The sequence below is a fragment of the Pongo abelii genome, chromosome X (genome assembly GCF_028885655.2).
Source record: "Pongo abelii isolate AG06213 chromosome X, NHGRI_mPonAbe1-v2.0_pri, whole genome shotgun sequence".
NCBI lineage: Eukaryota > Metazoa > Chordata > Mammalia > Primates > Hominidae > Pongo > Pongo abelii.
In genome coordinates this window covers 158,218,899-158,289,870 of record NC_072008.2, presented here as the reverse complement: position 1 = coordinate 158,289,870, position 70,972 = coordinate 158,218,899, and the positions used below count along the sequence as shown (strand labels likewise).

The 70,972-nt window shown below is 47.2% G+C and overlaps 2 protein-coding genes across 2 annotated transcripts; both read right to left on the bottom strand.

Annotated features, from left to right (window-relative positions):
- Positions 1-41,957: 41,957 nt before the first annotated feature.
- On the bottom strand, positions 41,958-47,844 carry CNGA2 (cyclic nucleotide gated channel subunit alpha 2). Its single transcript, XM_009235375.3, has 6 exons — positions 47,735-47,844; positions 47,449-47,541; positions 46,596-46,766; positions 45,445-45,552; positions 43,704-43,810; positions 41,958-43,363 (listed from the first exon to the last, which is right to left on the bottom strand). Exons 1-6 carry the CDS (start codon positions 47,842-47,844, stop codon positions 41,958-41,960), a joined length of 1,995 nt encoding a protein of 664 aa, XP_009233650.1.
- A 15,259-nt stretch (positions 47,845-63,103) lies between these two features.
- FATE1 (fetal and adult testis expressed 1) lies at positions 63,104-70,637 on the bottom strand. The gene is made up of 5 exons (XM_002832240.3): positions 70,099-70,637; positions 68,912-69,039; positions 64,794-64,900; positions 64,307-64,385; positions 63,104-63,659 (listed from the first exon to the last, which is right to left on the bottom strand). The coding sequence occupies exons 1-5, from the start codon at positions 70,202-70,204 to the stop codon at positions 63,528-63,530; spliced, it is 552 nt and encodes a 183-aa protein (XP_002832286.1). The 5' UTR covers positions 70,205-70,637; the 3' UTR covers positions 63,104-63,527.
- Positions 70,638-70,972: the final 335 nt, after the last annotated feature.

Genomic DNA, 70,972 nt, shown 5'->3' with positions numbered 1-70,972 from the left:
AAAAACACCCTCTAAAGGAGACTTACACCTTCTAAGGGGTATTTGAAGTCAGAGAAGGGCCTCCTGAGGAAATTAACACTTTATCTGTAATCGGAAGGATGAGGAGGGATTAAGTAGATGAAGATCTGGGAGAAGAATAGATAAGTGTAAAGGCCCTTAGGTAAAAGGAAGCATGATGTGTTCAAGGAACAGAAATAATAGTGTTGTGATTTCAGCAGCATGATCAAGGGTGAATATGGTACAAAACATGACAGAATGAATAGACAGGAACCAGAACGTGCAAGGCTTTTCGGCCATATATAGTGTTTTTGTCTTTATTTTAAGAGCAGTGGTTGTAAGTGGCAGTGAGTGGGAGGTGGCAAGAAGAAGAGGGAGAGGGAAGGGATGCTACCTCAATTTTAGTTTGGCCAACTGAGTGCCTGAAGCAGGATTCACTCAGATGGGGACACTGGAAGAGGCCAGGAGATCAGTTTTGCACATGTGGGATATACGGTGCCTGTGGGATATCCAAGTGAGGGTGTCTAGTAGACAGATGTACAGGTCTGGGGTCAGAAGAGGCTTGTGAATTGGAGAGAAGTTGTTGAGTTTCCTGCATATAGGTGATAAATGAAGCCTCGGGCATGAATGAGACCACCTAGGGTCTTGCATTCAAGTGCCTAAAGATAAAGGTGGGAAGTCACCAACCTGTAAATAACCACGCACTATCCCAGCCATACTGTGTGGAAGGACAACAGAAGAGGTTAGACGAAAGAAGTCTGGGCAACGACAACATTTAAAAAGAGGAAGAATCCATGAAGGAGACAGCAAAGACAATCTAAAGGAATAGTGTGATGTCACTGACACTAAGAGAAGAGAAACAGCAGCTTCTGGCAGCTAGGAACACAGAATCCATGGCTTCCTGGCCCAGCTCCCTTGCCATCAAGTTGGTAACTAGTAGGCTAGGCCATCACGACTGACTGGAGCTAGAGCAAGAGCAGAGGCAGTAACTACATAAACACACCTTCTGAATCTCTTCTGGGAAGAGCTGTGAGTCCAGAGTTGAGGTTGCCTCCATGCACTGGAACTGCCAAGAGGCCGACTGAATTATCATGGCCCATCCTGCCTGCACAGAAGCAGGGTCTGCCTGTCTCTTAGAGTTGGGCATGGTGCCCTTGACCTCAACTGCATACATGTAAAGACCCAAGTGTTTTACACAAGTGTAAAGACCTCTGTTAGCAATAGCTTTGCCTATCCTCATTGAGCATTGGAGCTCCAAACAGGGTGGCAGCCTGCATGGGCACCCACTCTGTACCCAGGTCTGTACTGGGCTTCCATGAGACTATAGAGATGAAATCACAACAGTTTTGTTTTTGAAGAGCATAAGCAATCACTTGAATACAAACTGAGCAGACTCCTAGAGACCCAAGAAGAGAATGAGTAGAAAGCTGCACAGTTTGCTAAGTATTCACATTATCACCCCTAATTCTTACAAAAAGTCCTACATGGCACATATCTACAACTATCTGATCTTTGATAAACCTGAGAAAAACAAGAAATGGGGAAAGGATTCCCTATTTAATAAATGGTGCTGGGAAAACTGGCTAGACATATGGAGAAAGCTGAAACTGGATCCCTTCCTTACACCTTAGACAAAGATCAATTCAAGATGGATTAAAGAATTAAATGTTAGACCTAAAACCATAAAAACCCTAGAAGAAAACCTAGGCATTACCATTCAGGACATAGGCATGGGCAAGGACTTCATGTCTAAAACACCAAAAGCAATGGCAACAAAAGCCAAAATTGACAAATGGGATCTAATTAAACTAAAGAGCTTCTGCACAGCAAAAGAAACTACCATCAGAGTGAAAAGGCAACATACAAAATGGGAGAAAATTTTCGCAACCTACTCATCTGACAAAGGGCTAATATCCAGAATCTACAATGAACTCCAACAAATTTACAAGAAAAAAACAAACAACCCCATCAAAAAGTGGGCGAAGGACATGAACAGACACTTCTCAAAAGAAGACATTTATGCAGCCAACAGACACATGAAAAAATGCTCACCATCACTGGCCATCAGAGAAATGCAAATCAAAACCACAATGAGATACCATCTCACACCAGTTAGAATGGCAATCATTAAAAAGTCAGGAAACAACAGGTGCTGGAGAGGATGTGGAGAAATAGGAACACTTTTCCACTGTTGGTGGGACTGTAAACTAGTTCAACCCTTGTGGAAGTCAGTGTGGCGATTCCTCAGGGATCTAGAACTAGAAATTCCATTCGACCCAGCCATCCCATTACTGGGTGTATACCCAAAGGACTATAAATCATGCTGCTATAAAGACACATGCACACGTATGTTTATTGCGGCATTATTCACAATAGCAAAGACTTGGAACCAAGCCAAATGTCCAACAATGATAGACTGGATTAAGAAAATGTGGCACATATACACCATGGAATACTATGCAGCCATAAAAAATGATGAGTTCATGTCCTTTGTAGGGACATGGATGAAATTGGAAATCATCATTCTCAGTAAACTATTGCAAGAACAAAAAACCAAACACCGCATATTCTCACTCATAGGTGGGAATTGAACAATGAGAACACATGGACACAGGAAGGGGAACATCGCACTTCGGGGACTGTTGGGGGGTGGGGGGAGCGGGGAGGGATAGCATTGGGAGATATACCTAATGCTAGATGACGAGTTAGTGGGTGCAGCGCACTAGCATGGCACATGTATACATATGTAACTTACCTGCACATTGCACACATGTACCATAAAACCTAAAGTATAATAATAATAATAATAATAAATAGAATAGTAAAAAAATGTAAATATACACTTTGACTAACTTTGGATATGGATTATTTTAATTTGACTGATAAAATGAAGCCTTAAGCTACAAGACAAATTCTTTTTACACAAGTTTTTTGGAAAGTAATAACTGAGAAAAATACATGGTTTACAAATGATCTTATGAAGTTTTAGAACAGTGCTACTCTTTCAAGATATTTGGTATTTACTGAAGGAGTAGCTTCTCATAAGTACATATTTCTGATGACCAATTATCTTTGTTAGCCCATATATTAATTCGTGTATTTATAGTTAACAATATCGAACAATATTTTCAAGCAAAAAAAAAAAAAAAAAAGAAAGTAAATACTTGAGGAGAAGGATTTCCATGAGAGTATTTGAGATCAAGAAATAATAAGAGAGTTGAATGAATAAAGAGAGACTTGGGATGGAAACTGAGACATTAGAATAAAGGGTTTTAGACTGGCCAAACACAAGAGAAAATAATACTAGAGTTCTGAAGGCCAAAATAAGTCACATAGGTTGTGGTAGCTGCAAATAGAGGATAAAGTCAGACCGATCTAACTTTAACAGAATTAACCACACATAGCACTCCACATTTCCCAGGTATTAGTTTTTAGTATTTCCATTTTCATTTTTTTATATTGGTTGTAGCCTTGACAACCACAAAGACTTTTTATTCTGTCATTGCAGTATCTTACACAGCAATTTGACTTAAATAAAAGTTCTCTCTATGGAAAAAAAAAAAAAAAAGTCCTACATGATAGATCTTATTCTTATTACTCCCAAATTTTAAAGGAGGCAACTGAGGTTCAGAGAAGCAAATCAGTTGATGAAGGACAAGTTTTGTAAGTAGAAAAGATAGGATTCATACCCAGATCTTTTTGACTCTAAAGTCTGCCTCTTTTAATCCTTAACTCTGCAGGGCTCTCAGTAAACATCAATCCTGTTACTGACCCCATCATCTGAAGCAGATAGGAACACCTTCCACAGGATGAGGGCATCTGGCTAGGGTTTCTGGGAAGAGGAGGCATTAGCAGAGTGGAAAGATAGCCTGGATCCCTATTAGTGAGGGCAGGTGTTTACCAGGGTTCAATGTAGCTCCTCTATTCCTGTATCTTGTCCAGGCTAATCCAGTCCTGGATGATGTAGCATTTCATCGAGTATGCCCTTTGCCTCCATAACAAGATTCCCTTCTTCTTCAAGCAAAATGATGGATTGGCCTTTGGTGTGTTTAGTCACTCAGCTTTGAAAAGACATCTCAGCTGGGCCAACTTTCAAATCATTTACAGGAAAATAGTCCTGCTGCTAAGACCTGCATTCTGGCCTGACTCAGGTGTTACCATGTACAAGTGTCCTTGAGCCTTGGTTTTCCCATTTATAAAAGACAGATGTGTTGGTTCTTTCTATGCTCCATTGACTGAGGACAGATTAGTCATTCAGTCACCTAACAAAGAGTACTGAGGACCTCCAATGTGCCAGGAATACTGAGGTACAAAGCATGCAATGCTGAGCAAGACAGAAAAGATCTTGAGCCTTATGGAGTTTAGTGTCTGTTGGGAGAAGTGGCCATGTGTGCAGGTACATTCGCACACATCGTGATCACAACATGAGAGCCAAGAGACCAGAGTGGCTAATTCTGCTGGGGGTTGGACACGTTGCCTTTCTCACCATTACCTTTACCTGGTTAACTTCTACACATCATTCATTCATTATTCATTCACTCCCCCAAGCATTCCGTGAGTGCCTGCTAAGTGTCAGACACTGGAAATACAGTGAAGTTCAAAAAAACAATGACCTGGCCCTGGGGAGCTTACATTCAACTGGAAAAGATGAACAATAAGCAAGTAAACAAACACGCAATGCTCATAGCCCTGTAGCTTTTTCAGTTTGGCTGGTTTCAAGAAGGCATCTCTGAGGAAATGACATTTGAATTGAGACCGGTTAACAAACAAAGAGCCAGTCACATAATAATCTGGGAGGCAGAGTTTTCTCAGCAAGTAGGAAAGCAAGTGCCGAGGCCCTAAAGTAAGACTGAGCTTGGTCTGTTTAAGGAAAAGAAGGAAAGAAAGCACAGGAGGTTGGTATATGGGGAATGAGAGGAGGACGGCACCAGATGAGGTTAGCATGCTAAGTGGGGCTGGGTCAGTTGGGGCCTTGGAGATCGGGATAAAAGAGGTGAATTTTATTCTCCCTGCAATGGGCAGCCCTGGGAGGTTTGAGCAGGGAAGTAAAGTGATTTGCATTTTAAAATCACTCTAGCTCCCGAGCCAAGAGTGGGTCGAGGGCACAGCAAGAATGGAGGCAGGGAGACCAGTTACAGAGTGGAAGTCGACTGTGGCTTTGCCAATGATGCTCTCCTATTGCTCAGCTCAGTACTGTGAGCCCTGTGAGAGGCCTCCTCTCTGGTTCCCGCCTTCTGCCAGGCCTGCTGCTAGAGCTCTGTGCATGTAAAAAGTGAGCTGCTGGCCCGGCGCGGTGGCTCACTCCTGTAAATCCAGCACTTTGGGAGACGGATCACGAGGTCAGGAGATCGAGACCATCATGGCTAACACGGTGAAACCTCATCTCTACTAAACATACAAAAAAAATTAGCCGGGAGCGGTGGCGGGCGCCTGTAATCCCAGCTACTTGGGAGGCTGAGGCAGGAGAATGGCGTGAACCCAAGAGGCGGAGCTTGCAGTGAGCCAAGATAACGCCACTGCAGTCCCGCCTGGGCGAAAGAGTGAGACTCTGTCTCAAAAAAAAAAAAAAAAAAAAGTGAGCTGCTTGCTGTGACAGTTTCTCCCCTCCTCCAAGAGCCAAGAAGGCTCCTCTGGAGGCAAGAAAATAAATGAGATCGGAAGCTGAGAGCCAGAAGTCCTCCTCCCACAGTCACTCTGGTCTTGACTTCTGCCCCCCACCCCTTGGTGTTTGCCAGAATCTCTGCCTATTTCTGCCATATCAATTCCATTTCAGTGTTGTTGGACTACAGATGCACCGATCAGGCAACTTCTTTCCCAAATCCCTTCCAGGCCGGAAGGCCTGTATCCCTCCTTATCTTGCCTCCTGACTGTAGTCTAGAAGAGCGTGGCCTGGCAGATTGGCCACCAGTGCCCACATGGGCAGGACCTGTGATAGATTGCCACCCCCAGTCTATGTAGGGCCTCTGTCTGACTCTCCCCACTGGGAAGGCAGGAAAGAGGCCCAGGCAGAGGCTGGGCTATGACCAAGGCCAAGTTCAGAGGCGGAAGCCAAGCCAGGACCTGAGTCCAGGTTTCCAGACTCCTAACCCCATGCCTTTTTCTACCCCACTATGCCGCCAGCCCTTTCCAAGAGAGAAACCAAGGGTCTGAGAATGGCTTTGGAGCAGGAAACCACAGCTCTCTTGCCAAGTCCACTTTCCCATCAGAACAAACCCCTTTCATTCTCCTGCCACCTCAGCAGTGTTCCTTTCTCCTGCCTGCCTATCCAGATTTCACTCAGAGACCATTGGAAATCTGGTTAGCGCTGGATTGGGGGTTGGAGGAGGGAAGAGCTAATTCCACACTGGAGATGAACAGCTTATGACCAGCACATTTGGGCCTCTGAACTGACGATGAAAGCCCAGGTGGCATCACTCACCATCTTCACAGTGATCTGCAGATGGATGAGGACCTCATTCAAGACCAAAAGTTAAGCAGAGACAAAAGGGAGCCAAACACCTACTTCACTCTGCTACTTATCTCTATTCTCCTTGTTATGAGGAAATTGCCTTCTCACTCCTGGGCCTCAGTTCTCCCCTCTGTAACATGAAAAGCTGGCCTAAATGATCTCTGACTGAGAACCTTCTAGTAATGCTGCTCTGCAAACTCTGTGAGGCGTGAGACTGCTGCAGTGAGTGAGTGGTCAACGTGGGAAGACAAGAGTCCTAGATTTCCTGGGGAAAGCACCAGTCTCTGATTGAGAACTTACTCTGTTCCAAGCCTTGATCTGAAACGCATCTTGAGGGGAGGACAGAGTTGGGGGAGAGAGAAGAATTGAGGCAGCTGCCATTGAAGATAAATTTTAAGAAAAAAGCCAAGATGTTGAAAGAGGCCATTTAATAAATTTTGCTTGGTGATATATATCTCCCTGTCTCTCCTTGAAACCTTCAGTAAAATGCCACATTAACTGTCAATGCATTTGCTGTTGGATTTGTTCTTTTTGAAGATTAAGCATTATGCTGAGACTGCCCTCTACAAGGGCATGGTGCCAGAGCAGGGAGGGCCCAAAGAGGCCCCGGCACCTTTGAGTATAGCCAGAAGAGTGTTACTAGCCTGGCCTGTCCACAGGAGGAAGGCCTGATGGTCCCCCAGCTACTCCCCTGCCCCCATCTCCTTTTCCCTCATCCTGGGGCCACTAGGCCACAGAGCACCTCTGCTCAGAAAGGGTGAGAATCCTCAAAGAAGGAACAAGGCCTCGAGGTTTATTTCACAGTTCAGTAACTTGAAATGGAGGGCCCTGGGTCTCAGAGATCTAGAGAGTCGCATATAGGGTCTAAGTTTGACTTGCAAGCATATTGGCATCATTGCCACCTGGAATGGACTGAATAGTGTCCCCTGCTGCTGCCCAAATTCCTATCTTGAAGTCTTACCCACCAATGTGATGGTATTTGGAGGTGGGGCCTTTGGGAGGTAATTAGGGTTAGATGAGGTCCTGAGAGTGTGGGCCCTCATGATGGGATTAGTGTCCTTACAAGACAGGGAGTTTGTATTTCTCTTTCTCTCTCTCCCACTCCACCCCCCACCCCCCACCGAAGCATGTGAGGATACAGCAAGAAGGCAGCTGTTCTTTAAGCCCCTAAGTTTATTGTATTTTGTTATGGTAGCTCAGCAGCTCAAGCTGACAAATAAACCATTCCTGGACCCCTGAGACGAAGCCAAAGCCTTTCCCTTCACATATATACATGTTCGTCAGCAGCCCTGTGAGCAAGGCATGAAAGACGCTATCAACCCCGTTGCATATGGGAAGAAATTGAAGCCCAAAAAGCAACCTCACTTGACCAAGGTCCCAGAGTGAATAAGCCCAGCGTTGGGTCTCAAACCCAGTACTTTTTAGTCTAAGTCCAATATTCTAGTCCTGGTTTCTCAAAGCATGGCCCAGGGCCCACATCCTTCGGATACTCTGCAGAGTTTCTTGGACAAGAGGAATTGGTGGCGTATCAGGCTTCCTAAATAACATCATTTGAGGGTGAGCTCATGAATCTGCATTTTAACCAGTTGCCCTGTGAGTCTTAAGCTTCCTAACAGTAGAGAAGCAGCCTTAGTTTACTCTGGCTGCCATAATAAAGACTGGGGTCTTAAACAACAGAAGTGCATTTTCTCATAGTTTTGGAGGCTAGAAGTCTGAGATTAAGGTGTGGGCAGGGTTAGTTTCTCCTGAAGCATCTCTCCTTGGCTTATAAGATGGAGTCTTCTCCCTGTGTCCTCACAGGGTCATCTCTATGTGTGTCTGTGTCCTAATCTCTTCTTATAAGGACACCAGTCCTTTTGGATTAGGGCCCACCCATACGACCCTCTTTTAATTTAATTACCTCTGTAAAGACCTATCTCCAAATACAGTCAACGTTCTGAGGTACTGGAAGTTAGGACTTCAACTTATGAATTTTGCAAGGACAAAATTCATAACAGAAGCCTCAATTGAAAATGTGATCCCCAAGTCCCACCCCCTAGTGAAGGGCAAGTCATTTCTTTTTCTCCCTCTTCCTCCCACATCTCAGTGCTCTAAAAAAAGCAACATGTTTCAGAGTGCTGGCTCCAAGTGAGCCAAGCCAGGAGGCCATGCTCCCTATTTCTATAGTCCTAAGCCCAACTGATGCCTTTGGGGACCCTCAGGAAGCTGGGGCTTTCCCTCCCGTCCAGGATAGTGGGTTTGCCATGTGGCACAGTGGCTTGTGAAGAAAAGCCCTGCCCTCAGGTATACAAGTCAGCTCCATCTGCACGTCTTTAAGAGCCTAATTAATCCAAAACCAAGTGGAAGGTGCACTTCCAGAGGCAGAAAACACACACCCACCACTCTGGCTCAGTGCCTGCACAGTAAATATTGTGTTTTGTACCCTGAAGCTGACAAACTCATGGAACTTGAATGAAACCGTCAGGGCTTATCATTTCATGCCAGCTAAAGATACCAGAGAACAAAGATGATGTCTAGGAGGAGTGCATAGGGATGGCCCCCCATCTGTGCAACCTGTGTCTTCAGGCCACGGTTACGGGAGGGGTGGAGCACCCCAGTTTTGCCTACAAGGCCTGGCAATGGAAGATGCAAATACTCAACCTAACAGGTCATTTCAGTGCTCCTCCTACAGCTGTACCTGACAAGCTAGCTGCGCTGAAGCCCTTGGGCCCAGAAACCTTTGCTCTTCAAGGCTCTTCACCCTCTCTGGAAAGCCCAATCACTCCCCAAGAGACAGCTCCAATACTAGCTTCCCATGGAACTTTAGTGCCCTCTCCCCTGAATTCAGCCCCTGGCATAGAGATTCTCCATTTCTCTACTCCCTTTGACTCCCAGGCAGGGAGGTCGGTCTCAGTGGGAAACACACCCTTTGCTCTGAGACAGTCCCTGGGCAGGGGCAGTTCTGATATCTCATGGAATCAGACTGCGACTACCCTCCCTCCATTCCACTTTCTAGTTGCCCAGGGCTGCTGTCCTGACAGTCCCATTTCCTAATGCTCTTGGACCTAAAGGCATACGTATGCACTAGCCCTGAGCATCCAGGTGGCCCAGGGATAGGACACAGGCAGCGCAGTGCAGAGCAGTTTCAAAGAGCTGCTCTGCCCTGGTTTTCAGAAGCAGAATGTGGGCTTCTGCACACTGCTTGCCAGCCTGCTAGAGGGCCTCACTCTTGGGAGTGGGAGAAAGGTGGCAGGGCTGTAAGAGCCACTCTGGCAGGAAGAGGAGAGAGGATGCGAGGAAAGGAACGTGGACTCGGCTTTGTAGCAGACATGCCTGTGGGAGCAGAGGGTGGGTGGAGTGCACAGACTGGAGAGAAGGGGCACAAATGAGCACTAGAGCTGGGCCAAGGCCACTTCAGGCTTCCTGAGGCCACTCAGCTTGTTTATGTGAGCTTTTTACACAGAGGCTGTTCTGCAGACCCAGGCCCTCTTTCATCCTTCACAGTGGGAGTAGACTGCTGGGGAGATGAGGCCTCAGGCCCAGAATGCAGACCTCTTCTGCAGAGGGCCTACATTTGGCTGTAAGGGCCCACCCCAGCCAAGCCAAGCTCAGCAGGCAGGAGCTGAGCTGATTTTAGTGCCATGAAAGCAGCTGCTGCAATACTGTCCTATGAAGACAGCTGTGTTTCCCAGGCAGGGCTCGATGTCATTCCCCAGGCATCTGCTATGGGATTCGAGAGCCACCTCCATCCGGCCTTTGCCTTATTTACATGCACATCTGTGTCCTTCACGTAGCTGAGAGCCCCTCCAGGCCAGCAAATGCATCTGATTCCTGTTTCTATCACACTCGCTGCACAGCCCACAGCCCAGAACCTAGCAATGAGTATGAGATGGCTCAACGTCAGCAAGGGATCCTAGTAATCCCAGAAACCTATGAAGATGAAGTGTGAAGTCACCACTGTAGATGTAGGTCAGGAGATCAGTAATTCTTGGATAGGCAACCTCTCCCATGGGACACAGTTTTTTTGTTTGTTTTGTTTTGTGTTTTGCTGCTGCTGGAGCTAGGGCCCATGTGAGAGCTACGTGCTTCTTACTCCAAAGGAGAAGAGCTGGCTTACTTCCTCCATCCACAAGGGATGTACAGGGCCTTCTAAGGCAGCATTGGGCTCTCCAAATTGCCCACACACCACACTGGCTTTGCAAGGCATTGTCTTTCTTTTTTCATTCCTTTCCTGCTCCTCCTTTTCCTCCTCACCTTTCTTTGCATATGTATTGACTTTCTCCATTTTACCAGCAATATATGCTCATTAGGAACATTTGAATTATTCCAAATAAGAAAAAGAAGTAGAAAATGTCATCCAGTTTCCAACCACCCAAACATAGCCACGGTTAATATTTTGAAATGTTTTATTCCAATATTTCCTCTAATCTTTCCGAGAAGTGAGGGTTTCTGTGTGTTTGCTTTATTTCTACTGCTTAGCGACAACTGACAGCCAGGTGAGGAGGAGGGAGCAGAATGAGACAATGTAAATGTCAGGAGAGCAGCAATTAGGTCCCAGCTGCACTACTGACGTGCTCTGCAAGGTTGAGCATGCACTGACCCTCCCTGGGCTTCAGTTTTCCCATCTATATAATGGGGTATTGGATTAGATAAGTTCAGAGGCTTCTTCCAGCTTGATGATTCTTTGAATTCATCAAGGAGTAGGGAAGGCTTCAAGGAGAAATTGTTACTTGAGCTGAGATTTTAAAAGCTTTGTTAATAGGTTTGGAAGAGGGTCTTCTAAGTTAACTCTGTTAATAGATTTGGAAGATAGCATTCTAAGTGGAAGAGAAGGCAGATGCAAAAACAAAAAGGCTGGAAGATAAAAGCTGTCCTTGGGGGAGAGCCTCTGTAGGCTTGAGGATGTGAGAAATGTCAATGGGAGATGCAGCTAGGACCAGACACCAGATACCTGGAATCCTTTACATTGAAGGCCCTTTGGATCTAAGATGGGTCCTAAGCAGAGAGTGTTTGTGAGCCTGTCATGTAGAGAGTGGCAGTTGAGAGATGAGCAGGGGGACAGCGCCAGCTCTTGCTCATCCAGGTGTGAGATCTCAGACCTGCCATCTGGCCTTGCTGGCCATGCTGAGATGGTAGTCTGTAGGATCAAGGAATGCTAGAGCCAGGAGCCTATGTTCACCATCAATTGCAAGCATGGCACAAATCTGAGGGTAAAGGATTCAAAGAACCTTGAATGAGAGAGAAGGAGCAGAAGCCCCGGCAAGAAAGCAATTTGGATAAAAAGAAATACCGTAAAAAGAGTGAGATGATTACCTAAACACAGAGTTTGGATCTTCCTGCCATCTCCACCAGCCTTGTTCATGAAAGTCCGAAGCTAATCTGAACATGATGGCAGATAGAGGTGAAGATGTTTAGAGAAATCGTCAGACTTCCTAGGAAGGAAAATGGTTTGGGAGAAGGATGTGGGCATTCATTCACCTACATATTCACCAGCTGTCTCCATGGGCCCACTGAGAGGCAAGCCCTGTGCGAGGGTGTCAGCTAAGCTCTTGACCCTCTCAGCCAAAATTTCAATCTGCAAGATGCACATATCAGAAACAGTGGAGTATTGCCCAGTACTTTGTCCCAAGTTAAATAAACTTGGAGTGAATCATGGTGCTTGGGTTGCTGCCTCATGGTCCAAATAGCTTGGCTTCTCACAAATGTTATTAACTGCATTGAAGAAAATGTAGCCTGCATTTCCATTTATCCATAAGACTATTGTCACAAAATACAGTGCAAGAATTTCAAGATTGAACTGGAATTTGAAAGCCACTTACTCCAGAACCATTATGACCCTGATTTAAACAGGTTAACACAAATATATATTAGTCTTGGTGTTTCTAAAGAGACAGTTTTCCAAATGCAAGTGGACAAATAAAGGTAGCGCTCCACTCACAAACCTTCTACTATTTTCCACCAAGCAAATGACATAGCCAGGCTTGAGTAGAACGTCCTGTGGAGTTGTGTGTGGTAGCCTTAAGGCCTTCCAGAAGTTTTGTATCAAGTTATATTCCCAGACATCCTGCCAACATTTGCCTTCCCTTTAGCAGCTGGCTGGGTAATTCAGGGGATAACTTTATTTGGCATCCCCAAGAGCCCTTTACATCTAGGGGTTCTTTGCCATGACCGCTTGCTCTCTTGCCTCTCTTCTTGTTCTAAAGCAGTAAAGAAGAGAGGATAAGACATGTTGGAGCTCTTAGTAAATGTCTTGAAGTGGTCACCCCACTCAGCTAGCTTCTAAAACTTTAGACAGGTGTCCTATGTAAAGAGAACTCCGGTGCTCCAGAAGCAGCTTTGAGTCTGTCTCCCACACATCTACTATGAAAGGCAGAACCTGATTGGCCCCATGACTCATACCCCACCCAGTTTGTTTTGTCTCAAATAATCCCAAGAAAAGCCATTAAATCATCTGAACATTTATTGGAGGCCATTCTCTTTTCCTTTGTCAACAGGAGACTTGGGAGTCCTTTAGGAAGACCCTGAAAAACCCAGGTATGTGCTCTTGGGTGTGGGGAGCCCAGAAAGGCCCTGGTGGTAAAGGTGGTAGCAACGGCACTGGTAAGAATGGAGGGTTGGCTGCGGCCATACTTACTAAGGCCAATAGGGGGACCTCCACCCTGTCCCTGGCCTGATGTCCTGCCCAGCCCCTTTGCCTGCTTGCTTTCTGCCTGCCTTCTTTTTAAATGCGGCACAGCACAGTGCAGAACCCTGAAGCAGTAAGAGCTTTCCATGGTGATCATAAAGGCACCATTGTTATCATCTCCTTTCAATATTTATTTGGCCATGATAAAGGCAGCCCCATTAACACAGGCTACGAATCTCACCTTTCCTCTGTCTACAGTTATCACTGTGCTTGCAGCTCAGGCTACAGATTAAATATCTATCATCACTATGATAAATGGCCTCTGCAGTAGGGGCAGAAATGCGAATCCACCTTAGAGCAGCTGGTGGCAGCTAATCCAGCCAGGGCATCCCAATATAGGGACCCCAGCCATGGAGAAATCAGCTTTGCCTTTGTGGCGATGTGCCCAAGCTCACCTGTGGCTCATCAGTTCCACAGGTCAGCTCAGGAGAAAGGATGCCAGGGAAGTTTGTTGTTACCCTGGGCTAGCCAGTAGCTCTAGGAGAGCAACCTCCCACAACTCCTCTCTTGTTATCCCCATACCAAAATTGAGACCCCAACTACAAGAGACAAAAGAGTGGGCTTGCAACCTGGGCGAGGCAATGGCTAGCAAATGAAAAATATGTGGTAAGGAGTTGTGGCTGACTCTAACCCAGACCCCTGTTAGGTGGAAGGGAGCAGCATAGAACTCTGTGGGGAGGGGGACTGACATGCAGGCTTCATATTTCTGCATTCCTCTAGTGTCCCTGGGAAACAATCCATCTCTACCACAGTGGATGAATTTGCCAGTTGATTTATGAGTGCGGAGGCTTATGCTGTGGCTCGACAGCTCCATCCCAAAGGGCCTGTTGTGGCTCTTCTGCTTCAGGAGGGACTCCAGGTTGCCTCCAAAATTTTTGCTGCTCTAGAAGAGAAGAGACAAATACAGGGTTCTGAAGCTCCTGGGACCTCATTCTTTTCCATACTAATTGGCAAGTTCACCTCTAAGGCTTTTGCAACATTGCAATCTGGCTATTCTCACCTTTGGTGAATCACACCTCCTTGAGGGAGGGATACTTGATGTTTCTGCTGCCTGTGGTGCCACCAAATGCCACTACAATTCTGGCAACAGGCAGGAAGGAGATGCAGCAAACACCACAGTCTGAATGATGCTTAGGCTATGGCTCAGTTCCAGGCACAATGTTGAGCATGGTTCCCTTGGGGCTTTATGACCTTCTCAGGCTGGGACAGCTCTACTGAACATGACCTCCACCTCCAGGACAAGGGGATAGTAGCAGAGGGACAGCACTCTGCAAAAGGCTTCTCTGCTTCCAGTGTGCATCTTAATGAATGCATACCTCAGGAATCATCTGTGGCTGCAGGAAGCCCTCTAACCCTGAAGCCCCTTGTTGATAGGGCCTGCGTCTTCTTCAATTCTTAGGAATGGCTTGTCAGTGAATGAATGAGTGAATGAATGACGAACTTAAAAAGTAAATGAGCAGGAGTGTAAGAAAAAGTCTTCTCAAACCCCGAGGTCTCCAGCTGCAGAATCCTTGACACCTGCTTCTGCAGTCACCTGGAAATGCTTCTTCGTACTCACAGCTAGAATGCCTTTGTGAAGTCCATTGTGTTATTGGGAGCAGGGAGCACAGAAGACACATTTTTATGTTGGCAAAACCCACCCCTCAGGCAGCCAACTGTTTCCTCCAACTTGCATCCTGATGATTCATCTTAGGGTTTCCTTCTAGGGCCCAGGAGTTGGCAAGCTGTGGGTCCTCCTCCACAGGACAGACTTTCAGAGACCTCAAGAGGGTGGCCATGCTCCACCAGGAATCCACTCTTCTCCACGCTGAAGAGTTCTTTCACATTTTTCTCCTCTCCATCCATCTAGTCGTTCTTTTCTGCATACACTAGGTTTTACCCAGCCCAGTTCAAGTGTGGGGCCCAGAACTGAGCTCAAGTCTGTGAATATTGTCTGATCAGAGGGGAGTCATTATTTCCTTCATTCTACACTGTACAGCCAACTACTATGGCAGCTAGTTCTGTGGTCACATTGCGCTGTAGGCTCCTTTGGAACTTTGTGGTTAACAAAACTAGGTATTTCTCTTCTGAGTTTCTTCAGGGCCTGAGCTCTTTAATCGGGGTCATACAATTTATTTTTAAAACATAATGACTTTTTAAATGACTCTTTCAGAAGTCATCGTGTTGAGTTGGGCTAGGGTGTTATAGCTAGTTCCATCCTTTTCTCCAAACCTTGGAGCATTGGCAAGTTTGGCACAACTGCCTTATACGCCTTTACCTGAATCACTTCTGTAAATTTGAGAATGATCAAGATCAAGATCAGAGTTCTGAGACATGTCACATTAGACCTGTATGCCATGTTGAACACCAACTTTTTTTCCAACTTTTATTTTAAGTTCAAGGGTACATGTGCAGGATGTGCAGGTTTGTTACATAGGTAAACGTGTGCCATGGTGGTTTGCTGCACAGATCATCTCGTTACCCAGGTATTAAGCCCAGCTTCTATTAGCTATTCTTCCTGATGCTTTCCCTCCCCCCACCGCTCCCCACCCTCTGACAGGCCTCAGTGTGTGTCCATGTGTTCTCATCATTCATCTTTCACTTATAAGTGGCACCACACATTATTTGGTTTTGTTCCTGTGTTAGTTTGCTGAGGATAATGGCCTCCAGCTCCATCCATGTCCCTGCAAAAGACATGATAGAGTTTCTTTTTATGGCTGCATAGTATTCCATGGTGTATATGTACCACATTTTCTTTATCCAGTCTATTATTGATGGGCATTTCAGTTGATACCATGTCTTTGCTATTGCAAATAGTGCTACAATGAACATACGCATGCATGTATCTTTATAATAGAATGATTTATATTCCTTTAGGTATATACCCAGTAATGGGGTTACTGGGTCAAATGGTATTTCTGCCTCTAGATCTTTGAGGAATCACCACACTGTCTTCCATGATGGTTGAATTAATTTACACTCCCACCAACAGTGTAGAAGCATTCCTTTTTCTCCACAACCTCACCAGTAGTTGTTGTTTTTTGACTTTTTAGTAATAGCCATTCTGACTAGTGTGACATGGTATCTCATTGTGGTTTTTATTAGCATTTCTCTAATGTTCAGTGATGTTTAGCTTTTTTACAGGTTTGTTGGCCACAAGTATGTCTTCTTTTGAGAAGTGTCTGTTCATGACCTTTGTCCGCTTTTTAATGGGGTTTTTTTGTTGTAAATTTAAGTTCGTTGTAGGTGCTGTATATTAGATCTTTGTCAGATGGCAAGATTGCCCAAATCTTCTTCCATTCTGTAAGTTATCTGTTTACTCTGTTGATAGTTTCTTTTACTATGCAGAAGCTCTTTTGTTTAATTAGATCTCATTTGTCAATTTTTGCTTTTGTTGTGATTGCTTTTGGCATCTTTATCATGAAATCTTTGCCTGTGCCTGTGTCCCGAATGGCATTGCCTAGGTTTTCTTCTAAGGTTTCTATAGTTTTTGGTTTTATGTTTCAGTCTTTAATCCATCTTGAGTTGATTTTTGTATATGATGTAAGGAAGGGGTCCAGTTTCAATTTTTTTGCATATGGCTAGCCAGTTCTCCCAGCAACATTTATTAAATATGGAATCCTTTCCCCATTGCTTGTTTTTGTCAGGTTTATTGAAGATCAGATAGTTTTAAGTGTGCAGTCTTATTTCTGCGTTCTCTATTCTGTTTCATTGGTCTATATTTATGTTCTTGTACCAGTACCATGCTGTTTTGGTTACTATAGCCCTGTAGTATAGTTTGAGTCAGGCAGCATGATGCCTCCAGATTTGTTCTTTTGGCTTAGAATTGCCTTGGCTATTTGGGCTTTTTTTGGGTTCCATATGAATTTTAAAATAGATTTTTCCTAATTCTGTGAAGAGTGTCAATAGTCATTTAATGAATCTATAAATTACTTTGGGCAGTGTGGCCATTTTAACGATATTGATTCTTCCTATCCATGAGCATGGAATATTTTTCCATTTGTTTGTGTCATCTCTGATTTCTCTGAGCAGTGGTTTGTAGTTCTTGAAGAGGTCCTTCATTTCCCTTGTTAGCTGTATATTTTATTCTTTTTGTGACAATTGTGAATGGGAGTTCATTTGTGATTTGGCTCTCTGCTTGCCTGTTGTTGGTGTATAGGAATGCTAGCAATTTTTGCACATTGATTTTACATCCTGAGACTTTGCTGAAGTTGCTTATCAGCTTAAGAAGCTTTTGGAATGAGACGATGGGGTTTTCTAGATATAGGATCATGTCATCTGCAACCAAAGATAGTTTGGCTTCCTCACTTCCCATTTGAATACCCTTTATTTCTTTCTTTTGCCTGATTTCCCTGGCCAAAACTTCCATACTATATCGAACAGGAGTGATGAGAGAGGGCAAACTTGTCTTGGGCTGGTTTTCAAGGGGAATGCTTCCAGCTCTTGCCCATTTAGTATGATGTTGGCTGTGGGTTTGTCATATATGGGTCTTATTATTTTGAGATATGTTCCTTCAATATGTGGTTTATTGAGGATTTTAACATGAAGGGATGTTAAATTTTATTGAAGGCCTTTTCTTCATCTATTGAGATAATCATGTGTTTTTTCTTTAGTTCTGCTTATGTGACTAATCACATTTATTGATCTGTGTATGTTGAACCAGCCTTGGATCCCGGGGATGAAGACTACTTGATCATGGTGGATAAGCTTTTTGATGGAACACCAAGTTTTAATGTACACCCTTTTGCTATAGCTGCTCAGATAGTCATGAGTCCACCCAGTGGTACAACCATTCAACTCATATTTCTGAGAAAGTCATGATAGACTTGTGTGGGTGGTTACCAATTACGGATTTTGAAAACACCAAGACTTTGAGAATGACACAAATGGAAGGCCTCTTAGTAATTACCTGTCCTTTTTCTTTGTTAGACAGGGAAATCAGAAGCCGTGAGAAAGGAAGAGAGTGCCCAGAGCCACCAGTGTAGTACAACTGAATGAAGCTCTAGTTCCATACAATCCAGATCTAGCCCTTTGCACCTTGCTGCAGGCTCTATTCACGAGAGGACAATGGGCACTGGCACAATTATCCAGAATATATGAAGCTTCCTTCTAATTGACATTTAAAATAAAAACAAGAGACATGTCATACCACAGTCCCTTTTCCAGTACAGCAGTAAGAACCCAGAAAGCATCCTTCTCTCTGAATGTCACCCATGGTTACCACATCTGTGGCCCTGAGGACACAGGCTGGGGTGAAATACACAATGAATGGAGTTAAGTGCTGGTGATGGGATCTACATGGAACCCCCAGATGCCTTGACTGGGGCTAGACCATGGTCAGGTTGAGGAAAAAACTCTCAACAGGGTGCTGAAAAAGCCATTAGTTATGTTGACCTCCTTTCTGAGGATGAGAAGCCTCTGCACCTACTTTCTTTCTTGCAGACTGGGCTCAAAAAGAAGAAAATGGGTGGATATAGAAACTTTACCAGTAAATTTCTTAACCAGCTGACAAGCTTATTTTTCACTTGTCTTCCCTTGATATTTTGGTTTCCCCCCGCCCCCCCGCCCCGCCCCGCCATGTAACTTCCAAATCCAGAGCTTATATATCCTTTTTCACTGGAAGGAAGAAGTCATTTATCAGAAGCTGAGCAAGCCAGCCCACCAGCTCCACACATCCATGCTTCTGACTGTGCCTCTGAGCCTTTCTCATGGGCAGCATCTCTCTCTGGCTCCTAGGCCTTCAGGGTCTCTGCCTGTGTCTCCCTAGATCTCCATGTCTCTGTGCCTCTGTCTTTTCTAATTGCCATGGTTGTCTTTCTCTCTCTCTGGCTTGCTCTCTGTGTCTCTTAGTTTCTGTGTCTCTCTATCTCACTTCATTTATCCCTCTGTCTCTCAACACACACACACACACACACACACACACACACACACACACACACACACACTGTTTCTTTTCACTCTGGCTTCAGGTCCATCTTCCAAGCCCTAAACTCTGGAGCTTACAGTGATTCTAACCCCTCTCAGAAGGCCCAACAGTTTTCCTCCAAACTTGTAGCTCTGACCTTTCCCCCAGTTATCTAACTTTAAGTAATGACTGTTATTTGAACACCTGGTGTTGAAAACTTAGTGTAAGCTTTTCTTGGAGCCCACAAAAAGTGCTCCAAGTCTTCAGAAAATGTAGAACAGGAAAGGAGAACCACTGGGACTCCCTGGGGCTTGTCCTAGCATGTGAAAACGCAACCTGAGCATTTGAAGGTGGCTTATTTGAAGGTGAAGCATTTGAAAGATGCCTGAGGCCAGATGAAGATGGCAGAGCAGCAGAATGGTGGCTCACACCTATAATCCCAGCACTTTGGGAAGCCAAAGCGGGAGGATTGCCTGAAGCCAAAAGTTCAAGACCAGTCTAAGCACCATAGCAAGACCTCATCTCTACAAAAAATAAAAGTATTTTTTTAAAATTAGATGGATGTGGTGGCACATACCTGTAGTCCCAGCTACTCAGAAGGCTGAGGCAGGAGGATTGCTTTAACCCACGAGTTGGAGGTTGCAGTGACCTACGATCACACCATTGCACTCAAGCCTGGGAGACAGAGTGAGATCTTGTCGCATTAAAAAAATAGATAAATAAATTTTAAAAAGGCAGTCTTCACTTCTGGCCAGCCTTCCCCAAAGTAGAACCATTTCAAGCTCTCCGTTGCCCTCCAGACAAAGATGAGGCTCTAGGCTACAGACCCCCGCACTGTCACCCCAGCCTCACCTCTCACCACAGAAACTTTATTTCCTGCTATGCCAGAATACTCAGCAGTGTCTCCACCTGCCCTCTATGTATATGCCTTTGTGCCTTTGCTCATGTAGTTTTTACTCCTGAAATCTGTTTTTCTCCGTTTATACCACTCAGGCGCCAAGTGCCTATAATTTTTGTTTTAAATGTCTGCTTATATCCTAAGCCAAATTTGAATGTTATTTCCATGATCCAGCCATTTAACAACTATTTACTGAGCATCTGCTATGTACCAAATACTCTTCTAGCTACCGGAAGGATGGTTTTGAACAAGGCAGATAAAATCCCTGCCCTCATGGAGCTTTTAGCTTTAGTGAAAGAGAAAGATATTAATCAGAGAAGCACACCAATAAAGGAATATTGGCATCTGAGCTAAGAGATTTGATGCAATGAAAGCATGCAATGGAGAACCTGACCTGGTCTGGGAGGTCAGGAAATTCTTCCTTGCAGAGGTGGTGTGTGAAATGAGACACAAATGGGAAGGATTAATTGGGGTTAAGCCAAATAGATCAATATGTGCAAATACCTTGCAGTAGGTGCATATGTGTTTGAGGAACAGCAAGGGAGTTGGTATAGCCAGAACATAGTGGAGGACAGGGAAAGAAGCAGAACATCAGATCAGAAGGCATACAGGAATTGGAGGCCAGGGCCAGGGGAAGAGTTTGCATTTTATTCATCATGAGATGGAAAATTACTGAAAAGTTCTAAGCAGGAGTTACAATCTTTGTAGAGATCCCCTTGGCAGCTGTGCAGGGGATAGACTTTGAGGAGGGGACATGAACAGTGGTGGAGAGACTATATAGGAGGCTGTCACAGTCATCCAGGTGAGAGATGGTGGTGGCTGGGATCATAGTGATGGCAGGGAGGATGGAGAAAAAAGATTTTTAAGAATTAGAGTTGACACAATTTAAAAATATATTGGGAAGTGGAAGGGGTGTGGACGTAGATAAATTTATATAGTGCAGAATACAGGGAAGGAGGAACATCTCGGAGAAGATCTTGAGTTTAGTTTTAAAGCAATTTGAATGGAACATTAAAATATTAGTTAACAGGTCTTCAGTGCTGTAGAGAACATACGGTATTACAGGACCCCGTCCCTGCATTTTACATGTGTTACCTCACACCTCCTCCAACCCTATCAAGTAGAGGATGATGATGCTGCTGCTGCTGCTGCTGCTGCTGATGATGATGATGATGATGATGATGATGATTTTAATTTATAAGTGAGGTAACTGAGTTCCAGAGAGATAAAGTAATTTGCCTGAGATATCACAGCTAATCAGTGAAGAAGCAAGTATTTCAATGCAGGCAGTAGGGCCCATTAGTCTAGACTCTTTAAGCACTACATTCAGCTGCCTCTCATATTGAGTTTGCGGTTCTACCACAGGCAGTAGGTGACAGTATCTATGAGTCTGGTGCTCAGAGAAGAGGTCTGTACTAGAGCTGGCAGCTTGGCAATCACAGGTGCAGAGGTCATTACTAAAGCTGTGCAAGGTGGATGAACTGACCTAAGAGGTCACCCATGACACTTTATTATCTGCTTTCTGTCCTTTTTACATCCATTAATCCAACAATCATTCAGAAAGATCACTCCTTGCAAACCCTGGCTAGGCACTGGGGCTACAGACATGAAGGCAACCAGGTCTCTCCCCTCAGCAAGCTCACAGACTATTGAAGAAGACAGCAGAGCTCACAGACAGCATGAACAGTGCTAGTTGGGTGACAGCCCTGGGTGCTGGTGTGGAGTTAAGGTGTGGGCCCAGGAGATATAGATATAGGTTTAGATACTGGTACTCTTTCTCTAGTGAAACCCTGTAGATAGATAGATATGAGAGAGAGAGAGAGAGAGAGAGAGAGAGAGAGAGAGAGAGAGAGAGAAAGATACATAAATGAACACATAGATAAATAATTACATAGATATATAAATAGATTTATTGCAAAGAACTGGCTTAATCAATTGTGGAGCTGGCCAGGCAAGTCCAAAATCCATAGGACAGGTTGTCAGGAAGGACAGGCTGGAACCCCTCAGGCAGAAGCTGATGCTGCAGTCCACAGGCAAAACTTTTTCCTTCTCATGGAAACCTCAGTTTTGCACTAAAGGCCTTTCAACTGATTGACTGAGGCCTACCCAGATTGCCTAGGATAATCTCCCTTACTTAAAGTCAATTGATTGTAGATGTTAAGCACAGCTACAAAGTACTCTCACAACAACATGGAGATTAGTGTTTAATTGAGTACTTGGGGACTATAGCTAGCCAAGTGGGCACATAAGACTGATCATTGATCACAGGCACCCAGGATAGGAATATTAAAGAGCTTTCATTCAACAAACATTGAGTGGGTACCAGGCACTGAGTATACCATAGTAAACAAGCCATATAATAATCCCTGTGCTCATGTAGCTAACAATCCAGCCTGGTCAACACTTCAGCGATTTTGTCCTATTAGGAATTTTTTCCTTCTTGTTCCCCACTGGACTGTGAGTTCCATGCATCTCCAGAGTTGGAACCATGTGTGACTCTTTGCTGATCTCCCTCTCCCAGGGCTCAGCACAGGAACCTGCAGTTAGAAGATGCTAAGAAAGTGTTGCTGCAATGAATGGAAGTGTTTGCGGCCATGAGAGAAAACTACCTGGCTTCAAGCAGTTCAGTCATACTAGGCATCTGAATTATAGAACTTTCAAGGGGGACAAGACCTCAGCAATCACTGTGGTACATTCCATTCCTTTAATTTTAAATGCCCCATTTCCCTTAGCACCACCTTTCCTTAGCCTGCTCTGGGAGGTTTTGTGCAGCTGTTACTCTGTAGTCAGACCCACTCAAAAGTACAGCCCATCAAGTGTAGTCAGGGAAGTTGGGTCTCTGCTTTCAGAATTACACTTTGGGGACAACAAGTGACCCCTTTGGCCCAGGCCAGGTCTTTGCTAAATCAATGCATGCTTTGTTTAGCATGTATGGCGCAGAATGGGAAGGGCTGGGCCCACTAAATGAAAAATACTGGGCCAGGCGTGGTGGCTCAAGCCTGTAATCCCAGCACTTTGGGAGGCCAAGGTGGGTGGATCACCTGAGGTCAGGAGTTCAAGGACAGCCTGGCCAACATGGTGGTACCCCGTCTCTACTAAAACTACAAAAATTAGCTGGGTGTGGTGGTGGGCGCCTGTAATCCCAACTACTCAGGAGGCTGAGGCAGGAGAATCGCTTGAACCAGGGAGGCGGAGATTGCAGTTAGCTGAGATCACCCCACTGCACACCAGCCTGGGTGACAGAGTGAGACTCTGTCAAAAAAAAGAAAGAAGGAAAGAAAGAAAGAAAGAAGGAAAGAAAGAAAGAAAGAAGGAAAGAAAGAAAGGAAAGAAAGAAAGAAAGAAAGAAAGAAAGGGGGAAGGAGGGAGAGAGAGAAAGGAGAAAAAGAAAGAAAGAAAGAAGGAAAGAAAGAAAGAGAAAGAAAGACAGAGAGAAAGAGAGAGAAAGAAAGAGAGAAAAAGAAAGAAAAGAAAAGAAAAAGACTGTACATGCATCATAGCTCCATTGGTCTTTGGATTCCGTGAGGAAATTGCATAAGTTGCCACCTTCACAGACAGCAGGAAACTGGGGAGCTAAGACAATCACAGGGCAAAATGAGCTCTTAGTTGGTGAACCAGGCCTAAGGGCCTGGCCCCACATGGAGCCTCACATGCTGGAATAGAGGCAGGACAGCCTGTTCTGACCAGGAGTAGCATGGAGACAAAGAACTTCTAGGCTGGAAATGACTTCTAGAGGAAGGGTCATTTAACACAAGCTACACAGAGCGTGGTTCACAGTCTAGTGCTGGTTGGCAAGCAGTTTGTTCCAGGTGCAAGACAAGATAAATGCAGCAATTAGAGTAGGTATTTAGGTACTATTTTGGCAATTTGACATGGCTGCAATGCAGAAGTGTGTGATTTTGTATTTTACAAAAGTATAGATTGTGACAGAACGAAAATTGAAAAACGAGTCCTTACTTCACATGAAGTTTAAGAAGAACTGCTCTAAAGTACAGGCTTCCCAGCCTAGCGGTGAGTCACCAGCATAGAGGTTGGCATCTGTGTTTTTGTTGTTGTTTTGTTTTGTTTTGTTTTGTTTTGAGATGGAGTCTTGCTCTGTCGCCCAGGCTGGAGTGCAGTGGGGCGATCTCGGCTCACTGCAAGCTCCGCCTCCCGGGTTCAAGCCATTCTCCTGCCTCAGCCTCCCGAGTAGCTGAGACTACAGGTGCCCGCCACCACAGCTGGCTAATTTTTTGTATTTTTAGTAGAGACGGGGTTTCACCATGTTAGCTAGGATGGTCTCCATCTCCTGACTTTGTGATCTGCCTGCCTCGGCCTCCCAAAGTGCTGGGATTACAGGCATGAGCCACTACGCCCGGCCGGCATCTGTGTTTTTAATTCCCTCCCACGGTAACTCCCAAGCAGGCTTGGGAACCAGTGGACCATTGGTACGCAATGACCTACACCACAAACAGGAGACACATGTGCAGGAGACACCTTCATACCTGGTTTCAGTGGCCGTGAAACCATTCCTTGCACACCTCCAGGGCTGAGGGGTGCCCCCATCCTAAGGCAGTGGCTCTGACCTCAAAAAAGTGCTGACTTAGCTGGAGCTGGAGCTGGAGTGCTGAGTGGCAACTGGGCCCCTCTGAGACCCCACCAGGGCAGGGTCTGTGGTCCCATGTTCCCGCTGACCCGCTCCTCAGGCAGAGGCTATTTAGACTCCCAGCCTCTGTGAGACATCTGAAAAAACCTTGCTGTGTGCATCACCCCTTCTCATAGAGGCTCCTGATAGAGGTATACCCATGCCATCTCTGACTTCCTAAGTGCAGTTACTGGTGCCATTCTTTCCCTTTCTACCAGCACCCCCCAACTCTTGCCAGAAGGAGTATAGAAGGACTTGATTTGTTGAGACCCATTCAACTGCTTCTATATTCACCCCTGCAACATCCCCATCTCACTTGAGGCTGCTCCCACCTGCTTAGCAGGGCCTGGGCCTCCTGGACTTCCCTTGCTTTGACCATGGCCTCCCAACTCTGCTTGACAACCTGCCTTGAAAATGCCAGTTGGCCTCAGCTTTTGCCTCTTCAAAGCTATTTGGCCACATGGTTCCTCTACCTTGTTCATCTGGGTGGGGAGTGGGCAATGCAAGTACTAGTGCTTTGGAGGATGAGTTGTCAACTTTCTTAGAACAATGTGTGCTAGCATAGTGTGGTGACAAGAGCCAAGGACAGAGACTCAGGGAACATGGGCTCAAATATCACCTCTGTTACTAAATCATTGTGCATCTCTGAGAATCCTTCTCTCTCTGAGCCTCTAGATCCTCATCCATAAAATTAACATGCCTTCCTCAGAGGCCTCTTGTCAGTCTTGAAATGAAGCATAGGACCTGAAAGGAATTTGTAATGGCTAAGGCACTAGCTCTCTTGAAGTAGTAGCTCTCTCTGCTCCAGACCCCAGAGAAAGGAGGGTTGCCAACTCAGTGCCAATGCCGTGCATTTTTATATGTAAGGATTAAGAAAATAAGAGGATATTGAAATAATAAAGGGATTGAAACAGCTAAGTTGATTTGTATAGACAAAGAGCAAAGAGGAAGACTTGTCCCACTAGATATTGAGACCTAATACAAATCTATAGTCATTTAGTAAATAGTAATAGGTTTTCGTACAGGAAAAAAAAAAAAAAAAACAGACCCCAAAGGAAAACACTACAGAGTTAATATATATGTTAAAGTTAGAACCACAAATCAATGGAGAAACGAAGGTTTTTTGAGTAAACAGTGCTAAGAAAAGTGACTAGATTCCCACCTCACACCATATTTAAACACTGATTTTTGATGGATTCAAAACCTAAATATACAAGGTAAAAACATAAAATAAATTGCAAGAAAATGTAAGAGAATACCTTTTTGGCCTTGGAGTGGAAAAAGATCAGATCTAAAACTAAAATCTGCAAGCCATAAGGATTGATAGATTGGACCAAACAAAATTACAGATTGCTGTTTACAAAATGACATTTAAAAACAAAGATAAACTACAGAGATGAATAGTTTTGTGATGTTTAAAACCAACAAAAAGGAGTTGATCAACAAGAACACAGAAGTCTAAATTTAAAAAACAGAGAAATATTTTGAATAGGCAATTTACATAAAAGGAAATCTAATGCCCAATAAACTTGTGAAAGGATACCCAAACTCAGTAGTAATCAAGGAAATGAAAATTAAAAAAATAAGATTCACCTTGCCCCTATCAGTTTGGCAGGCATTAGAAAGCCGGGTAATAATAGTAGTATTATTTGTCAGCAAGGACAAGGTTACACTGAATCCCAGTGCTCTCCTGGTAGGGAGTGCAAACTGCTCTACTGTACTGGAGAGCAATCTAGCAGGGCTTAGAATGAAGCATACGTGTATTCTCTGATCTAGTGGGGCCACATCTGGGGCTCTACCCCAAAGCAGGTCCCAATGGGACATGTCCAGGGGTGGCCACTGTGGCACCGAATGGAACTGGGGACAGGATCTTTTCATCCCCAGGAGAATGGATGGGCTAAATACAAAACTAAGCAGCAGTTTGAAGTAACTAGATGTATGCACAACATGGGCTGATCTCAAAATTACAGGCTGATTTCTTTTTTTTAAGTAAGAAACAGAACAAGATTTATAGCACAATAATATTTATGCAAATTAAAAACACACACACGAAACAACACTATATTTTATAAGAACGCAAACATATTCAGGGACTCATCTCAAATGCATTAAAGTGAGTGCTCACGGAGGGGGAAAGGGATGTGGGGACCTGAGAGAATGGAGGGGAAATAAATAAAATGCAAGAGAGACCTTCCACATACCGTAGGTGATGCTATTGGCCCAGCCCTGAAGTGAGGGGCGGATTCAATTCAACTCTCTGCACCTGAGGTCCACAAATACATTTTAATAATACAGGCTTTAAAGGAAAATAGGCGCAACAATAATAGAGAGTGGCTGCTTAATGGGTATGGGGTTTCCATTTGAGTGACAATCTGCTCATCCCCAGCCTGTCTCTGGGCTACTGGCCCTTTGAGGCCAGGTTCCCCACTGCAGCACAAGGACCCCCTGACATAGATGGCAGTGCTCAGGGCTGAGGGCAGGAGGCCTGGCTTCCAGCCTGAGCTCTGCCCACCCCGCCCTGAGGAGCTAGTCCTGGTCCTGTTTACCTCACAGACTCATTGTGACGATCGAGTGGGCTGATGTATGGGAAAGCGCTCAGTGCCTGACAAAGCGCAGTGCGGTGTGAGGGATTATTGGTGATATTTATGACCAAGCTGTATTGCTCACGAGGCAATTTTATCTCCCTCATTCCTTCCTGACATGGCGGCCAATCTCCATTTCAGTGACTTGGGACTTTAAGGAGGCAATATTGCAAACCTGCCCTTATTTCCCAGGGCTTGCTAAAGATTTGGTCATTCCTCGTGATGTCAAATTAAAACAACTGAGAGCCCTGCAGGGCAGAGGGTTGGCAGGGGCGGGAGTTCAGAGCCCATCACTCAGGCACAGGATGGCTACTCAAGATTTACTTCATCCCAGAGCCCCACACACATGTGTGGAGGTTCATGTCCATGCACCCACCACACCACATGCCCTGGGTCCTTGACCCTTACTCGGCACGGAAATGTCTCCAGAGGGTCCAGCTCCGGCAAGGGTGGGACACTTCCAGGCTGCATGACAAGCTTATGGGAGGCATTGGACATTTTCTTTCTTTGGAAGAAGTGCCAGCAGCTTTCTTTCCTTGGAGGCCCCTTCATTACCTAGTTGGTGCCACTCAGTCTTGGTATGCTTAAAAAGGCAGTCCTCCCCAAGGTCTTGGTGTCCAAGTCCAGCACCTTTGCTCAGGGTTTATGATGCAGGCTGAAGCTGGCATTTCTAACATCTCCTTTACAAGCCAGGTCATCCCACACAGTCTATGTGTGCCCTCCTGTCTAACGGAGCCCTTGACACGGACTCCTGTCTTAGCGGGAAACCTGTTTACCTCTCCCCTCCTCTCATACTGTTTCCCTTTCTAGAAATGTCCTGTCCTGGTTCTCTGCCTGAAAAACTACTCAACCTTCAATATCTTCCCTAATTCTCCCAGACAGAGACAGTTACAATGTGCCCTAGACTTGGCAGCACCTTTTATAAGTCTGGCTCTCACAGTACACAGCATACAGCACAGGGCCCCAGTGATCTCTGACCAGGTCTGTCTTTCCACTATATTGGAAATCCTGGAGGGCAAGAAGTTGGTGGAATTGTCATCGGTGTCCCCATCACCCAGCGCAGAATGACCAAGCACTTTGCTGATGCTGGGTTCTTGTCACTATTTGCCACTGGGGCATTATCATTCATACAATAAATTTTCACTGATTTCTTGCTGGGCACCAAGCACAGTGCCAGGCCTTGGGGGGTACAACCAGACACAAGATAAACATGATCTGACACTATTCAGTGGAGAGAGAGAGGAGAATTTGAACAATCACAAAAATAAAGGAGGACAATATGAGTGAGTAGTGCTAGCCAGAGATTTAACAAAAGGTGATGTGGCAGAGAGTAGCTGCATGGACACTTCAGACTGGGCGACTAGACATTCAGGTGGATGATTGAGTGTCCAGAAGGAGACAGTAATGCAGAGATCAGGGGACAGAGCATTCAGGCAGTGGGAACAGCAAGTAATTAACTAAAAGTTAAGAGCCTCTGCTATCACTGAAACAATGATTAAACACATGCTATCTTGGGTGAAGGCTCCCTACTCCCCAGCTTATAGCAGGGACAGAAGGAAAACAGCTCCAACCATCTCCCTTGAGCAGCTTTGTCCCTGTCTAATTTGCCTTTCCACTGGTCAAACTGCTGCTGCCTGACAAGAGCCCTGAGTCCCAGATCCCTGGACCAACTCCGTCAGAAATTGCCTTGATGCACAGGATGAGTGAGGTCTGGAGCCAAGCAGACCCATGTTCCAATCCCAGATCTTTCACTTGCTGGGAATCTAGGGCCCATTAGTTAAGCTCCCCGTACCTTGGCTGTTGTATGTACAAATGGAGAAATCTAACTTGTTGACTTAATGCCAGGCTTAAAGGAAACCACACATGTATAGTGTCTGGAGCAAAATGGGCCTGTGGTGGGCCAAAATCACCACAGCTAGAAGACCCTTGGAGACCATTTAGTCCAGTCTTCTGTTGAAAATGGGGACACTGCGGCCTAGTCTTGCCCAATATCACTTCCATTCAGGACTCCAACATAAATCTCCTGGAGCTTGTACTTCCCTGAATATTAAATTTGTCTTTCAGAAATAGCACAAATTCACTTTCCACTTGTACCACAAGGTTGAAGAGTGGCTGTGGGTGTGGGGGTGTGTGGGCATGGGTGTGAAACATGCTAAGAAAATCACTTAACACACAAACACACATGTGTCCCCACATCTCTGATACATGTGTGCAGACTCCACAGGCAAAGAATCTCGCTCTGTTATTCCTAACTTTGACTTCTGATCCCAGTTCTTTAACTTTCTGAATGTAGAGCTCAGAGTCCCCAACTGTATAATGGGACACTTAAGACAATGTTTGTGCAGCCACCACAATCTCCACTCCCTTGAGACTCTGCGAGTCCCCAGAAAGCCATTGCCAGCATCCTCTAGCAGGCTTTGGTGCAATGGCAGAAATGATGATCTGTGTGTAACATCTCTAGGAGCTGCCCTGGGCCTGGGAATATGACTAGGGAGGATTGGTGGCTTTTCTGGGTCCAATGCCTTCAGCTCAGTGCAAAGTCTGTCAAGGCTATATTCTTCCACTACCTTCCTTTCTCCCGCTCCATGTACCACTGGATCCAGAGGCTGGTCCCAGGAGTCTGCTGCTTGGGATGCTGGGAGCTGGGAGGAAGAAGGGTGGGCTAGAAGCCTGAAACATAGGTAGGAGAGAGACTGAGAAGGAAAGGGAAGAGAAGGGGCTTGGAGGATAAGCTGGAGCAAGAACTGTGAGAAGGGAAGAGGGATGATGAGAGGTGAGGCAGAAGCAGGGACTAGGCTGCTGGAAAAGACAGAGCCGTAGGGAGGAGAGAGGCAGGCAGCAGGAAAAGATGGCTGAGCCATCCTGAAAGACAGAGCAGAGGAGGATGGGAGGATTCGGGAGGACAGAGAAAAAAGTGCCTGGGGAGGGGACAAAGAATGACCTGGGGGAAGGAAAAAGCGAGCTTTAGAGGGGAAGATAAAACAGGGAGGAGAAAAGGGGAGGCAAAACGGGGAGAGGAGGGAAGAGTGGTCTCAGAGGCAAAAGCAGGAACAGAAGAAAGGGCGAGGAGGAGGGAAAGCAGCTGAGAGAGCGGCAGAGGGAGAAAGAAGCAAGGAAGGAGGAGGGGCAGGAGGAAGAGGAGCAAGAGAGCAAAGAGAGGAGAGAGAAGCACAAAAAGAAAGGAGTTGAAAAGGGAGCAAAGAAAGGTAAAGGCAAGGAGTGCCACTGCAGATGTCACCTGTGACCCAATTGTGAGGGGTGACCAAATCCAAGCCTGGGAAGACCCATTTCAAAAGGAACATGACAATGGCCTGCCGCTTGTCTCTCAAGAGTCCTTGTGGCATTTCTCCAGCAGAGGGGAGGCAGCTCATGACCTGCCAAGACCCCTTCCATTCCACCAGTGACCCTTTCATGCCCCCTCCGAGTGAGCCCTGCCACCCGGCAAAGCTGAACACCAAGCTCTGCATGTTGGCCTGGCATGAGAGTCAGCTAAGCTTTTCCACCTGTCATCACTCTGCTACCATGAGTTGCCAGGATAGGGTCCCAGATATCTCCCTCACTCTCTTCTTTGCTTCTTCTCTTCCTCCCTTATTTCCTCCCTTCCTTTCCTCATTCCTCTTTCCCTTCTTCTTGCCTTCCTTGTCTCCCTCTCTCCTTCCTTTCTTATTCCTTTCTCCATTGAGAGCTGGCCACAGCCTTTCCTCACCTCTATGCCCCTCAATCCCACAATGGGGAAGGCAGAGGTCTCGGCCCAGCCCCAGGTTTAGGTTGAATCCCCAGAGCGGAAGCCAGGTAGAACCCAGGAGTGTGTATGGCAGTAATCTCAAAGCTGGCCACTCAGTACAGTCACCACCCCTTTGAGTAGTAGAGAAAAGCTGCTTCCAACTCCAAGCTGTGGCTTTGTAGGGCCACTAATTCAAAGTACTTCCCGGATCTGCTGATGGTCACTGGTTATGAAAACTACTCTTAAAATAATGGGCAGATATTAACCACTAAATAAGATTTTCATGCCATTCAAAAACGATTCAATACATGACAGGATTTGAAAATAGAAAAATCAAGTTTTAGCCAGCTCCATCTCAAAATTCTCAAATGTCACCAATCAGGACTTACTCCATCTGGCTATGATGTTATCTCTGCAATTGGGTAAACAACCCACCAGCAACCTGGGTTTCTGGCCTACGGTGGCTCAGTCTGGGGATGCTATCACTTTGAGGTTCAGGAGCAACTTTGGGTTGGCATGACCACAGCAGCCAGTGTTTTGAACTACACACTCCACTCCTATCTGTACACAGTACCTGAAACTGTTCCATAACAGGTACAGTTAGCTCTTGGCACGTTTAGACACAGTCGCTGCCTCGCCTGCCTTGTCTTTGAGCCAAGGAAAACTGTTTTCTGTTCCACATGGTCAGAACAGAAAAGGAAGAACAAGACCGTGCCTGTAAAATGAGATGCATTCCCAGGACTCTGTTTGCTGGCAGAGTTCCTGTTTCTCAGATTCTTTACTCCCCCACCTAGCCCTCAGTCCACATCTGCACAAAACTGGTCTATTCTCTGAAACGACTGCTATGCTATGGAGACGCTGGGCACAACATTGTTTCCTAAAGGGCTGTATTTTTATTTCATAGGCATAATAGAAAACAGCAAGCACCTGAAAAAAATCAAGAAATACACTGGTTTTCCCATTCTCTCAAAAAATATTTGTTGGCATCTACTCTGGGTCAGGCACTGGACAGAGACAATGTAGTCAAGCAACAAGAGGTGATTTGATTGAGTGGGGCTGGGGAGATCTCTAGAGACCCCCCAGATCAGGGTGGCTTTAGAAAAGAAGTCTGTTTCACCTTGAAACCTGAGGGACGCAGTGCTTACAAAAGAGAGAGAAAAGGGGAGAGACATGAGCTAAGGTTTCTGGGCCTGGCCTGAGGAAGCAATGCTCCTGGGCCACTGGTAGTACACCCGAATTGTTGCACTGGTTTTGAGGGGGGGCTCCAACTCAGCCTCTCTAAGCACATTGCATATCCAAGTGCTCAGTAATTAAATCGATCCACAGAGGTGACTCACAGGCAGACAGCCAGCACAGTCACGGAGCCCTGTCTGCATTCCCAATTTGCCTGCTCAGGTTGCTGCCTTGTTAATGTTATTTACCAAGCCCGATGCCCTGAATACCTGTCCCTAGCCCCTGCTGGAGCCCTCCAGCCATTGTCCCTGTTCGCCTGTCACATCTTGTCACTACCTCCCTGAATTCAACAGGTTTGGGCAGCCTGTCTACAGACCTGCCTCCTCACTCTTGTGTCTCCAGGAGCCAGGAAGGTGGCCTAGCAGTCCCAACCTTACCCTCTCTCAGAACAGGTCCCAGAGGTGAATGGCCTACAGCTCAACCCTCCACCCTTTCTTTGGGCAAGAAATGGAATGGGTTGCCGAGAAAAACCCTGCAGGGTGGCACTGTGTAGCTGGCAAATGTGGCCATTCAGAGGAGAGGGTGAGGGCAAAGGCTCCAAGGGGGATGTGGAGATGAGGAGATCGGAGGCAGGCGCTGAAGAGCTTCCTCCTGCCATGCCCTGTGCCTGCAGCTGTCCTGCTCAAATTCTTTCTTCGTCAGAGGATCTTGGGGCGCTCCCACTCCTGGATTACAGGTCGTGCAAAAAAGCTCCCGCTACGTGGAGATTGAGCAAGGGCTTGGCAAGCCCAGCGGCGCGCTCAAATCGCGGTGCAAGAGCGTCCCCACCATTCTTTATGGCCAGAGGTGGAACAGCAGCAGGGCGAGCTGTCTGGAGCTTGAGGCAGCCTTAGCTTGGTCAGCCAGGCGCTGCCCAGACCTGGCCTAGGCTGCTGCCCCACCCAGGCCTCTTGCCCAGCCCACTTCAGTCGGCCTTCCAAGACTCGGATCCCGAAAGCTGTGCCCCCTCCAGCACCAGACAAACAAGCTATGTCTTGGTGGAGCAGATTCCACCTTCACAGAGCCAGAGTGCAACAGAATGCCAGAACAGAAGGGTGTCCAGAGACCTTACCCATTATATAGATAACAAAACAGAGGCTACAGGTTCAAGGAAGTGCCTTGTCCACAGGCAACCCTAGGAACTCCTGATTATTATCTCACCACTGTTCCCATCCAGCTTGAGTACTGAGCCCCTGTGACCATCCACCTTGCCTTTCTAGACCAACAAAGAGAGTGGGTCTATGCCCCAGGGACTCAGACCCTCAAGAGCCAGAGACCCATGCCTACGGTTCCCTAGGATGCCTACTCCTCCAGCTGGCCTCTGATTCCACCACTCCAGGAAGAAGTTGGAGGCACTTGGATATGGCACAAACCCAGGTTATGAAACCCATTTGGCATTTAAATGACCTAACAACAAATTGCCCAATTTAATTTGCTTACCCAATTCAATAAAGGAGAAACAAGAAACCCCACCTAATTAAAAACATTGATCCATAGACACTGGCAACTCCAAAGGCCTGGCTGGAAGTTTGAGCTTAGACAAACTTGAGTGATGCAAGGGTACAAGCTGAGGTAAGACAAATCTATCCTCTGACTCCCCAGGAGGGCTGCAAAGGGCCTGCGAACCTCCTTTCTTAAAATAAGTGGGAAACTGAGCCCAAAAGGGAAAGAAATTTGTTCAGTTCAACCACTGATATCACTTTAACTCCAGGATCTGTAGAGCCCAGGAGTTAGGTTCATGCTCCACTGAACCCCCTCCTGGCCACAGACTGGGGCCATTGGTCTTGCTCTTCAACACTCTTGCTCACTTGGCTTGTGGGACCTGGCATCTCATCCTGCTTGCCCATCGAGCTCCTCTGCATCCTTCAAGACCCTGGGCAAATATCACGTTCCAGGGACAAATCTGTCCAAAGAAGACAAGACAGCAGCTTGCTGAGGCCCCCTTAGCACTGCCCAGTTTGAGTCATGCGAATATGCAGTTAGGCTGGCAGCGTTGGGAAAGAGCAGGGTCTTCCTCAAGCCTAGGGGAGCCAAAGAAAGAGGCTCTATTGGATACTGTCCTCTTCCCCAGCTACCCTACTGTGCTGTGTTCCAGATTTCCGGGCATAGAATCGTCCAAGTCCCTGGAAAATGGGAATGGAACAGGACCAAGCTTAGGTTACAGGGCTCCCAGGCCAGTGTTCCTACGGGCCCTCTCTAAGCATGGCCTTGGTCCCAGCCACAGCATTGAGTCCCTTTTGGACCTGGGCTTAGCAAACATTTTATCTAGAAAGGCATCTTCATCACCCTCCCCATCAGGCTAACTGTAACTGGCTTGGTGTCAGGTCCTAAATCAGGGCTAGATTGTCCTTCCAGGGAAATGTCTGCCTCAGAGAGAAGCAAAATCACTTAGTTCTTGGCAGCTCAGTCCCTGCCAGGGGGAAGTTGACCTGCCATTGAACCCACAGCCAGTATGGCACACCACTCCTCCTGCTGGGGCCAGCTGGTACCCCATGCCTGCCTACCTCAGCTTCCTGTTCAACTGGGGAGCTCTACCTCAGCACAGCCCCCTAGGGACCAAGTCCACACCCACTCTCCTCCTCCACACACATACCCTCTTGCAAGTAGCTTTGGCTATAGGAGGGTAGCATGAATCTCACACAGCCCCATCCTCCGGGAGCAAGGAAGGGGGAAAGCCACAAATACAGATGATAGCTGAGTCACACTTGTTTGTAGGGGATCAAAGAAGGCTTTGGGAGGGAAGTGACGTTAGAGGTGACTTTGAAGGATTAGAGGAATGTTGCAGACAGATGTAGGGATAGAAGTAGGTGTAAGCCGAGTTTCTCGTGAGACAGCTCCAGTTGGGTTACGGAATACCAAGGAGTTTTGTGTGAGCAAAACCTGCAGGGTTATGAGGATGGGCAGAGAGAAGCAGCTGAGGATATGGGGTTTAGTCCATTACAGAAAAAAGAGGAGGCCAGCCCCTACGAAGTTCCCAGTATTGGGCATGTACAGAACACTGAGGTACCAGTAGCTGCTCTAGGTGCTACAGATGTAGTGGGGGCCAGCACAAAGGTCTATCTCAGGGAGCTAACATTCTAATTGGGGAAACGAGCAATAAACAAGGAAACCAATGAACAAGAAGATTGTGGAGGGTGCTAAGTGCTGTTAGGAAAACCTCACAGGGTGCTGAGATCAGCATGACTGGGAGGCTGGGGGCTCTTTTCATTGTGGAGTCCTGAGGACAAGAAGCCAGACACAGAAGGTCCAGAGGGAAAGAGAGCAACACAGAAAGAAAGCAAGTGCAAGGCTGCCAAGGGACAGAGAAGCTGGGTGTGTTTGAGGAACTCAGAGGAGACTGGAGGACCTGACTCCAGAATAGGCCGGGAGAGAAAGCAGGTGAGGCCAAGGATGCTGGCGGGGGCTGTGCAACAGGACCTGGAGACCAAGCCATGAGTTTGAATTTTATTATGAGAGTAATGGAAGACCCCAAAAGAATGTAAGCAGGATGAGACATGACTTTCATTGCTTTTGACTACTCTGCTGGCTAGATGGAGAGTGGGTTGGAGGAGAGGGAGCAAAGATGGAAACAGGGACACCAGTCTGGAGGCGACTGCAGTCATCCAGGAGAGAGCCCTGCATGAGGGCGGGAGTGGCGCAGGTGGGAGAGGTGCATGGATTCTGACTGGACTTTGAAAACTTATGCAGACAGGGTATTTTCTGGCTGATTGGATGCAGTGGATGAAGAAAGGAGAGGGATCCAGGATTACATCAGGGGCTTTGGCCTGAGCAACCTGAAGGACAGATGTGCCATTACCAACATGGGAAGATGAGCAGGTTCTCTAGGAAACACCAAGGGGTGAGTTATGGTGGTGTTACTTTTCAAATAGCATGGTGGCATCAAGTAGGTATTTGGCTAAATGTACACAATCATCTGTGTACCACCTTCATGTGACACTGGAACAATTATTTATATAAGAATTTTATTTATGTCAATTTTAAGTAGGCTGACATTAGCTCCATGCTAACCAATCTTATCCATAACATCAAGGGTTTTTCAGACTTCTAGTATTTTTTTTTTCTGAATACAATAAGTAATGACAACCATAGTGCTCAAGTCTGCCTGTAATTCCACCCTGACATTCTCTCCTTCCCCAATCTGCAGCAGAGTCTGGGTACCTAGCATGAACAAACTTGTACTGGGCATTGGCTTTGGCACCCAGGAACCTCTGAGGGCCTTCAAAGGGACCACAGTGGGGCACAATGGGAAAGAGACCTTGTCCAATAGCTCTGCAAGGCCCCGGGGGACAGCCACCTAACTGCCTCAACCGGCCCTGCTCAGCCCTCTGCTGGGTGGAGGGTTCACAGAGTGGAGCCCACCACCCTTTCCTGAGGTTCATGCGCCCTCTGGTGGTAGGGTTCCCCATCTCTGTGCACTGGGGGCTTCCTTGTTTCCAGGCTAAACAGAAGACAGAGACCCTCTGCCTCGGATTCACCGAAGGGAGGGGATAAATGGTCAGACTAACTTTAAGCTCCAGACCAAGGAATACATGCTTCTGAGGCTTGGACTCAGGCTGGACTGGCCAGGCAAGGACCACCACAGGTCACACCAAAAGAAGAAGGAGTGTGGTGCGCAGGAGAGGGGACTTTTGTTTTGTATAGAAGGTCACCAATGCAGAGAAAAGCAAATTCATGGCCATATGCAAATAGAGCAATTTACCTTCAATGGGTATTTTCAAATGAAAATAAAAAACATTCCAATTTAAACATTTTAAAATCAAGAGCAGGAAACATCAGGCTGTGCTGAATAAATCCAACACATAATGGAAAATGTACTTCAGTTCTTATATTATAGCCAGTTATAGGAGAGAGGTGGGGGCGGTGGCCAGCAACAGACAGGAGAGTCACGCTCTTACAGAGAAAGCAACCCAAGAGAGGGTGGGTGAGGGGCTGGCCAGAGACAGACACTGCCTAGGCTGACATCCAGGTCCTCACACAGGCATACACACACACACACACACACACACACACACACACACACACACACGACAAGCTGCACAGATATTCCTTCCGTTGTTCCTTCATCCTTTTCTCAATGAACAAACTGTCTTTAGATGAGAATATATTATTGCTAAACAGACACTTGCAGACCAATGTGCAAGGGAGTCTCACATAGAAAAGCTGTGGTAGGACTCGGAGAAGGGGCCTGTGAATTTAATCTCAGAAGAAAAAGTGGCAGAAAAGGGTAATCCAGGCAGAGGGAACAGCATGAGAAAACACCTGAAAGCATTCCAAGGCCTTAACACTAACTTCTCAAAAAAGAAGTTTTCATCACCTCTAAAAATGAATTCAATGTAATTTTATTAAGAGCAGGAAATCTAGACCTTCCTCTAATGGCAATCCAATAGTCCACTCTCGCTGTCGTCAAAAAAGAAAAAAGTTCAACCCCAAAATTAACAGTAATTAGCCTGAGACATTGTAAATGTGGCTCTACAGTCTGAAATTTAATGGCATCTTTTGTCAAAAATAGTCTTTTTTCCACTTTAGTCTCATGACTACAACACTAGAGTGCTATCCCTATAGTATTTACTACAATACAGTCATCAAAAATATCTGAAAAAAATTCTTAGACCTTGTGAAATACTGCATCCATCCACTTCTATAAAAATATGAGCCACACAAAGATCTAAAAGAGTGCTGCTTGCCCAGATCCAGAACAGAGAAAGTTAGTGTTAAGGTCTTGGAATGTGAACATATTGTTTGTAGTGCTATCCATTCCTCTCCTGAGATTTTCATTTACTACTGGAAATCCTTAACCAATTATAATAGCTTTTTCCTCTTTATTTTCAAAATGACTTCCTTTGCTTTGCTTAGACACTCTGTGCTCTCTTTTTTTTGGGAGGGGGGGCGGGTGACCATAGTTCATCTAAATGCAGCTTTTTCTGAACCTTAAAGATAGAATCCTGTTTTTAATGAACTGAAGTAGCAAAATCACCTTTTTCATTATTTTAGGAAATAGCTATTGCCAAAGCGAAGGTGTAGATAATGCCTAGTCTTGTTACATAATGGGGATGTGGTTTGCAGAATTTTCTTTATAAAATTGTAGTTTCGAGGGATGTCAGTGTTTATGCCACTTTTCCAGTTCCAAAATGATTCCATTCCATTGTAGAAATTTGAAGTATGTAACTTGAAATCCTTAATAAAATTTGGATTTAATTTTATTAAAAAAAAAAAGAAAGAAAATACCTGAAAGCTGAAGAGAACATAGACATTCGAGACACGGCAAAAAGTTGTGAGAGATTGGACCCAAGGATATCTGGGGAAAAGAAAACTGGAAGAGGGTGGGAGCTGAGCCCTGGAGTCTGTGTCTTGAACCAATGAGCTCCCCATGCAGTCCAGAGAAGGTGCCTGCCTTGCCCTGGGGAAAACCAAATCCAAGACACAATGTCCATCCCATGATGTGGGCTGGAAATCAGGCACCTGTTGGGGCTGGGCTGATGGTGAACCAGGCTCCAAGGAGAACACTGCAGATTTCTTGCTGAAATCAAGGCAAAAAATTTCAGTGCAGTCATCCCCCTGCTTCTGGCCGCAGTATCATCTTACGCCTGCAAAAATTACATTTTGTCCTGGTTCCAAGACACGGTAAAAACCGAACTCAGTGCAACCTTAGCAATGAGGTTACTGGCAAGGAGCTGGCTGGGTCTCCAAAGACTCTTCCTGGTGCGTGGGGTTCTCTTGAGGCAAAGGGGTTTAGAGCTTTTTCTCCAAGCCCAATACCCAAAGGGGGGGATGTACACAAAGCACTGCTCCATCATGAATGCAGCTCTCTCCTGCTGCAACTTTCAGGGACCAGGACCTAGGCATGTGTCATGTTGCAGATCTGTCCAGGTGAGTCTTCCCCTGGTTAAGATTTCTTCCTCTAAGCTAGGGAAGAGGTCAAGAGACTACACTAAATGTAAAAGAAGCCTGGCCAGAAGGATGAATTCACATAAAAAGGAATGGTAATGCCAAAAGCACAGGCAACAGAAGCAAAAGCAGATGAATTGAATTACAACAAAATTAAACACTTCTGCATACCAAAGGACACAATCCACATGGTCACACGGTAAAAAAGCAACGTAGAGAATAAGGAAAATAGTTGCAAATTATATCTGATAAGGGTTTAATATCCAGAATATATAAAGAACTTCTACACCTTGACACTCCAATTAAAAAATAGCCAAAGAATTTGAATAGACATTTCTCCAAAAAAGATATACAAATGGCCAATAAGCTTGTGAAAATATGCTCAAAATCACCGCTCATTAGAGAAATGAAAATCAAAACTACAATAAGATTCACCTGACACTCATTAGGATAGCTACAAAAAACAAAGAAACTAAGTGATGGTGAGAATGTAGAGAAATTGGAAGCCCTGTGCATTGCTGGTAGGAATGTAAAATAATGTCACTGTTTTGGTGACACACAAAAAAGAAAATGGTTCTTCAAAAAATTAAAAATAGAATTACTAAGTGATCCAGCAATTTCATTTCTGAGTATATGCCCAAAAAACTGAAAACGGGGTCTCAAAGAGCTATTTGTATGCCCATGTATACAGGAATATTCACCATAGCCAAATGGTGGAAACAACTCAGGTGTTCATCAAGAAATGAATGACTAAGCAAAATGTGGTGATCTGTACAATCAAATATTATTTGGCCTTAAAAAGGAAAGAAATTCTGACACATACTACAACATGGATGAGTATTGAGGATGTTATGCTGAGTAAAATAAGCCAGACACAAAGGACAAATACTGTATGATAGCACTTATATGAGGTCCCTAGAGAAGTTAAATTTATAGAGACAGAAAGTAGAATGGTTGCTTCCAGGGGCTGGGTAGAAGGAGCAATGGGGAATTTTTATTGGGGACAAAGTTTCAGTTGTGCAAGGTGAAAAATTCTCAAGATTGTTTTCACAAAAATGTGAATATACTTAACACTACTGAACTGTACACTTAAAAGTGATTACGATGGTAAATTTTATGTGTATTTCACCACAAGAAATACATGAATAAATAAGTGGTGTGCATGTGAACAGGAAGGCCTCTGAGTCTGCACCTAGATTTTCTTGCCCCCTAATTAGTACTTTTCCTTTAGGCCCCTGATCATGTTATAATGCCCAGCTGAAAGACCTGATACTCCAGGAGATCTTTCCCAACTCCCCCAGCAGAGCCAATGCTTCTGTCAAGGCATGACTGCTGTCAGGGAGAAGCATGAGAGTTTTGGTCAGCTGTGTTTCTTTGCTCATTCATCCATTCATTCACTCATTCATGTGTTCACTTACTCCCCCAATGAATAAATGTTCTCTGAATGCTCCTCAGTGCCAGCTATGTCACTGAGGCTGCAAATAGACACATGAGGGAGACTGTCTTGGCCTTGTCCACAGTCAGGAGGGGAAACCAAGTCCACTAAAACTGACCGCACATTACAAAACCAGGACAGAGAGGCTCTGCGCTGTGGGAGCCTACAGAGGAGATAATTGACTAGTGTGGGAGTGGTTGCCGTCAAGTGGGCCTTCTGCGAGAAGGTGGTGCCTGAGCTAAGCCCTGAAGGACCCATAAGGCTTAGGCAGGCAGGGAGAGGTGGGAGAGTGTATTTCAGACCGAAAGAGTTCTGGATAGGGGCGAAGAAAAGTAGTCTTTCCTTCATATCCTTGCGTTTCACATCTGCAGGTTCAACCAATGGCAGATTAAACATATTCAGGAAAAAAAATAACAGATCAAAATAATACAAAGAAAAGATACAATATAACAGCTATTTACATAGCACTGACATTGTATTAGGTGTTACAAATAATCGAGAGATGACTTAAAGTATGGGAGGATGTGCATAGGTTATATTCAAATACTACGTCATTTTCTATCAGGGACTTGAACATCCACAAATTTTGGTATCCATGGGGACTCCTGAAAGCAATCCCTGATGAATACTGAGGGACAACCATATAGCGAAAAGAGAGGGATTAATGGAGGGAGGGAGAGAATGTGAACAGCAGAGTTGAGCAATAACCACAGATAGCTCAAAGGAATTTGTTAACTCATAGGTGCCTCTAATGCAGATATTAACTTGAAGAGTCTCCCCACCACCAGCAGTTTTCAGGGCCTCTTTAGGAATGCTCTTCGTAGGGGAGGGATGGCCAGAGCTGCCAGCTACCTCTGTCTCCAGGTGGACAAATGCCAGTTGCCTTGCTCCTCACTCCCTGCCCTGGAATGGACCAGAAGCCGGGTCTATCTCCTTGGTCCACAGAAGACTGCAGAGATCCCATCCTGGCTAGCAGACAGACAGATCAATCTACAGAACAGGAGCTGGAGTATCTGATGGGGAGGAATAACCCTGAGTGGGCACCCTTCTACCCCCTCCCAACAACACTATCACATCCCTTGGCCTGTCTTGGGAGACAGACACTGGGTACCTGATCTAAATGTCTATAGTCGGTGCTCGAAGTACATGCATGCGCAGGGAAAAAGGGAGTATTCAGAACACATGTTAGAAAAAGTGGGGGCCAGAACCAAGGGAGGAGTCACTATGTGCAAAAGAGCCAGAGGGGGGCAGTACTGCAGCAAGGTGTATGTCATTTTGCAAGTGGCCTTCTTCAGAGCAGATCATTGCCCAGGCTCCCAGTCCCAGGACAGACTCCTGGAAGACAGCTGCTCCCTTCTCCCTTCCTCAGACTTAGGCAGGCGGAAGCTCTCAGAAGCCCAGCCAACACAGTCTGTAGTCTCCACAAACTTGGGCTAAACTTGGAGGTGGAATTTTGGATGTTTAGGCCAAAAACCCGGGGTCAGAGAGGCTTTTGGGAGAATTCAGGGAACATGAGGGTAATGCATGTAAATCCAGAGATCTAAATAGCTCCTCTAGCTTCTGGGATCAAGGCCAAGGATGGAGAGGCAGTTGGGCCCCAGGTCTTATGGGTTGTCAGCAGCAGCCAGCTCGGGGCTGTTCATCCCATCAGACAGGTAGTCATCTTCATTGTTCTGTTTCATCTTGGTTTCCAGAACTGTGATGCGCTGCTTGAGCTTCTGCTGGGCCCCCGTGTACTCAGCCAGCAGGCGGCCAAAGCGAGTGTACAGGGTTTCCATGTTGGTCTCCAGCTGCCCTAGCTTCTCCTGCATGTCGACCTCCATGCTGGTTGCCACTTCGTTCTCATCCAGCAGTCCCTCCTTCATGAGAATCTCCCGACCCCTCTCTTCTAGGACTTTCTTGGCATCAGGGTACTCAGTCACAGCTTCCATAAGATCATCCTTGGACAAGCAGAAGAGATCTGAGTAGCCCAGGCTGCGGATATTAGCTGTGCGTCGATTGCCCATTTTACTGCCCTTAATGTTAAGGATACTGATCTCGCCAAAGCAGCTTCCAGCTGAGAGCAGAGCATACTGAGTCACACCATCATCCGCCACCACTGCCAGTTTGCCCTCCTTAATGATGTACATCTCCTTGCCGATGTCCCCTTTGTGGCAAATGTAATCCCCAGGACTGAAGACCTGAGGACGGAGTTTCAGTACCAGCTCTACCAGCAGGCCAGCCTCACAATCATGGAAGATGCGTACTTTCTTGAGTGTGGACAAGTGGACATTGATGGCTATCTCAGCCCTGAGCTTGGCTGGCAGATTCTTGAGAATTTCTCGCTCATCCACTGTCTTCTTATTGGTCCACAAGTAGTCAAACCACCTAATGACCTTGGCTTCCATCTCCTTGCTGACCTTTCGGAACTGCATGTAGTGTTTCACAGCATCGATCTTAGCCTGGAACTCTGCCCGGGTGGCATTCATGTTGGAGATCATGGAGCCCACATTTCCCACGATGGTGGCAAAGATGAGGACGCCAATCAGGAAGTCAAAGATGACAAATAAGTACTCCTCATCCTTTACAGGGGGTGGTGTCTCCCCAATGGTAGTGAGAGTCAGTGTGGACCAGTAAAGGCAATAGATGTATTCCCTAGCCAGGTAGCCATACTCGGGGTCAGTGATGTTCGGGTAAACCCAGGTGTCGACCCCAAAGCCTATGGATTTGGAGATGGCATAATAGATGCAGGCATTCCAGTGGATGATGACCAAGATGTAGAGGACAAGGTTGCTGATGCGGAAGATGTTAGGGTAGCTGGTGCGTGTCTCTGTCCGGTCAAAGAACTCAAACATGCGGGCAAAGTGCAGCAGGCGGTTGAAGCGCACCTCAGGGCTGTGGATGTCCACAGCAAAATAGATCAGGTCAGTGGGGATGATAGAAGCCACATCCAGCTTGAACTGCAGGGTGTGGATATAGTTGTCTCGCAGTTTCTTGGTATCTTTGACCAGCAGCCCCTGCTCCAGAAAACCTAGTAGAGATGAAAGCCAGCATATCATCTCTGCCCTCAGGGTATATATATATATCTCCTTCCCTATAGGCTAATATCTCTAGGCAAGGAAACTACTGCTCACTGAAACTTCGTTCCCAAGGAAGGATATAGCTCACATACCAGGGCTGGCCAGAAGGACTCTAAGAGAACACCCCCAGATCAAAACCTCTCTATGCATGTGGGACCATGAGGTTCAAAGAAGGGTACTCACCTATCAGAGTCCCATCCAAGCAATTTAGTCCAACACCATGTCCAGTGGGCTTCCTAAAAATTTGGACTCAGGCTTTCAGATTTACCTGCATCCCAGTTGCTCACTGACCTGTGCGCAATCGGATGAAGAGGTCCACAATGTAGACCACATCTGAGACATAATCCAGCACCAGCCACACCAGGTAGTAGCCTTTCTGTAGGTCACTGAAGCAGGCTCTGTGGGAGGACAGGGCTAAGCTTCACCCCCAAAGCCAGCCAAAGGTCCCTTGGAGGCCCCAAACTGAGTGTTCACTGTGTGCAGGGCTTGGGATGGCTACCAGGGGCATCATTTAGTCACAGTCAGCCTGATGCCAAGAGATACTTATCTACAAGTAACTTCTGCCCCACCCCTCCTCATTACATAACATCACTACATAGACAGCACCACTAACCATTAATTTTCTGTCTCACCCTCTGAACTGTGAGCTCCAGGAAGGCAGGGACCCCTCTTAGTCATTACGGCATGCCCCATGCCTGACCTAGGGCAACAGGATTTGAGCGCTCAATGGCTGTGAGTTGAATGAATGAACAAGTCATTGGAAGAACAAACTACAGCACACAACTGAACCATCTCCATGCTCATCTCTTCAACATACATCTTATTCAACACCCAATAAACAGCACTAGCCAATACACATGAGAGGGAGAATAGTAGTGGGAATGGAGAAAGGTTGGAGGTTGCAGAACTTTTTAAAAGGAAGTGGCAGGATTCGGCAACTGAGTAGGGAGAGGACTGGGGAGAGAGCAGAGTCAGGGACACAGCCCAGGATGATTGTCCAGTGAGTGTACTAGTCAAAGGGGAGAGCCGTTAACTCTGACTACTTGGTCACATTTAGACTCAAACTCCAGCCCCCTCCCCTTCCCACTGAGACTGCAGAGCTGGCCCATGCCAGTGATGTCTCACTCACAGCCTCCAGCCACACTAGGCTATCCCGAGACAGGGTTTTCATACTTGCTGTTTCTTCTGCCCAGAATGCTCCCTCCACCATCCTCAAGTATCTAATTAGCTGCCTCCCTCCCACGAGCTAAGGCATCACCTCCTCAGAGATGCTGATCCTGACTGCCCTTTCTCTAGCCACCAGTCCCTGGCATCATCCTGGTCATTTGTTTCATTTCAGGTTTACAGTCACTGTCCGCCACTAGCCTGGGAGCTCCAGGAGAGCAGAGACCATGGTTGTTGTGCTCACCACATTATCCCCAGCACTGAGCACACATGAGGTTCTCAGTCAAATCCTTGCTGAATGAATGACTGGGATTGGCATGGAGTAGGATGGGGAATGCTGCCAAGGAAAGCTACATGTAGATAGTGGCTTTTGAACTTAGCCTGCAAGGAGAAGAATCTCCATAGGTGGAAAATGGAAGGGAAAGGGAATTTTCTCTAGAGGAAACAGCATGTTCTGATCCAAGAGTGGTGAATGCTGGGGCTGGGGTGTATCCAGAAGGTGTAGCAAGAGAAAAAGGTCAGGTCCAGAGGAGTTTGAAGGCCATGCTTAGGCCTTGAACTTCATCCTATGGACAATGGGGAACCACTTAAGGGTTTGTGAGGAGGGAATGGCATCACCAAATCCTAGTTTTCTATCAAGCATGTTTGTTGCAAATGTGGAGGATGCACCCTAGGTGTGTGGAACCACTGTAGTTGTCCCAGACACAGGACAGACAAGAAATCTTCATGGCATATTAAATGGGGAGAGGGTTGGGGTTAACAGAGAAGTTGGAGGTGCCATTGGTACCCAGGGACTGCTGCGCTGTCAATCCCGGAGTCTGAAGACTGGGTTCCTTTGGCCACCCCTCCTGGGCCCTACCCTGCTCACCTGGCCACCAGCAGGCACCAGTTGTAAAGGACGGGCATGGCAATGACAAATAGCCAGCAGTAGTACCAATCCCCAGCTGGGTCCAAGACAAATAGTTCAAATTTCTTCCTGAGAAGACAGACAAAGGCAAGGCTTGGGGATCAGGTCCCCCAGTGTGATAGCACCCCAGCTCCCAGAAACCAGAGGTGCCTGAGAAAGCAAAAGCACTGCCGAAGGGTATATGTGGGGTGAAAGATGGGTTGGCCGAGGGCCACATTTTTCAGGGAACTACAACCTGGTACTGGGCATCTGAGTGGAACTCAGATGGGCGGGGCACCCATCTTCTCATTCTGAACCTAGATAGGTCCATTGCTTCCCATGCACCTTACAGGCCCCTTGCCCAGAGGACATGTCAAGGGGCAGATCTTTCAGTAGCGGTGGGTCTCAGGTCCTGGGAAGGGATTTCCACAGGATGATAATTGGGGCTTAGGCCTATTACCACATCCCTCCCTAAAGAGAGGTGCTCCAGGTGAGTGAGCACCAAGAGCTTCCTGCCCACCTCACCCTCCCTTTTTGGTCATTGGCCTCCAGCCTCCAAATCACTTCCCCAGATGTTGTGTTCTGCTTTGACAAGGGATGTTGTGTCCTGCTTTCTCTCCACTAGCCAGAGGTGGGCAATGTCAGCTTGGCCAGACATCTGCAGTTGCCTTCTCATTCCTCAAAGGACAGACCCTCCAGCTCTGCCTTCTCTGCCCTCCCCATGCTATCCTGCTGCATCATCCAGCCCTTCTCCTCCAGCCCTCTACATGATGTCTTCAAAGATCCACTTCCTCACCCACAGTGGAGCTGAGATTGGCATCCCCTCCAGGGCACTCCCTGAATGCCCCCTCTCAGTATTTCCTGACAACTGGAACTGGGCTATACATTCATGTGCAGCAAGAGGCAACTAAGGCGAGAAAAGACACCAGAAGTTCTCATGGCAAGTAGGCCACTGGCTGTTGGGGAAACAATGGAAACATTCTGGAGGTGAAAACATTGCAAGTCACCCTTGCCCACCACTCTTTACTACAGCAGGGCTTGTCATAGCCCCTGGCAGTAGCATAGAAACCCCAGTGAGCTCTTCCATTGCATGCTTAAAGCCCATTTGAGCCCCATAGGCTGAACAGCTGTACTTGGTGCCTTTGTCCTCGCCATCCTTGTCGCCTTTGCCATCCCCCTGCTGTGTGGTCACAGTCTGGAGTTCAGGCCCACGAAAACGCTCGAGGAATGAGTCAGGCCTAGGTTCCTCCTCTCGGAAATTCTTGTTGGCCCACTCTCTGATGATCCCCACCAGGCGAACTATCCTAGAGGTGAGAGAAAAAGAGCATGAGCCAGAGCCAAGACTCATGCTGTTCAGAGAGCACCAGTCCCCAAGAGCTCACTGTCTGCTAAGGAAGATGAAAGAAGGACAGTGAAACCTACAAACAGGCCAGACCATGATTTCCCGTGTGCTAAAAGCTCGGGTAGAGGCCATAGGGCAGGGGGCTGGGGCTCAGGCATGACCCTGAATGTAGTCCAGGGGGAGACTGCTGTCCTGGGAAGACTTCCTATAGGAAGTGCCATCTCAGTTGATGGTGAGAAGAGCAAGCAGGAGGTCTTCGGGGCAAGTTGGAGGTTGTGTTAAGGCAGGAACTATCAGGAGTAAAGATTGCCCTGAGCTTCCTGCTTTCCCTATGGAGCCTCTGACTCTGGGACAGAGAGGCCTTGGGTCCTCTACCTAGGCCTCTCTACTGGGAAGGATATTGCTCTCTGACGCTGAGACAGCCAAATGTGAAGGGAGGCCTCTTCTGGCCCCTCTGAGCTTGCCTGTGTTGGGGTTCGCCCAGACCTCAGGAGGAAATAATTAAGTTTGGCTACCAGTGACAGTGCTCCTTGGAGGTCTTGGTAGACAGGACTAGTGGGACCGTGAAGAGGAGGGCAGTGGTAGCCACCCTGACAGGCCCCATGCATAGGAAGGGGAAGCAGCAGGGTAGTGGTGGGACCCACCTGCGGAAGCCACTCCTTCCCTGCTGTGGGGCATCCACGTCTGCCAGCCTCTGCAGTTCTGAGGAGGTGTCATCGTCAGCTGCAGAGTGTGGCCTGCAGAAAAAAGAGCAGGGTTGACCCAGGGTTCTCAGGGCATGACTTGTCTCCCCTCCTGGGTCATGCTTAGAAATCCCATGTTCTTTTTAGAGGCTGTCCTGAAGACAAAGATTGCTTGCTCTGTGACAATGAGGCAGAGATGGGAAGAAGTAGCAGCCTCTGTACCTTCCCTGATACCATGCAGACTCACCTGCTGCTTATCCTGTGGTCATCTTTGCCATTGGCCTTGATGGCAGGAGGTGCATGATGGTTGTGATTATTGGCTGGGGAGCTCTTCACACCATTGGTTTTTTCGGTCATCCTCCATGTACAACCAGAGCACTTATCTGCCAGGAAGAGGGCCAAGAAGAAGGTCACAGAGGACCCTGACACCCACAGAGAGTGGGAGAGTGGCAAGTGAACAGGATGGATTAGAACCCAGGCCCACTTGGCCAACCTCAGCACCCTCAGGCACTGTTATGGCAGTCAGGGCAGTGGGATTCAGCATTCCCTAAGTGCCAGGCGCCAGGGGCCAAGAAAATGAGGGTACTCCCTCAACCCTAATATGTAATTGTAAATGGAAACAGTGCTAAACTACAAAAAGCGTTTGCTTTTCTATTTTACCCCAGTATTTTTTTTACATATAAACTATCAAAGCTAACACAAAACATAACTAACAAAAACTATTTAAGCCATCTTCCTGTGCCTTCACTTTGCAGATGCCTGGCACATACTTAAGCTGCTGAGCAGCTCCAAGGCAACCACTGCCCCAAAGCCCTGGCCCAAGCAAGGAAGTGCATCTCCCTGACCCAGAGTAGCTTCCCTCTTCCCTAAGGAGCATGAGCTCTGAGGTGGTCTCCAGTGAGGAGAACTGGAAAGCTGGGTGGCTTGGGGAGGTGTGGGGTAGAGAGCAGCTGCTCTGGGCCAGGGAGACGCACCTCCTCCCTTGGGCCAGGGCTTTGGGGCAGTGGCTGCCTTAAAGCTGCTCGGCAGCTTAAGCCTGTGCCAGGCATCTGCAAAGCAAAGGCACAGGAAGATGGCTTAAACGGTTTTTGTTCGTTTTGTTTTGTTTTAGCTTTGATAGTTTGATAGTGAGGGCTCTCTCCTCTGCGCAGAGCAGGAGAGGGACAAGCGCAGCATTCTGTGCCAGAAAAATCCCTCTGGCTGCTCTGTGGAGCCTGCATTAGAGGGAGAACAAGGGTGAAGGTTGGAGCGGGGAGGAGGCAGGACAAGAGTACCAATGGAGCCCAAGACAAGAGGGCAGAGTGCAGAACTATCTAGGAAGGAGAATGAATGGGACTCAGAGGAGTGGATGTGGGGAGAAATGGAGAGAGTGGGTGGGATCACAAAGAAAGAGGAGACAGAGTGAGGGTCTGGGGCAGAGTTGTGGAGAACCCCAATATTTAAGAGTTGAACAGAGGATGAGGTGTCCACAAAATAGATGGAGAAGGAACAGCCGAGGAGGTAACAATCTAGAGGAGGGACAGGAAATTGTGTCCCACAGTGTCTCTTGCCACAGAGTCAGGAGATACTTGGAGGAGCTCTTCCCTGCCAGGGCTGGTTGGCATGCCCTACCAGGTGTGGGCAGAAATGGTCAGCATGACCCCCAGATTTCCCACAGCCCATGCTGCTGGACCCACAGTCCGGAAGCTGTCCGTGGAGCTCCCTCAACCCCCGCCCAAGCTTGTTCCAGCCTCTGAAGCTGTCACCATGGCGATGGCAGGCATGTCAAACAGCCTCAGAGATGCTCACCTGGTGCTCTCTGCGGGACTGTGGCACCAGGATAGTAACGAGGGCACTTGAGGGAAAGGAACCTGCATCACTGAGTCCCTGCTTGGACCCTGGAGGCAGCAGACCATGGAGACAAAAAGTTTCAGGCAACGCAAACAAAGCTGGAGCCATTCGCACCAGAGTTTCAGGGCTGGCCTCCTGGAAAAGCTGGTGTTGAAGATGAAGCTGGCAGATCAAAAGGGCTGTAATCCAGGGCCAGGCCAGTGCTGGGGGCACAGCATATGTTCACACCCTCTCTAAGGTTCTGTCACAAAGGCAGATTCCCCCACCCCATGACCCTTGCTCCTTCTGTACCAGGAAACAGACCCGTCCCTGAGCCTGACTGCCTGCACACCCTCCCCTTTGTCAGAAACTGGCCCCTCATGCTGCTTGCTAGAAACAAGGCAGTTGGGCTGGTGGGTCTCATGTATACACCCTCTCCAGGAAACCTCAAGTCCCAAGGCTCCAGCTACCATCATGTCAAATCAGCTCCTCCTCAAAGTCACCCACCTCTGAAAGGGGCCTGCCCTCTTCCCAGTCACTCAAGCTGGAAGCCTGGTGTCAACCGTAACTCCTTGTTTCCTTTATCACATCCAAGCAGCCTCTGCCCTGAGTAGATTGCCCCCACAAAAAGCATCAAAGTTCTGTCCACCCATTGCCCTCCATCCCCAAGCCCTGGACTGGTCTCAAGCCTTCAACATGGCTCTCCAGGCCTGCTGCAGTGGACTCCGGATGGCTCAGTGTTCACTGGGGTCTGGACTGGAGGGGGCGCATGAACGCCAGGGTTTACATTACAGGTAAAGCTCTCAGGGGGATGTATCCATCCCCATATCATGAGAACAGAGAAAAAAGCTAAGGGTAGAGCTCTGGGGAGCTGCAACCATGAAAGACAGCTGAGGGGCTGGGTGAGTGAAGGAGAATGAGGCTGGGGATGTGAGAAACATCAGGGAGTTCCCAGGGAAGGCAGACTTTCAGGAAGGGAGATGTCTGCAAGGCCAATGCCCCCCTCCCATATCAGGAAGATAAGTGCTCTATGCCGGGTACTTCTTCCCCCTGAGATGAGAGCTGGAGCGGGCACTGGGTGGAACAATAGGGGCCTTGCTGGGGACCTTATCAAGAGTAGCGTCGAGGAGTGGTGGTCAAAGAGAGCTTGTTTCATGAAGTTTCAAGCGAGGAGTAGGAGGGGACAGACAAGAGATAGAGCACATAGCTCAGTCTTTCTAAGAGACTGACCAAGAAAAAGAGGAAAGATAGAGTGGGAACTGGAGGAGGATATGGAGCTGACAAAGGTTCTCTGTCTTGCTGTTGCTGTTATTTTCTATGTCAAGAAGATAATAAAGTAAGCTTAAAGGTTTTGAGGAGGAATTCAGTAGATAATAAAAATATGTGTGCTTGTGAGCCACTCCAGTTGAGGCTGTAGCCCATGAAACATGGGTGGAATGGGAAGGTTCAGGTACCAGAGGAAGTGACAGGAGACAGATCCAGGACAATGGGAAAGGGTTGCTGAGAAACAGGCTACAAGACAGTTGAAGGGATTCACTCTTGCAAAACCCCAGTGTTCTAAGTGAAATGGGAGGGATGGGGGGATCTCATCTTCAGAGACACCAGGCAGCAGTAGGTGCAGACTTTGGAGGTCAGAACATTTGCAATAGCTGCTGCAAGGACAGACAGGGGATACCAAACAAGTGCGAGGACAAGAAAATGCTTGGCAAGGAAGATGACAGACCATGTACCTACCAAAGAGAACAGAGATGGGCAACAGATCTTAGATGAGCAGTGGGATTCTCAAGGAGGGTGGTTTAACAACCTAGAGTAAGGCATGATTATTTGGTAAAAAGTCCAAACACAGTCAAGGTGGAGTTGTAGGCCTCTTTTCTCCTTATCCACAAGTTGAGCAGCCAGCCCAAGACTTTAAAGAAAAACCAGCCTAGTCAAGGAGTTTATTGAAAGAATTTTGAGGAAAATTCCTTCCTAGACAAGTCAAGTCAGAGAGAGAAGGAACAAGTTTGTCATATAGCCAAGATTAGAAGTTTCAGTTCATGGCCCATTCATTCACTCATCTATCTCACACACAACCCCAAGACACCTACTATGTGCCAGGTCCTTTGCTGGGTGCTGAGTTTAGAAAGAAGAGTCTGGCAGTCTCGATCTCAGTGGTGCTCCCAGAGTAAGAGATAGACAGGAACACAATTTATCCCAAGTCACTTCTCTGTTCATGTTCTATTCTGTTTCTGAGCAGCATTTAACAGTTTATCCACGCCATCTTTCTTGAAATAATAGAGTCTACTCTCCAAGTTCTCCTCCTCCTCACTGGCCACTTCTCAGTGTTCTTTGAAGAGGCCTCCTCTTCTCCAACTCTAAATGTCGGAGTGTCCCAAACTCAGTCCTTCAATGGACTTCTTGTCTTTTCTCTCTTCATCACCTCCTTCTCCAGTCTCATGGCTTTAAATACATCTGTATGTTGATGACTTGCAAACTCTTAACACCAGTTCAACCTATCCCATGGATGGCAATTTACCTCCCTCACATAACTACTTGGATTTTGAATAGGCATCTCAGGCTCCGTATGTCCAAAAGTGAGTTATCTTCCCCTCAAAAGCTTATCCTTCCATAATCATCTGCATCTCAGTAAAGGGAAAGCCATACTCCCAGTTACTCAGGTCACAAACCTTAGCATCATCCTTGACTCCTCTTTTTTTCGTACCCCATGGACTCTATATATATGCAAATCATATGGGCTCTACCTTCAAAACATACCTCTTATCCAATCACTTTTTATCTCCACCATTACCACGTTAATCAAAGCTACCACCTTTTCTCAGTGCCTGGAACATAGTAGGTGCTCAATAAATAAGTTTTAAATGAGTAGTCTATGCATGGTCCCTGCATTTTTCCCAGTCCATTACTCCCTCTCTTTTTACTTTCATTGTACAGCATAAGATTCTGCTATATCAATTATTTGATTTTAAAGGAACATGCAACGCTTTTCCTCTTAGCCAACATGGGGTAACAGGGATCAGATTTTTCCTCCAGAATGAAATAACCAGACATAGAAAAAATATGCGACACAACAATTTTCAAGACTATAAACGTTAGGCAACAAAAGATAGCCATTCCTAAGAGACAGGAGCCAAATGTGAATCTGGTGACTGCCCCAGATTACTCCTTCGTGAGAGTTTCCAGAGGATGGCACAGGGGAATGCAGGTGGAACATGATGGATGACTCCCTGGGTTAGGGACACAGAGAAGAGAATGAAAGGAGACCAAAGCAGCTAAAGTTTGCAGAACAGAGTACTGCAGAGGAGAGAGCTGCACAGAGAGAGCTCTGGAGACCTGCAAAGAGTCTTTCCCAAGTATTCATCTGAGTGCTTATTTGCACACACCGATGAGGGGGTTATCCATGGCTTAGGAAAGAACCATCCCCCCAAATTAGGCATTACAGTTCTCACCTCTCACACAGGGCCTGGAATAGTGCCTCATTCCACCAGTCAAACTGGAAACCTAGTGGTTCATGGGCTATTGGGTAGAGTACCTAGAAGGGACTTGCCTCACTCATGAGGAATAACTGGTACTTTCACTGAGCACTGTTCTAGTCCTACTGAAAAATCTTAAAAGCAAGACCCAAAAAGATCAAACTCTTTCCATTGAGTTAACTTCACACCAAAACAAGCCTCAAGAATGTTTCTAGAAATACAAAAACACACAGCACCCAACAAAGTAAAAATCACAATGTGTGGCATCCACTCAGAAATTATCAGCCATGCAAATCAATTCTCAATAATGAGGAGGCAACAATCTATCAATTGAAATAAGCCAGAATTGACATAGATGTACAATTAGTACACAAGAATATGAAAACAGCTAATACAACTATATTCTATATGTTCAAAATGTTAAGCAGGGCCATGAAATATATAAAAAGATCCAAGTCAAATTTCTAAAGATGAAAACTACAATTTTTGAGACGAAAATTACACTATGTGGGATTAACAGATGATCAGATATTGCAGAAGAAGGAATTAGTGAACATACAGACAAACTTATTTTAAAATGAATTTACAGTATTTATTTAGACAATAAAACTATCCACAATGTAGCACAGAGAGAAAAGACAATCAGAAAACAACAATAGCAGCAACAGCAACAATAAAAAGCAAAGCGTCAGTGGAAACTACACCAAGGCATATGAGTATCAAAGTGCCCACATCCACTGATAATAGGGAAATCGTAAAAGTTGCCCAAGAAATAAGACACATTATGCACTGAATCACAAAAGTATGGATGGCATCTAATATCCACTAACAAAGGTACAGGTGACAACAAGACCTCTCTGCTAAGCTTCAGGCTTTCCTTCCAACTTCCAACTGGACATTACTCTCTGGCTGCCCTTGGAAAGCTGCAGCTCATCTTGCCTCAAGTCACACTATTTATCGCCACCATCAGCCGTTTGACAGATAGACATTTGTGACTGACTGGGCCTTCAGACCCTCAACTGCTGGCTTCCAGGGTGACTTGGCATTCTAACTTCTCCCTGAAGAGCATGCCCAGGCTCCTTCTCTCTGTCCACAGCTTTCTGCCAAGTTTCCCAGGTCCTAGGGTGGAGCCTGTATTCAGACTATGCCACCATTCTTGCCAATACTGCCTGCACTAGAATGTGTACTGCCTGAGGGCAGGCATCGGTGTCTGTGTTCTTGTCCACTACATCCCTGCACTGCACTGAGGCTGGCTCCTGAAAAGCATTGCATACATGTTGCTGGAAGGAAGGAAGAGAGAGAGAGAGAAGGAAAAAAACATAAAGGCTAGATCTTGGTGAAGTTCTGAGGAATCTCAGAAGACAGAGCTCAGAAAAGGGAACTGCTGAACCTGAAGCAGTGAGCAGGGGAGAACAGATGCAGGAGGTCTTCCTGAGGAGCAGGGTTGGTGAGGGAGTGGCTCATGAAACAGGTTTCTCTAAGTAACCAGACGTCCCAGCTTCTCATACAACCCAGCCCATCCTTGACAGAAAAGCAGAAGAAGCTCAATAAGGACTTAAAGGATTCAATCAATATAATTAGAATACTTGATCTAGTTAAAGCAGAAAAAAATTACATCACCCCAATTGGTATAGAAAAAATATTGAACAAAATTCAGAACTTATTTACTTTTTTTTTCTTGTGCAATTTTCTAAAGCTATAAAGGGAGAGTTTTCTTTTTTTATACTTTAAGTTTTAGGGTACATGTGCACAACGTGCAGGTTTGTTACATATGTGTACATTAAATATCTTAGGAAATTAGAAATAGAAAGGACCTTCTTTCTATTCCTAATATGTACATAGAAATATATATATAATATATAAATATATATTATATATACATTATACTCTATTTCAATACTAAGAAATTGTTTTCCTTTTTCATGGGATTAGGAATTCTAGGTAGGGCACGGTGGCTCACACCTCTAATCCCAGCACTTTGGGAGGCTGAGACAGATGGATCACTTGAGGCCAGCAGTTCGAGACCAGCCTGGCCAATGTGGCAAAACCTCATCTCTACTAAAAATACAAAAATTAGCTGGGCGTGGTGGCAGGTGTCTGTAATCCCAGCTACTCGGGAGGCTAAGGCACGAGAATCGCTTGAACATGGGATGTGGAGGTTGCAGTGAGCTGAGATCACGCCACTGTGATCTCTTTTAAAAGGAATTTTAAAAAGTATGTAAACTATCACCATTTCTAAACACTACTGTGCTGGATTTCTCAGTCAGTGCAATAAGCAAGAAAAATAAATGAAGTGCGTAAGTGCTGGGAATAAAAATAAATGTTTTAAATAGACTATGGTTAATAATTCATAGTATATTTCAAAACTGCTAAAAGAGAAGATTTGAAATAGTCCAGACACAAGAAATTATAAATGTTTGAGATTATGAGTATCCCAGTTACCCAGATTTGATTATTACACATTGTATGCATGCACCAAAATATCACGTGTACCACATAAATATTTATAATCTCTATGTATCAACAAAAAAATTTAATGTAAACAACAAAACTATGATGATGAAACAGTAGGAAACATTTTATATAATATTGAGTTAGAAAGACAATATCATGAAAGAAAACATTGAACATAAATGCACATTAAACCCAACATTTAAAAGAATACAATAAACTAAAAACAAATTTGACAGAGAAAGAAAAAGATTGATTTTTTTTATAAACAGAGATCTTACAAATCAATATATTGAAAAAATAAAAACAGTAAAATCACAAAAATACAGGTGCAAGGATGCTAGTCACAGTGACGTATACCTTAATGAACTAATCAATTAACCGAGTGAACCAAGACCATAGGGCGGAATGCTATGCAGCCCTTAAAATGGTATTGCTATTGTAAAAGACTACTTCTTGTCAGGGGAAACCAGGTTTCAAAATGGAAGGTTCTGTTATGTTAATAATTTCCATGCATGCGTGTGTGATATATATTCACACATAGATACATAAACTCACAAGACCAAGAATTTATTTCTCAATTCTGAGGGTGTGGGGCAATTGTTTTCTTTTGTATATTTTTTATAGTGTCCAATATTCTGTATTGTAATGTGTGATGTCTGTAGTCGGGAAGGGAGGTTATAGGGCTATATAATAAAATAAAATATTACTTTAAACTTTAATTTAAAACAACAACAGCAACAAAAATCCACCCCATTTTGGTTTCAGGTTCAACTTAATACCGGGTCAAGCCAAAGTTTTTCCACTGATACTGGGAAGGGATCTTTTCCGTGGTTGACAGCCTAGAGAGTCAGACTACTACACGTCTTAGCCAGAAACTAGTCCTGCAGATAGTCAATATCTGATATGTTTTAATATCAGATATTTTCCATTGCAGTGGCAAAAGTCTTGGGTGGCAGGCAGAGAATGGTACAGGGGAGAGTCATAGACATCATGGGGGGCAGGGTGGTAGGGCAGACAGGCAGAGAAGCAGGGAGGTGTGTGGGTGAGCAGCAATAGCGAAGTCCCAGAGGAAGCAGTGGGTATCCCTGACAGGAAGCTGGAATCTGGTGATTCAGGGGCAGGTTCTCATTCATGGAGCAGCTACCTTGTGCTAAGTACTTGACATAAGTTAATTCATTTAAACCTCATGACAACCTGACAAAGTCGACACTATTCTTATCCCCGTTGCACAGATTCATACCTAAGCAATTTGGCTCCAAAAAGCACACTGAGTCACCGGGCCAGCTTGGAAGGTAAAATGAGCCAGGAAGCGCACAAGTACTAAAAAGAGAGGTATGGTCAGAACTGCACTGGAAGTAGCAGGCTCCTGGGCTGACTTTTGAGTGTGGAGCTGAAGCTGCCATGACCCCCCTGTGCCCAGGCTCAGGAGGGACAGTGGGAGGGGGCCCAGCTGTGATAAGGTGAGCTGCAGGAGCTGGAGGTGGAGAGCATGCCGGGCACTCACTAGGCAGGTAGTGGGCCTTTGAGTCTGAGCTGCCTCAGCCTCCCTGAGTTCAGGCTCCAGCACAGCAGCTTCATGAACTAGGTCCTTGAGAACTACTTGTTGAATGAATAAAATCTCCAGAAGGATACACAAGAGGCAGGGCTTTGCCCAAGAGGCTTGGCAGGCCAGCATGGTTGACCACTACTTTGACAAGGGGCTACAATCTCTAGTGTGGACACCACTATGACAAACTTACCATGGTTGGGCTGCTTTGCCAAGGGAGGCTTCGTCTCTTTATAGACAAAGATGGGGCTGGAGCAATATACCTGGCATCAGCCACATACAGTCCATACCCCAGGGGAGGCTCCTCCTAGAAGGCCGCCCAAGACAGGCTGGACCCTAGTGATTGTAGCTCATCTCCCTAAATGCTCCTGACCTCACTGGGAAGCCCCTCCTGAGCGCCATATCTTCAGGTGCCCATGGGCCAACTCTGTCTCTTAGAGGAAGACACTGGGCCCCTGGAACCAATATGTTCAAACTGACATGAACTTCTGCCCCTCCACCCAGCTTCTCTGTCCCCAGCGCCTTATCTGGAGAAAGGCACATCTTGCCCCACATATGCTTAATTCAGAAACCTAGGACTCATCCTTGATACCTCGCACCCGCTCCCCAAATCATATTTGTTGTTCTGCTGGAATCTCTCTCCAGCACCTTCTTCTTCATCCATTCTGACTGCTGCTGCCCTGGGCCTTGCCCAGACTCTGTCACAGTCTCACTGTTTCTCTATTTCCAGATCCCAGCTCTTCCTTTCCTTTATCTTCCACACCACCAGGGTGAGTTCATAGGACTACACCTGGTCCTGTCTGTTGCTCCTCTGAAAACCCATGGAAGGAAGACCGCACTCTAGAAATAAACTTTATGTGGCAAGGACTTATCTAATTTTTTTAGTCGTTAATCTGCAGAGCCGAGCCCAATGGTAAGCACGTAATAAGTGCTTGATACATGTTTGGCAAGTAAATGAATGAATGAATGATTCTCCCAAATCCACCTTGTTTCATGTTCACTTTTCCCCCATTTTATTTGTATCATAGATTTATCATCTTCTGACAATGAACTACAGATTTTCTTGTTCCCTGCTGCATCCCAGGATTAGGGATCATGTCCAGTATTTGTTGGATGAATGGAAGGATCATCTAAATAATACATTCCAAACTCTGCACTCAGGCTTTCAAACTCTTTCAGGTTGTCACTAGACCCCTCTCTGCAGCCTCATCTCCTGTGGGGCCATTTTGTGTTGGAGCTTAGTCGGGGTGTGGCCAGGGCTGGTCTTGGCAGTTTTGTGGCCACCATGACACCTGCAGATCAACCAGGTACATGCATGTGTCCAGTCCAAGCACTAGTGTCTCTCCCTCTGGAGAAGGTGATCTCTGATGAGTGGTACTAAGGAGCAGTTGGAGGGGGCCCAGCTATGCAGAAAGAGGCGCCCAGGGACCCAGCTACTGGCAGGATGTCTAGAGATGAGGCTACTCCAATACTAGCTGCCTCCTATGGCCACAGTCTCACATGGACGGAGCTTACACTTGCCACTCTGGGCTCAAGCTGAGATGGATGCAAGCTCAGCTTGGGGACCCAAACGGGGTACCAGGCCTGAAGCAGCCCTGGAAGCCTATCTCTGCCCCAGGCCTGCTGCCTGGCTCCAGAATCTTCCCTCAGCCAGAAGCTCCAAGGGCTTCACCCCACATGCATTTCCCCAAATGGCAGAGTGGCTGGCTCCCAAGCCTGAGAGGCCTGAAGTGGGTGCTCCCCTCTAAGGATCTGCGAAAGAGGTCAGGGTGCAGTTCAAAGAGCCAAAAGCAAAGGCTGCAATCCCAGCATGGTTCCTGGGAGAAGCCCACATAACCCACACCTCTACCTCCACTGCTACTCATATGCAGAGAGCCACAGGCTCCAAGTGAACACTGCCTGTGCTCTAAAGCTGAGGGGCCCAGAAATGCTCGGAGTCAGGCAGACACTGAAGGCCCATGGGTTCCCCTCTTCCTCCCACTGAAGCTTGCCTGTCGGGCAGGCCGTCAGTCCCTCTGCTCCAAATCTTCTCCAGCGACCCTCCCTGCCACTCTCCTGGGAAAGGACAAAGTCCCAGCTGCTTCAGGACAAGCTTTGTGTGGTACTCAGGGCCTCCACCCTCCTAGAGCCCCAAATAATTTCTTTGGCTGCTTTAACAGGGGACAAAGTTTCCCAACACAGCCACTTTCCTCAGCTCTCTCGGCAGATCACGCATATGAAGACCCATGTCAAGCCAGGTTCTAGGGCCCACACACTTTTCACGGACTCCAGTTCTGTACCCCCATGGAGGCAACTGGCCTGTGGTCACAGAAAGGTATCAGGCCAAGGTCAGCCGCTTTCCTCACCAATCAGATGGCTTCAGAGGCAGGGGCTCTCCTGGCCAGTCAGCATCTGTTGGTCCTTCTGCACAACCTCCAGTCAGAGACAAACCACTGGGGGCTCATCAGCATCTGGAGCTAACAGAGATCTCCTGCCATTCCCGCCCCTCAGGCCAGCGGGGCCCTTGAGCCCCTGACAACTTAGCTGCAGCCTCAGGGTCAGAGAGCTGCCCCACCCTGCCCGAGGCCAACAGGGGAAGCTGGCAGAGGCCGAGAAGAGCTCATGCTCATGGCTAAGGCAAACTCAAGACGCTGCCACAGGGTGTCACCTGCCCACTGGAGAAGCTGGCCTGTCTGTGAGCACTGTACACCCCAGGCTGTTGGCAGGCGAGGGCTGGATGCTGGGCTGCCTGGCTGTAGAAGCTGCTTGCCTGCCCAGATCCTGAAGCCAGCCCCTCCCAAGCTCCCTGAGGAGCCCTCCCTTGCACGGAGCATGCTCGGAGCTTTGTGTCTGGGGATTTAACCCCACCAGCTCACAGCCCTGGTGTACTTGCCTCCAGGCCTTGGCACAATCTCAGCCAGTCCACCTGTGACCTCAGGTCAAGCCAGGGAGAAATCTGAGAGAAGAGGTACCTGGGGTAGGGCTGGCCTGAGGGGAAAATCCATACCTTCTCTGCCAGGTCCCCTGGACTTGGCCTCCAAGAAGGGTTGGGGTTAGGGAAGGGAAACAAGGCAAGACCTTTGGGGCAGTGAGTTTTGGGTTCCTTTCCAAGAAGCCAGGATTTCAGGCTGCTCCTGGGTACACCAGAGTCCCCTCCATGCACACTCATGTACCCCTCCTCACACGCCCACCTTCCTCTTCCCACCTTCGACCAGCTGCCAGGAAGCCAGCCTGTGACAAAAGAACTGGAATATTGAGTTTCAGCTTTTGACCAGGACTGGCGGGGGACCAGGGGCCCACTTGGCAGGGCAGGGAACTACATAAATGGAGGATTAAAGCTTTGCCCACCTGCGCAGCCAGCTGGGAAGACAAGCCACTCCCTCAGGGGGCTGCTAGGAGGGGCTTAAATGACATCCTGTGTGCAAAGCCTGGGGTACATACAGGTGTGCATAATCTGCATGGAACAGCATAGAGAGTTCGCAAGGATACACACCGACCAAACCATGGGAAATAATTCAGTGGAGGGACTTGGCATTTGGGGTGCAAGGGACTGTGTTAGCTAGGCCTGCAATGTTTGCCTTTTTGGGGAGAATGTGTTCATGCACAACTTGTATAATTAAATATTTTTAAGATGCAACGTGCATGGCACAGAGTAGGTGTGCCCTAGGAAGCAAAGAATAGAATTGGGTCCCTTTGGTGGGGAAAGGTTTTCAACAGAAGGCATACCCTAAAGGCCAGGAGGGGAAGACCAGGGCTAGAATCAATCTCTGGGGACCCTAATCAGAGGCCATCCTGCCAGTACTTTACTTGTTCCAGGAGTGCAGAAGACAATGCAGGCTACCTTGTGCCCTCAAGAAGCTACTTATCCAGTGGAGGACTGATGTGTACCCCTCTAATACTAAGCCTGGGCAGCCCCTGGGAAGCTTCAAAGACTAGAGAGAAACAGCATGCCAGGAGAATCCCCTCCCCCACTCCCAAGTAAGAATGAGTTCCTTCCCTCCTTCATTCACCGACAGCATCCTGCTTCGCCATGGGAAAGTTCATGGCTTGCTGGAGGAAGGGCTGGGCTCAGGGTGGAGAGGTTAGGCAAGGCAAGGACAGGTTGGCAGAGAAATGCAATCAGATGGGCAAATGCTCTAGGTGGGTCAGAGCCAGAGGGCCAGGCGGGAGGTGCCAACTTGCCTCCTAGCACTCTGCCCCCGAGCCTCCCTGGGTCTCCCAGGGGCTTGGGAATCACAGATGTGCCAGCCCCCACAATATGGTCCCCATGCCCCTTAAGGAACACTGCAGAGGGGCCCAGACTGGGCAGCTCTGACTCCAGTTCCTCTCAGGAGCTTCCTGAGGTCTTCTAGGTGGGGCAGGGAGTTCTAGAGGTAGAGCAGGAATGCCCTTCTAGGAACTGGCCCCCAGCCCTGCTGGGAACCAGCCAAATGGTCACACAGAAAGGCAGGGTGGAGGCCCAGCCACGGGCTCCTTATGAGCTCACCTGGCTCAGGAGACGTTCCTCCAGGGCACTGCCATGCTGTTTGTTTGCAACTCAACTAAATTGCTCCCAAGGGTGAACCTTTGTTTCACAACATATTTTCAGCCAGACTTTTTCTGCAAACACGTCCATGTCTGTGCAGGCTCACAAACACTCAGGTCCCAAAGGGCAGACCCAGCCCTTCCCAGCTGCAGCCTCCTCTTCCTCTGAGCTTCCCTGTGGCGCCTGACTGGTGCAGGAGAAAGGGGCAGCCCGCGGTAGACAGTGTGAAGGCTGGACTCATGGCAGTTGGAGCACTGGGCTGATGGCAAGAAGCTGCACGTGCTGCCCCTGCTCCATCTCCCTGCTTCCCTCAATATTCCTCTGTATCTTGGGTCCTGGTCTGTCCTGAAGCTGCAGGAAGGGGAGGGGCGGCCTTCAAGGAGGTCCCCCAGTCTTCCATCTAGCCCATGGTGACTCCTGGGGCCCCAGGGCCCATTTGCAGAGGACAGGGAACACCCCTGGTACTCCCTGGCCCTCTTGGCTCTCCTGGCCAGAAGTACTCATATCTGGGTGCTGCTGTTTCCCCATTCTGCAGAGGGGCTTCCTGTGGCACTTGATTACCTTTGTGCTCTGGGACCAGAGAGAGAATCTCCCAACTGTTTCTTTCCTGGGTGTCCTTTTCTCTGCTTTGATAGGGGCCCAGGCTCCAGGGGCCACGTGCCTCGTGTCCCACAGGGCTGACAGGAGGCCCTGCATCCCCATCTTAGAAGTATTGCAAGCCCTAGAGTGTCAGGCGTGAAAGAACCCCCTCATTGTATAGGAGCCCACTGAGGACCAGAGAGAAAGAGGTGGAGCAGGGGCAGAGCAGGCTCTGGGACTCAAGCTTCTCTCTCTCTCTACTCTAACTTCCCTCCCTCTGCCGCTCTGTATCTCTGACTGTATCTCTCTCTCTGCCTCTCCCTTCCTCCATCTGTCCTCGCCCCCCCTCCTGTCCCTGTCTCTTCTCTGTCTCTCTGTCTCTCACATACACAGACACACACGTTCATTTCATACCTAGTGACTAACACGCTTCCCAGTCTTTATACATGGAGAATCCTTGACAGATTTGGGGGATTAGGGAAGGTGCACTTAGCAACTAAAGCCAATGAGAAAGTTCTGGGTCAGAGACATGTGTGTTGAGCCCTTGGTCCCAGGGAAAGGGGTTGCAGCTCTTCCACAAGCCTCCTGCAGCCAGGCACATCTGCACTGTGGTCAGGCCCCCACATGGCAGGAAACATTCTCCACCTCTCAGGCTCAGCCCCACTGGACAGCCCAGCTATTCACCGTGTCTGAGGTGTGCTTCATGGGCTGTGGACCCAGAGTGTGTGGTGGGTAGGGTGAGGGGTATGTGTAGCTCTTGTTCAGCCTCCAGAGCTGAGGCAGGACCTCATCTCCAGTGAGTCTGTCTGCAGGAGGCAGGCCAAGCTCTAGCGTAGGACTCAGGAGAACTCACGCCAGAGAACTCACATCCAGGCCCTGTCTCACTGGATGACCCAGGGACATGTTTCCTCTCTCTGGAATTCAATTTCCTCTTGCGCAAGTGAGGTTTCTGGTCCCTTTCAGGAGATTTCCTCTGATTGCTTCCCTGCAACACAGCGCAGACATGCTCTCAGAACCACACCCCCACAAGCACTGGTTTGCATGAGCCCAAGAGGAAGAACTTTGCAAAGCTGGGGCTGGGGACAGTGAGGCCGGGGAGGTGAAAGGGAGGAGGGAACCAGGGCCCCTGGGGCAATGGCAGAGGCTCAGTCCCAGCCACAAGGTCTTTGTGAAGAGGAGCTGTTGTTTCCCAGTGCACCCCACCCCCACTGTTGCCCCAAATGAGTGCTGGACACAGGAACCTCAGCCACAGGGTTTTGCTGCTATGGCTAAACTTTTATTGAGCATGCTGTCTCTGCAGAGCGCTGCGCACGAGGTGGAAGCAAACGAGGGAGGAAAACAAAGCCACACCCCTGCCCACAGAGGATGGAACAGAAGGGCCGCCGAGGTCAGGAAGGCAAGGTGTTACTGTGGGGCCCAGACGCCGCCATGCTTTTCACCCTTCAAAGGGTGGCATCTCAGCCCATGCAGTCCTCCTCCACCTTCGCAGCAGCCAGGACCTCCCAATGCAGTGACCTGGCCTCCCCAGGTAGGAGGCCTAACCAGAGTTGAAAATGATCCTGACGCTCCTGAGGGCTGCTGGGAGATGAAAGGGGCATGGGCAATGGCGGCCTGGGGAAAGAGGAAAGAAAGAAGGGGAAGCAGGGAGGGCTCCAATACGGAGGCCGCGCTGGGGCGATCACTGGTTCATCCACAGCCACAGGTTGACAATGCTAGCCGACACCAGCACGGCGATGATCAGGGTCTCCCTCTGGCGCCAGGTGGCGCCCTGCTCCTCCAGGGCGCGCAGACGCCGGTTGACTGCATACAGCTGCAGAGGAGTCAAAGGCAGGGCTGCTGAGCGAGGCTCTTTTCCGGAAGCCCACAGCACAGCCATGGGAAAAGCATAAAGTTAGAGCAAGAAGGGGCTTGATTGCCCTTTGGCGGTGGAGCGGGGAGCGCCCCTAGTGAGAAGCAGGGGGCTGGGCCAGGTCCGCGGGACCAAAGACGTGGCTGCTACGTCTGCAGGCCCCGCTTTTGCCTTCTCCCTTGATGTTCACTTCCCTTCTCTGGAAGAGACCAGCCCATTCCAGCTGCGCCGGGGAGCCGAGGAAGAAAGGGTCTCCTCCTAAGAAGGTCTGGATTTGGTTTGAACAAAGGCAACCCCTCTCTCAGACCCTTAGGTATCACTCTCTCTCTGGACATAGAACCCTTATCCTTGTGTGTTCCCTCTTCCTCCACCTTTTATCTGCCCCTATTCCCTACTAGCATCTCAGGGACAGCAGTAGGTTTGAGATTGGACATCTACACGGGGTGTCAGAGCCATGGGGATGAGGAGGAAGAGGAAGGGAATCTGCCCCACCTCCAGCGCTGAAGGGAAAGATGACTGTAAGGGACTACAGGACCCCAGCTGTCGAGCCCTGCCTACTCCAAGGCACTCTGATCCTGCTTGCACCCACCAATTGGGTCCCTCCTCACCTGTCTTCTCATGACTTCCATCTCCAGTACATTGAGCTCTTCCAGGCTAGTCTGCGCCACTGCATCTGTCCCTGGGTTGCTGGGAGAGAAAAAAGACAGACGGTCAAAGCTGCTGGTGGTTCCTGGCAGGACCTGGCAGGGAGCACAAGAAGGCAGTGAGGTCAAGCAGGTAAGGTCGTGATCTTGGACAGTGACTCTATCAGCCTCCAGTCCTCTTCCATGGTAAAGAGGGCCTAGGGCCTTGAGGGCTGGGAGTCAGCCTGAGCTAGCCTGAGCCAGCCTGGCCCATCCCAGTCCAGCCCAACTCGGCTAGGCTGCAGAGCACTGGGATGCCCCAAATGGGCAGGGAGCCAGGGTACTCATGGTCTCTGACAGGGAGGCTTTCCAGGCCCTCATGACTCCATCCTGGCCAGGCTGCTCACCAGCCCCTCTGCCCCACTCTGGGCCCCATCTGAGCAGCCAGGGCCCACAGACCCTCAGCTCTTACCGATCATAATGGAAACGTATGCCTTGGAAATTGCCAGCGTACTCCTGGAGATGAGCATCCCCATGGACTGATTCTCTCAGCATTCTGGGCTTTGGCAGCTGGGACCCCTGAAGAAAGGAATGATCAGTAAAGTAGCCTGCCCAACCCCACATAAGTGGCTTCTCCAGTTTGCCCAGAACCAATGGTGCACCCCATGGGGAGTCACATGGTGCCTGGTCTCTGGAATCAAGGGCTGGCAGCTTCAGGCCACTAGGAAAGCTTGAGAACCCCACATAGGCTGCTGGCCACCACCCCACCCACACCATGCTCCTCGGTAGCTCTTGGTCATCCAGGCAGGCTGTGGCAAAAGAGGAGCAGTAACAGGGGTCCCTGTCCTCTGCAAGAACTTTCACATGCAGGTATTAGCTGAGAGGCTGAGCAACCTGCTGAAGGAGAATGTAAAACCTTGATTGGCAGCCCAGGCCATTGAGGCCTGGCGAGATGCCTTTACTTTCCGAGGATGCACGGTAAATGTCAGGGCTAAGGCTAGAACCCTGGCTACTGGGAAACCATCAACTCCTCTGGGTAAGCCCAGCCAGCCATCCCTGTGGCTTTCATTTTTATCCATCTGCCAACAACTCCCTAGCGTGTACATCTCTGGCCCAGAGCCCTTGGGCCAGGGCTATCTGATGCCTTTGAAGAGTCAGTGGGGGATAGAGGAAAAGAGCGTGGCTTTTGGTGCCAGAACTGCCTGGGCTCAAATCATAGTTCTAGGTTTCCAGTTCAAGATGAAATGTTTCACAAGCTGCTTATTTAACACACACCGCATGCCAGGGACCATGCCATTCTCTAAGCCCTTACCAATACTAAGTGATTGATTCCTCATCACAGCCCTGTGAAATGGTATCATTATCATCCCATTTTGAAAGTAGGGGAAACTGAAACACAGAGAGGTTAATTAACTTGTCCAAGTCACACAGCTAGGAAGTAGCAGAGAAGTAATTTGAACCCAGGACATTTCAGTCCAGAGGTTATACTCTTAGCCATTACACTATGATGTCCCTCATATTTAACACTCCTTCCTGTTAAGGCTCCACTAAGTGCCAGTGAAGACAGTAAAATGGTATAAACCCATAAGAAAGAAGACAACACAAGAGGCATCAGCTAATGAAAGAATTCAATAAAATTCTGGAATCCAGGAGGTGTCCATGGAGGAACTAGGCCTCAGTGTGGTTGGGAAGCAGATGGGACTCAGCTGACAAAGGAGGCCTCCGCCAGCAGCATCCAGAGAGGACTTAGACCTGCAAGGACAATGGCGGCATATCACAAGAAAGGAGGGGAGGGAGGAAAACAGGGCCTTTAACTAATGATCTATGTATGAAGCAGTCGTCCACACTTCTCACTCCTGGTTGGCAACCAGGCACTTACCGCCAAGCCAAAACCTGAACCAAATGAATAAGAAAGCTGGGGTGAAAGTGACACAAAATAAAACCGTCTTCATTCTGGCAGGGTTCAGGGTGCCCCACATGACAGCCAGTTCCTTACCCACTCACCCTGCTGAAGTAGAGCCTGTCATTTGAGAGGCCTGACTGAGGCACGCAGAGTACTGGGTTAGCTCTTCTATTTGCCTCATTCTTACAAAAAAATAGACAACCAAGGCTCACTTGTCACCTGAGAAATATCTGCAGCCCTCTTCTGTTCCGAAGTAACAACATCAAACTGAAGGTGGATTAATTTCTGTGTAAAGAATTTTCACAAGAACTTTGCCACTGCACTCTGTTTGTTGCAATAATGCATAACTAATCTTTCTCAAGAGGAGCACACAGATATTGGTGGAACTTTTTTATGAACCGTAGTTCATGGTCACAATATTTTATTTTCTTAAGATACTTCCAAAATTGCATTAAAAAGATAATGGGTATTAGGGAGACCCCGTGACTATAATTTGATCAATGATGTCTCTTAGAAGAATTTTCAGACCATTGCTTGATTTTCCTATAAATTGGAATCAGAAGGACAAAAAAAATTTTGAGAGATTTGAAGGCAAAAAATAAGGATGAATGGCTGATGGCTGGAATTTGTTTGTTTGTTTCAGATAACATAGTTTGTTGTTAACACACCAAGTCCCAACTTCTCTCTGTTAATCATTTCAAAAAATGTTATTTTAATTTCCATGCAATTTTAAAGGCACACTACTTTTTTCCAAGTCAGCAGGATAGCATTATTAACTTTTCTCACCCTTGCATATTATGGTTCTCCTAGAAGCAGTTCCATTAACTGTTTTCTTCAAAAATAAAGGAATGAATGAGTTAATAAATAAATAGAATTAGTAAATTAGATTTCCTAATTCTAAATTTCTAAATTTAATTTATAAATTCAATATAATGTCTATATTTTCAAACAGTCTACCTCTAGCCCTTGTAGTCAACTTTAATTAAACCAGAGATTGTATCCCCCCTAGTCTCAGGGACGTTAGTGGTTTGCAGGAGCCTGACCTCCTGGAGCAACTTGATTTGGCTTCTGTCTTTGGACACAAAAAGTCAACTTAATATTTGACTTATTTTTATTCCCAGGAAACCTCTAAGCTGGAAGCTTTTTTTCTCATTCTTCACTGGGGCCACCCAATAAATCATTTCAGCAATCAAGTCTCCCTCCCTCTCCAACCTTATTGCCCCCCAGTAACTTTCAAACTTCACTGTGGTAACAGTAAAACCACCATTTTCTAAAATTTTCCCTCATCCATCTGAATGTGGTGAAAAGCATTGGCTACAGAATGATGGGATTCGTGATTCCCTAAAACAGTAAGGTCTACCTCCTCTCCAAAATGGCTCAGTATGCTTTGCAACAATGTGGCCAGCATTTTTCTAGAACATTCAACACCCACAATGAATGTAGCTTAAAGTACAGAACTGTGGGACTCACATGATTTCCTGGAGCAGTCAGGCCTCCCTCCCTCTCCAATCCTGTTGCCTTTTCCCAGCAGCCTTTGCAACAGCATAACAACAATTTTTCTAAAACTTTCCCTTACCTACAGTGAATGTAGCTAGCTAAAACGATTGGATACAGAACTGTGGGACTCACTTAATTCTGTAGAATAGTCAGGTTTCCTCCCTCTCCAAAATGACTGTGTTTTCCCAATATCATTTGCAACAGTACAGCCACTATTTGTTCTAGAACATTCCTTCACCCATATTGAATGTAGCTTAAAAGGATTGGCTACAAAATAGTCAGATTCACTTGCCTGGATTTCTTTCTTCTTTTTCTTTCTTGCTTTCTCTCTCTCTCTCTTTCTTTCTTTCTTCCTTCCTTCCTTCCTTTCTTTCCTTTTCCTTTCTTTTCCTCTTCCTTCCTTTCTTTCTTTCCTTTTCCTTTCTTTTCCCCTTCCTTCCTTCCTTCCCTCCTTCCTTCCTTCCTTCCTTCCTCTCTCTCTCTCTCTTTCTTTCTTTCTTGACAGAGTCTCACTCTGTTGCCCAGGCTGGAGTGCAGTGACATGATCTCAGCTCACTGCAACCTCTGCCTGCTAGGTTCAAGCGATTCTCATGCCTCAGCCTCCTGAGTAGCTGGGATTACAGGCATGTGCCACCATGCCCAGCTAATTTTTGTATTTTTAGTAGGGACGGGGTTTCACCATGCTGGCCAGACTGTTCTCGAACTCCTGGCCTCAAGTGATCCGTCCGCCTCCTCCTCTCAGAGTGCTGAGATTACGAGCATGAGTCACCATGCCAGGCCACTTGACTGGATTTCTTAACAGCGAGAAAGCATAGGAGCCTCACCTGACTTATTGTGTGTATATATGCACACACACACACACACACACGCACGTACCACACACATAATTTTAAATACAGGAAAGCGTTATTTCACACAATAGATTTACAGAGTAAAGTATTTATGTACTCCCCTTGCACTATTTGTTTCAGGCATTCTGAACTCCCGAGGTTGAACCCGCAGCATAGGAAAGGATGACCCTGACCTTTAATTGGACCTTCCTGTCCTCATTTGCCAGCTTGGAACACAGGAGCTTCCTCCTCCTCACAAGTCAACGTCTAGCCCTGCCTGAACTGGTCAGGCTAGAGCCCCTACAACCAGTACTCCCAAACCCAACCTGGCCACCATGTGCTAAAGACCCCATACAGTACCATTTTCTTGGGTCGGGTGGCAGTCATATTCCAAACTCGTTTGGCTGAAGCAGAGCCAGCAGCTTTTTGTTCCAACTTCTGCCTCTTCTGGGAGGCACCCCGGGACCGAGATCCAAGCTCCATCATTTCTAGAGAGAAGAACAGAGGCCCCAGGAGCACCCATAGAAGTTGTACCAGGGTTTCTTGGGCACGAAACACACCAAAAAGAAGACAGAGTCTCCAGCTTTCTTGGGAATCACTCAGCACCCATTAACCACTGTCCATCAGCTGATCCCAGCTGACCTGGGAACAGTTTGTTCATCTGTTCAAAAGTTAAACAAGAATTTCCTGAGGGCTGAGCTCGAGACTAGGTTACTCTGCAGTAACCTAGAGAGCAATGACCAAGAACAAGATTCCAGCTATCAAGGAACTAACCATCTGTTTGTGTATAAGGGGGCATGACAGGTGTAAAACAGAAAGTAATCTATCCTTGCAAATGCAGACAGAGAGATGCAGGCTCCATAAATGATCAAAACAGGGTAACATAGTGGAAGGAAAGGGCTCCTCCTAGAAAAGTAGGAGACAGCAATTGAGGTGGGGACCTGAAGGAAAAAAAGGACCCAACCCTGGGAAATTGAGGGAAAGAGCATTCCAGGCAGAGGAAACAGCAAATGCAAGGTCTTTGGGGGAAGAAGCAGGCTTGGAGCATTGTAAGAACAAACATAAATGCAATGTGATCTGGATCCCTTTGTGTGCTATAGAAATGGTATTTTCTGTCTATATCACAGCATGAAATGTTTTGGGGAGGCCGATACAATCTTATAGATCATGGAATTTGGATTTTCCTCCAAATGGCAGGAAAATGAATTAGAGGATTGGGAGAGAGAATTGATCTCTGGTCTCATAATTTGAGCCCTCTGAGTATTTTGCAACAGAGACTGTGGTGGCTTGGATAAGGGGGAGACAGAGGGACTACACATGTTGTTCCCATCCTCCTCCCTCCCAGGGCAAAATGCTCACATCATCTATCCCTTTTCCCCTAGCTCCCTTACCATCAACCCACAAATCCTCGAAGCCCGCCCAACGCACAGATGTGCAAACACTTCCATGCACACATGCACCTTTTCCAACACACACATGCACAGGTATAGACACGTATCTACACAGTTGGCTGGCTGTAGCCTAGGGGTATTTTAGGGGATCCTCACCTGCTATCACCAGGTGCTCTTGGTTTTGCCCTTGGCGTCCATGATTCAGTTCTTCTGTCAGGGACATTTCCATCTCCGCCTTGGTGTCGGGAGGGCCTCCTGCCATCACAACCAGCTGTTCTCTTGTAAGCTATGGCTAAGGATGCACAGGGTGCCAGGAACAGAGGAGTCACACTCAGAAAATCACCTCTTCCGGAAACAGGAGCTCAAGGAAGATATAGTCAGGTCTGGGGGTGGAGTGAGACTCCCTCTCTAGGCTGAGGCCTTGGACACAGTACTTTCTGTTTCTATTGTATCTTGCTGGCTAGGTCCGTGGCCTTCTCCTCTGCTACTCTGTAAGCAACTTAGGAGAAGAGATAAAATTCCGTGCCTTTGCCTGTGAGAACTGCTCTGGCTCATGAATCTCCATATTTAGCCCATGGGGAGAAGGGTGGGGTCCACCCTCCATCATTTCTATGAAGAAACAGGGATTGGCACAGGGTCCGAGAGCCAGCAGTGGCCGCAACAGAGTTAGGTCCTAGCAATCCAGGCCATACCACACCTTCAGAAGGGATTCTCTGGAGAGTGTATCCTACCTCCCCCATCCAGAGTCCCCAGACACGGGAGGCAGCCTTTTCCCGAAGTAGGTCAGCCTAGGCAGGAGCCGTGAGAACAAAGGGAGAGAAGAGTAAGAGAGGTGGGACCTGACTGCAGCCACTAGAACCCCCAGGGGCCTCAGGCCCTGCACCTTCTAAGTCCCAATTCTCCCTCAGCTTCCCTACTGATTAGACCACTGTGATGGTCAGGTTTATGTGTCACCTGGCCAGGTTCTAGTCCCCAGTGACTCCATCAAACACTAATCTAGGTGTTGCTGTGAAGGCATTTTGTAGCTGTG

Coding starts and splice junctions, on each gene's coding strand:
- CNGA2 (XM_009235375.3), bottom strand. CDS start 47,844: ATGACCGAAAAAACCAATGGTGTGAAGAGCTCCCCAGCCAATAATCAC. Junction 45,553..46,595: donor GGCGAGGACAAAGGCACCAA/GTACAGCTGTTC, acceptor CTGTCTTCTCAG/GAAGAAATTTGAACTATTTG. Junction 43,811..45,444: donor TGGTGCCTGCTGGTGGCCAG/GTGAGCAGGGTA, acceptor GTCCTCCCACAG/AGCCTGCTTCAGTGACCTAC.
- FATE1 (XM_002832240.3), bottom strand. CDS start 70,204: ATGGCAGGAGGCCCTCCCGACACCAAGGCGGAGATGGAAATGTCCCTG. Junction 69,040..70,098: donor AGAGCACCTGGTGATAGCAG/GTGAGGATCCCC, acceptor TCTTCTCTCTAG/AAATGATGGAGCTTGGATCT. Junction 64,901..68,911: donor CCACCCGACCCAAGAAAATG/GTACTGTATGGG, acceptor TCCTTTCTTCAG/GGGTCCCAGCTGCCAAAGCC.